The following is a 54,509-nucleotide window of genomic DNA, read 5'->3' as shown; positions in this document are numbered from 1 at the left end:
GTACAAATGTATATTGCATAAAGTGAGGGCACTCATAATAGCCGCCGATAAACCTGCCGACGGGCTCAGCGAGTTTATCGGTGCTATTGCACGCGACCGCTGAAAAATTAGCCGCGGTTGACCAGGTGCTATTGCAGGGTGGTCAGTTGCGGATGCAGTCCCCGGATTTGATTTTTTTTATTTTAATTTTATTCAGATTTGCTTACTTTAGTAACATTTTAAAGGTCAACAAAATATTGTTTTTTAAAATGTACTTGGAAATATATTTCAATTCATTATTTGAAATTTATATTCATTATTATATTTATATTTTATTTTTATACTTATTATAGAAAATTACATGTAAAATTTTTATAAAAATACATTTAGAAAACAAATTGTATTCGCGTCACTTTATAAATGACATATACTGTACTAGTTTCAAGTTAAAATACACTCATTTGTATATGCATTCACTTATTATAAATATAAAATTATTAATAGAAAATGGTACATAAAAAGGTGGGTATAATGTTTTTTAAGTCAGATTGGTTTGACGAGTTAATCCAAAAATACAATGTTCGGGATTTGGATTGAGAATTAATACGTAGAAAAACTTATAACCAAAATAACTATTATCCAAATAACCAGACGAGCTGATAGGTTTGTCCGAACGGGAGCAAGTTGATTTGATTGACCTCCCTGATCATATCAAATGGATCTAATAAAATTTAATTGTAAATACAAATGATCTTAACAGTTAAGTTCTAAAGTGATTTGATCATGTTAATAAGTTTGTAAAGCTCGTATACGTGTTTTCAAATTGCTTTTCTTGAAGATGAAGTCCAACTCTATCTTTACTCCTACTAGGGCTGTCCAAATGAATATCGGGTATCGGATACACGACACCCAAAACCTGAAAATTCGGGTAATGAATATTCAATACCTGATTTATAAATTTCTTATTTTTTGGGTATGGGGTTACTGATACCCAATTGGCATTCTCCAAATACCCAAAGAATTTATTTAATTTTATAAAAATTACTATCTCCATTCGTAAATATGAGTCTTTTTTTACACGGGCTTTAAGAGATATGAAGAAAAGTGAGTGAAAGAAATTTAGTGGAATATCAGTCCTACTTGTATGCATATACTACCTCCGTCCCACTTAAGATGTTCACTTTTCCTTTTTAGTTTGTCTAACTCAAGATGTCCATTTTCTATATTTGGAAATAAATCACTCTCTAATCTCCTCATTGAACTATTGAACTACATTTTTCTCCCCACTTACTCCATCTAACAACTCCTCATAAAATCATGTGTCACTCAATAATGTGGACATCTTCTTGAGTGGGACAGAGGGAGTATTAGTTTTAAGGACATGTATGCATATATTAGTTTTAAATGATACATGAGTGGATTAAGTTAGTGGAATCTGATATTTTTTTTACCATTTATAGTAATAATGAATAGGGACTCTTATTCGTGAACGGACAAAAATAAAAAAAATACACTCTTATTCGCGAATAGAGGGAGTCAGCGGCGGATCCAGGTAGGGTCGGGTGGGGTCGGCCGACCCCACCACCGTCTCCGGAGTGCCACCGGAAAGCTGCCTTCGACCCTACGGCATCCATGAATCCGCCCCTATTCCATGCAGAGAGAGATGAGCGGTGAGGCAGTGACTACGTCTGGAATATGGAGGCGGCACAGTGGACGTAGCCACCGTGAATGAAGAGAGGGGAAGAAGAAGCTTTTTTTCAGTTTATGCTCGTCATGTTGTGGGCGAGGAGAGAGAGAGACTGAGAGGTAATAATTAGAAGTCATTTAATTTTCTTGTTTTTCCATGTACTCCATTTACTAGGTAAATTTAAATAGCTTAGCTGACATCACTTTCTATTATAGATAATTAATTCTAATTTTAAATTAGTCTCAGAATTTATTCTTTATTTGTTTATTTCAAATATAGTAAAGTAATTATTTTGATATCTATTATATCCAAATAAGATTTTGAATAATTTGTATATTATATTTTAATAAATTATCTTATTAAAACTTAGGACATAACTTGAAATGAATGATGATGATATAAGTATCATTTTTTTATTTTTAAAAAAATTTAGTTCTATAATTTAACATTTCAAACATTGTTTTTATACTTTCTAAATTTTGGTAAAAAAAACTATACTCCCTCCGTCACATAAAAATATGTGCACTTTTCATTTTTTCGTTTTTCCTATAAAAATATGAGCATTTCCATTTATAGAAAGTTATCACAATTTATTACTCATATACATCAAGTTATTTACAACTTATAGCACTATTAAAACACTATATCCACTAACACTATTTTATATTGCCACATCCATACGTCAGAGCGACACTAACGTTGTTAGTTTATTATTACTACTATTTCACATACGTTAAACTTAAGAAAGCGCCAGCTTCAAAACTCAAAACATAAAATCTTTTCACATTTTCTTTATTTTCCTTATAATTTTATTTAATTACCTCTACTTCATTTATTACGTTGATAAGTTAATTATAATTAAAAAAATGCGCACCTCATCTCATTTCCAGTGAGCCACTCTTTTTGAGCGCATGATTTAAGGAAATGTTGTTTAGCAGTACTTGTTAAGTAAAGAGAGAATGGAGTATGGTAAAAAAAAAAGAGTAAAGAGAGAAAAACATATAATAGGAGGGAGTAGTACTCCAAGAAAGGCAATTATACTAATGAAGTTTAAGAGCATCATTAACCCCGGCCTGGATTCAGGCCCCAAGTCCCCTCCATGTCATCATTCCCCTAAATTTGAGTCCCAGGCCACAACTGCTTTAACCCTGCAGGCCCCAACCCGGGCCACAACTAATAAATTGCACTATTCACAAGTTCGACCTATTTTACGTGTAAAAATTGAAAACGTTGTACAATTATAACACGAGAAATTCATTTTTAATTCAAAAATAATAAATTATAAACTAAAAATTATAACACAAAGAAATATTAAAAAAAATGCAAAAAAATTAAAAATTAGAAAATTGATCTGTCGCCCCTCTCTCTCTCCCTCTTCCTCTCCCCCTGCCTCTTCTAAATGCAAAAGAAATCAGAAAATTGGGCTCCGTCGCCCCTCTCCCTCTCCCTCTCCCTCTCCCTCTCCCTCTTCTTCCTCTTCCTCCCTCTTCCAAATGCAAAAATTGCAGCTCCGTCACGGCACCTCTCCCTCCATCGCCGGGCCGGGCCGGACCCCGGGAGCGTCCCCAGGCCGCAACTGCGGCCCCGGGACCGGCCCAGGCCGCAACTCCTCCCCCTCCAACGCCAAGATCGCCCGGGACTCGCTTTTTGCAGCCCGGCCCCGAGCGTTAATGATGCTCTAAGTAAACGAGGCCGACAATGTTGAAAATATTGACGATGTCAAAATAATTTGAAATTTGAATGACGTTAGCGAAACAGACATAAAAAAATTTATTAATGTAGCGTGAGGTGTGATGGCTTTTGGCGATAAGACATAAATTTTTTTTTGTTTATTTTGAGCTTTTTTATAGTTTTAATTTATATATTTATAAGTTTTTAGAATTTGCTATCTACTTATAAATAGTGGATTTTATTCTTTTGCCTTCAATTTCGATAGTACTCTCTTCGTCTTGCTTACGCTTTTTTAGGAATAAAATTTAAGAAATTAATATTTAAAGAATTAAATGGAAAAAATAGTAAAATAAGAGAGAAAAAAATAAAGAAGTAAATAAGAAAATAAAATAAATGAGAAAATAAAGTAAGAGAAACGGAAATATAATATTACTCCCTTCAACCACTGTAATCGAGATTTTTTTTATAATATCCCATCTAAAATGAGTGATTTGACTTGTGTATGGTGGAATAAAAAGAGTATTTATTATTTTTGTTTTTTTCTTTTATCTTGATTTGCATTAGTACTACTATTATTTCATATACAGAAAAATTTCAAAGTCAGTTAGCTGTTAGCTAAGGAGAGATGGCATATGCAGCTGTGATTTCTCTGAAGCAAACGATACATCGCCTTCTTAACTCTTCTCACACTCCCATTTCCTCTTTGAGTCGAGAAATCCTTGAATTTGCATCCATAGAGATCACATCCTTGCAAGAATTTCTCAACGAATTCTACCAAAGCAACTGCAAGAGATGGAACGCTTTGGATGCCAAAATCACAGAAGCCGTACAAAAAGCGGAAGACGCCCTCGAATCCAATCACCTTCTCTCTCCACCCGAAGAGATATATTCCTTTGTCGAAACCATGACGCAAATAAAGAACGACTTCACCCAAAATCACCCGCCACTAGACGAAGATGAAGAAGAAGAAGATGATGATGATGATGATGATGCAGCCGTTTCAACATATAACGATCTCGGCTCTGAAATGATAGGATTATCCAATGAGTTAGCGGAAATGAAAGAAGGCCTGCTCAAACCACTGAGGCCCTACGATTTCGGGGTTTACTCCCACGTCGGAAAGAGAGGCTCTCTCAGAAGCATCACCGCAAAAGCCCTTTTCGACGATATATTCGTCGCAAAAGAAGAGCCCTTCGACTGCGGGGCGTGGGTGACCGTAGGCAGAAACTATCAAATCACTGAAATTCTCACAAATATCATCGCCCAAGTAGATGATCAAGCACGAGTTGATAATCATGATATGGAGAAATTGAGGAAGGATTTGTATGCGAGGTTGAAGGGTCGGAGATACATGATTGTGTTGGATGATGTAGACGACGTTGAGGTTTGGGATGAGTTGAAAAACTCATTTCCAGAGCAACACAATGGGAGCCTAATCGTGCTGACCACGGGGCACATCGAAGTTACCCAATTTGCAAAAAGTTTTTATATTCACGAAATGCCGATGCTATTTGGTGACTTCTTTTGGGATTTTCTTCGAATGTTGATGTTTACGTACGGGAAGGAGATCGATCCAGAAATGGAAAAAGCTGGGAAGAAGATTGCTGAGAATTGTAGAGGAAGTCGAAATGCGCTTGCTAGAATTATCCTCTTCCTCTACAAAGTCGACATGACTCCAGATCAGGAAAGCTGGAACAAGCTAGCTGCGGATGAACAACACTCCATATTCGTCGTCCATGATGAAGTCTCCGAGGTACCATCGCCAACCTATTTTCGCTGTCTGTCTCACAACTTTTAAGTAAATACATATACAAGTTGATTGATCGATTTCAATATTAATTTGAACATCTTTCTCTGTATATACCTTAATGCTGTTTTATGTGCAAAAACACAGGGTTAAAAATAACACCAGAATATATCCTTAATCTGAAGATGTAGCCAAAGAGTAATGAGCCTTGCATTTTATCTTTTTTTCCTGCAGGTTTGTAAACTCAGAGAAGACATATATGAGCTTACAGACGAAAAGAAATTTATGATCACATCTCCACTTGAGCTTTCTGCGGCTCTTAAACTAATCAAGGAGTATCTTTTTCCCCGAAAATACTTTCCAAAATTAAAAATCATGTTCATCTGTGGAATGGCAGGTATTGGAAAGACTACTCTTGTTAAGAATCTTTTCGAAGATTCCTCAGTTTCGAATCACTATGACCACCAGGTGTGGGTGGCTCTCGGCCCAAGATATAAGCCAGAGGAAATCTTGATCGATATTCTAGCTCAAATATATCCTCGCATCGATAGAGAACGTGTCAAAAATGATGCAAACTTAGCTGCAGATTTGTGTATGGTAATGGAAATATCATACAAGAGATGCTTCATTGTGTTAGATGATATGTGGAAGCCAGAGCCATTATACCACTTAAAAACTCTATTTCCAAACATTAGAGTTAATATCATTGTGACAACCCGGCTACCTGTGCTAGGTCCGTCATTTGGGCCAGATGATAGGTATTACACAGTGCGCTTACTCAATAAACAAGAAAGTTGGGATTTTTTTTGTCACAAGTTGTTTGTTGGTGTGCCATGTCCTCCTCGGCTAGAGGAAGTTGGCAAGAAAATTTCTAACAAATGTGAAGGTCTTCCTCTCTTGATCCTCACAGTTGCCAATCTCTTGTCAAAAGCTGAGAAAACGCTAGAGTATTGGAGAATGGTAGCAGAGGAAAGAAATTCAGTGTTCAAGGATGCATATGATCATATGCATAACGTGTTAGTTCCCAGCTACCACAACATCTGAAAGCGTGTTTTCTCTATATGGGCGTTTTCTCACTGAATGATGAGGTTCCAGTGTCGAAGCTCATTGATTTGTGGGTTGCAGATGGATTTCTTGAGCCAGATGCTTCTCAGACTGTAGAGGATTATGCTCTTAAATGTTTGAAGGAGATTGTTAATCGAAGTCTAGTTATGGTCCAACGGAGGGACTCTGATCCCAAATCCAGTAAGACATGTAGACTTCATTCTGTGTTTTGGCATATGTGTAGCCGTGAAGCTGAGAAGAGCATGATTTTCAATGCTTAAACTGTACACGGATTAAAGGAGGAGCAAAGGAGAGTGTGCATTCGTAATAACATTTTGTTAGGCATCAAACATGAGCATGACTCAATGTTATACACACGTTCTCTTTTATGCACTGGCCAATACCATCAGTATCCAGTACCAATACCTTTTAGGTCGAGGCTGCTGAGGATAGTAGATGCTATGTCAATCCGTTTATACGAGTTCCCAATCGAAGCAGTGGAACTCATACATCTAAAGTATCTTGCCCTCACTTGTGATGGGAGGCTTCCTACTTCTATATCCAAACTCCGCAGCCTGGAGAAGTTGCTTGTGAAAAGGCATTTGAGCACCAAATCTGTTGAAGATTCTTCGATTCTGCCCATGGAAATCTGGGGTATGAAAGAACTGAGGTATCTTCGAGTTGAAGGATGCAACCTACCTAGACCTAGTAGTGATGAGGTTTTAGCCAACCTCTCTACACTATTAGATGTGAACATTGATAGTTGCACTAAGGAGGTTCTAAGAGGTGTTCCAAATATAAAGAGGTTAGGAGTCCGGATCCAGCTTGAGCCGGGAGATGATAGAAAGTCCTTCCATCACTTGAATAACATATCCAGTCTTGGCAAACTGGAATCACTTACTTGTGTGGTTGTGAATCCTGACCTAAGTCAGGATACTGTCACTCCACCTCCATGTTTCCATTGTCTCTTAAGAAGTTGAGTTTGAGTGGGCTAGGATATCCATGGAGTTACATGGACATAATTGGCAGACTACCAAATCTTGAAGTGCTCAAATTACGATGCTCTATGCCTTTCAAGGACCAGTATGGGAAACAGATTATGCCAGTTTCGGCCAGCTTAAGCTTCTCTCACTCGAAGATACTGATCTAGTGTTATGGCGAACAAGAAACCCCAGCTTCTTTTCTCTTAACTCTCTTAGAATTAAAATTGCTATAACCTAGAAGAGTTCCCTACTTACTTGACTTGCAGTGTTCGAATGCTTCAAGTAGTTGACTGCAGCCCTTCAGCTGTGACATGGGCAGAAAAAATGAAACAAAATGATTGGGAGAATAGAATAGAAACGCTAACAATTGATGTCCATTCTTCATGGGATGATGAGAATCTCAACTCATGACTGCTTGCTTAAAAAGGTTAGTCTCTTCAATTCAATATTCTATTTTCAGTAGTATCATAGACAGTTCGTATTATAGGAGTATGTTTTTTTTGATAACGATATGTATATATTTCTTATGTTTTCCTACACATGCCCGCCCCCTACTTGATTTATTATATTCTTTTGAAGATGTTGATCCAAGAAATTCACTTTCCCCAGATTCCTATAGCTCTTATTACTAACTATCCTCTGTTAAATAGATTGAAGTAGATGAGTGTAACTCTCTTGTTAGGAATTTGGCAGAGGAAATGAAAACAGGAACATGCCTGGCAGCTTACAAGAAACAAGGCATTTGCAAGACTCACTTGAAAGGGTGATCACAAATGCATAGTGCGATGGAGAGCTGACGATCCATGCTTCCCTTGTGTCAACCGTGTGGATCCATCCGTGCATATGTGATCACCGTCCCTGGAGTTTCAACAACTCCCCTTGCGCACTTCCACTCGGGCTGTTGGAAAAAACAAATTTGTAGATGTGAATGGAATATGCATCAGGAAAAGTATCATGTAAACGGTTATTTGAATTGAATAGCTGTGACAAAGCCTAATTGCAGCCTAAACACGTCTTAAACAATAGTAGTAATATTTTTATTAAATTTAGTACTGGCGAGTATTTTATATACATATGCTTTCTTCGTCCCACAAGAATATGCACTCTTTCTTTTTTTAGTACGTCCCATAAGAATATGCACTTTTCAATTTTAAAAACTCTTTTATCTTTAATGAGATGAGACCTATTCCCCACTAACAATACTTTAATTACTTTTTCTCTATGCCTCTCTCTTAAGTAGTACTCCCTCCGTCCCACAATAATTGTCACTCTTATTATGTGCATAGATTTTAAGAAATGTAAAGAAAAGCTGGTTGGAAAAGTTAGTGAAATGTGTGACTCACTTTTTTATATTGGTTTTATAATAAAATGTGAATGAAGTGAGTTAGTGGAATGTGAGACCTACTTACCATTTATGGTAAAAATGAAGTGTGATAATTATTGTGGGACATATCGAAATGGAAAAAAGTGACAATTATTGTGGAACGGATGGAGTATTTCTTTATAATAATTTTTTATTTATATTAATATATTTTGTATTCCCTATGTCCCATAATAGATGTTACACTTTCCTTTTTAGTGCACAAAAGATATCACGTTTCCAATTTTGGAAAAAGTTCTCTCTCACATAAATATAAAAAATTATATTTTCTCTCTTTATTTAACATACAAAACAAAACCTTCTAAAATCCTGTGCCGTCCCACAAGTGTGACATCTTTTGTGGGACAGAGAAAGTATTTTGCAATAATACTCCATGGAATAGGTGTAATTAACAAAAACCATGTGTTATTCAATGTATTAAAACATATATACTCTTATAAAAGTAGCAACATCATACGAAAAAATACTACTATTATTTTATATGTAAGAAATAATATTCAACATGTCAATAACCATTAATTATATTGGTAAAAAAAATTATAAGTCAATTTGATTTTAAAATACAATAATTTCTAGATGATAAATTGTAATAAAGTGTAAAAGATGAAATTGTTGTGATAAAAAAACAACCAGTTTAATCATGGTAAATGGGATTACATTGAATCAATTAATTACTAGTAGTACTAGTTTTTAGTAGTTAGTGATAAAAAAATGAGTAAACTACAAGTCCCTGGACTATGGTGTATCTCGCTTATAGTCCCTCGATTTTAAAAATATCGCCAGATATCCTTGAACTAAGGGTTTATTTCGAAATTGGTCATTTTGGCTATTTTTGTTCCGAAAATACCCTTTTGAGCATTTGGGTAATTTCATCTTTTCATATTTTAATAGTTTCAATATGATATTATTTCAATGATGTACTAAATCTGATATTATTTTAAAATTATCTTCTTCTTTCCTTTGTCATCCTTCACTTTATTTTTTTATTTCAATATTAGATTTAATTTTATAAAATTAAATTTAAAATTTAGATTTTTAAATATCAATAAATTATTTTAATTAAAATTATTAATTTATGTTTTCTTTCTCGTCTCATGGCTATGTATATAGAAACAAAACTATCCAACCATCTCACACAAAACTCTTTTATAATAAATACATAAATTAATAATTTTAATTAAAAACAATTAATTGGTATTCAAAAATCCAAATTTTAAATTTAATTTTATAAAATTAAATATAATATTGAAATAAAAAATAAAGTGACGGATGACAAATGAAAGAAGAGGATTATTTTGAAATAATATCAGATTTAGTACATCATTGAAATAATATCATATTGAAACAGTTAGAATATGAAAAGACGAAATTGCCCAAATGCTCAAAAGGACATTTTTGGATAAAAAATAACCACAAGGACCAATTTTGAAATAAATCCTTAGTACATGGATGTCTGACGATATTTTTAAAATTCAGAGACTATGAGCGAGATAAACTCATAATCCAGTGATCATTTTTATAGTTCATGAACAAAAAAATTGAGGACATGCGGTACTGTGATTTTAAAACAGCGGAGGTCCGCCTCCATTATCCAAAATCTTTTCACTTCCACTTCTCTAATTATTTACAACTACAAAATCTCTTCACTTTCCTATATAACCCTGATTTAACCAATAAATAATTCGACATATCAGTTCATTCAACGCGGCAGGTATGCACTTCTCTCTATGCTCTTCACTATGCGTTGCGTTAAATTGAACAGATATTGCGTTAGGAAACTGAATCTGCATAAATGTATGGAAAACTGAATCTGTACAGAAACTGCATAGATCAGTTGCTTCGGATCAAATTTGCATAATAAGTATTTGATGCGATTTTTTTTCCAAAAAACTCGTTAATGTAGAAAATCAGAATCGTACTTCGATAATTAGGCGCCCACTTTTACAATAACCAGACTCCGCCGACCTGAAAATACATGTCATTCAGAGGAAGAGGCGGCGGCCGCGGCCGTGCAGGGCCGCCCAGAGCCAAGCAAATGCCTTTCGATATTTTTTCGGTAACGCCACATATCCTACAATTTTTTTATAAATGCAGTTTAGTTATCTGGCGTAGTTTTGATTCGGAGGCGAATTTAATTGATTGATAGGAAATTCCGATAGGCGTTGTGAAGTATTCTGTGGAAGAAGTTAAGAAGTATTCTCAGTTTGTGTCCTGGTCGCAGAATCTGCAGACCTTCTTCGAGACATCTCCTTACCATTACCAAGATAGAAGGCTAACCCTACCGAGTACGTTTCCCCCCTTTTAATTTCCGATCATTTTTGCCATTTTACTCTGTGCTGATTGACATGATCCAATTTCAAATTAGGGGAGATTACTTTGAAAGACAGGTGTAGTTGGGATGTGAATTTGTTTTCATGCCAATTTTTCTAATGTGATTTACATGACTAATGCTTATTAATCCTGTATTAGGACCCCTGATTTAAGTATCTATTTGTTTAAGCTGTAGCAAAAGATAGTATAATCAATTCCATGGAGACTTAATGTATAGTGTAACTGTGTCCTTAGAAATTACAGGCAAAAATAGGATAAAAATTTCATCTGTTTTGACTGAGTTTCCTACTGTTTGGATGATATAATCATTTGAGTGGATTCTAGCTCCAAGAAACTATGCGTATGAAATTTTAAGGAATGAAACTTTTCAAACTAAAGGAAAAGGATATATTCTATTACTTGCTTGATGAAATGCCTCAAAGGCCAAGTATTTATAGAAGATGATAACACATGCATGAGACCACTATGCAACTAACAACAAGGGGAACGTGCGTGATGGAGAACTATGCCACTAACTGAAGAGGGGAAATGTGCATGAACTATGCCGCTAACTAAAGAGAGAAATGTGATTAATAAAACTACTTTGAAGATGGGCAAATTAGTCAACAGAAAATACGATGCTCGTATCATTGGATGTGTTGTTGCAGATATAGTGTATGATGTTGTAGGCTTGATGAAGAAAAGCGTGCTGTAAAATTGAAAATGACGAATGGCAAAACAATATCTCATCTGAATATGTCGTCCTGCTTTGTTGTTAATGAACTTGCAATGCCGTCAAATTGCTACTAATAATTGTGTCTTGAGTTTTTATTCCATTCAGTTGCTTGCATTCAGTTGGTCTGATATATCTCTATGAATTATTGCAGAAATGCAAAAAGTAGACATAGAGAGGTACTCGGATAAGAAATTGCAGGCAACAACTGTTAAGCAACCACTCCATCACTTAATAATGATGGACAGAGATCATATGCCTGGAGAACTGGTCAGAGGTTGATGTTCTGTTTGTATATTAAACAAACTGTCGTAGTTTGTAGCATCAATTTTCAGTTTGCCTGTGAATTTTCTTGGTCTCATGTATCTCATATATTCTTTCACATAACAGGTGGACCGCACACTGTCAAGAGAGTCAAGTGGGACAATGAAATAGGTAACAAGTTCGCAAGATTTAATATCCTTATTTGTTGGTGGTCATCGTAATCATGGATGTCACATCAATATGTCCTGTTTGTGAGCACTTTTTCCTTTTGAATTTTATTTTGAAAATGTGCTTCTGATTGAATGAAAATTTGAAACGATTATAACAGACTTGAGCAAACTTGATCAGTTTGAGAAGCTTGAGGAAAAGAATAAGGTAAATTTTACATATCTCAACTGAAATTCATTTTAGCGTTTACTTCATCTGAGTTACTCGAAGCAATGTCTTACTTTTTGTGCTTTTACTATGTCATTTTGATCTTCTTTTGTCTATGGAATATGTGCTTTTAGGATGCAGAAGAAAACGAAGAGGAGGAAGTAGAAGAGGAGGGAAATGAAGAAGATGGAGAAATAAGTGATGATGGTGATTATGGGCAGGTATAACTGATGACCTCGTGCATCTCACTCAACTTGCATAATTTTCACCAGAGTATATTTTTTTGCTATATTCAACATCTGACAATCTTGTGAATGCTTGTTTTTCAAATTATTCACTCATTTAAGCTTCCGTTGATTTGTTTGAGATATATTCCTCCGAATGAGAATTATATGAACTGTAGCTAATACTACGTCTGCAATTTATAGAATCAAGATTTTGATGACGATGAAGATGATTATAACATGGCTAAGGAGAATGGTATGCTTGAACTTGATCACGCCTTCTGCTTTTCAACTTATGGTCGTTCGTCCAGATTTATGTTTCCTTTGATCCCCACTTATGAATTTCTGATGTTTGCAGATGAGGATATATATTGAGGGGAATGGATAGGTGACGAAATTGTTCAACAACTTGGCTACATGTGGTAGATTTTTCCCATAGCAACATAAGCTCTAATTTAGACGGTGTTATAGAATATGTAGTCTTTTGTTCTAATGATAAACTATTTACATATCTTTTTCAATACTAACATATAGGGTTAATAGCTAAATAAAATCCACAAACTATGGTTAATGGCTTGTGTTTGGTCTAGATGTTTTATAATTTTTGCAATAATAGATGCACTTTTTCAGCGACCGAAAAAAATGGTATGGCTTGGTTTTGTTGTACTAGTACCTTGGTTCGTATTCTGTGTTGTTAAAAAAAATCTGTTATGATTGCAAGCAAATGATATACAGATTAACAGAAACACGAACGTATATATACATTATAAAATACTGCATTAATATTAAGCAATTCGACAACTTAGGCGTCATTAATTTCATAGTTGAAACTTATTAATTTTCTTGGTAAAGCACTAAAGCCACATATATTCATTCAATAAATATTAGAATCGGTAGGTGAACGTCCAATACAATTTCCCACTAAAATGAGACAGAAATCGAGTTGCAAGAGGTGCATTTGCAGCGTGGAAGGGGCGGTGGGGGCGGAGGTGGTGGCGGAGCCGCGGCGCCTATTGCACGCTGGAAGGGAGCCGCGATTTTTTCATTTTTTTAAATTTTTTTAATTTATTTTGTGATAATGTGGCGGAAGAGTATTTGTAGTTGTGCCTTAGCGGAATCGTGGATGTTCCACTCTATTGTGGACACTCTAAGCACATGAACTTTGTGTTATCATAGCATAGAACAAGGGAAAGTATGTCAGGGATGTGATCAATTGCTAACTAATTATCAATCCAAAATTAAGACTAAATCTCAACCATTAGATTAGAAGATCTAGTGGTTGATATAATGCCAAGTGGATTATATTTTAAATTTAAATAATTATTAAATAAAATTAAGGGTATTAATGTCAATTTTCTCTTATTAAAATTATCCCAAAACTTTAAATTTACGTAACTCTTTCGATTTAAATTATGTTTTCACAAAAAATATTTCAAATTAATATAATTTTATAAGGATTTTAACAAGATCTCAATTGCATATGTTCCGATGACGTTCGGATGATAAAATTTAATAATTTTTATTTTCATTTTTGTATATGTTGATAAGTTTATCAACTAATACATTAAAAAATTTCAATATAATACATGTAAAATCTCAATAAAACTGTGTTGATATTTTCGTGTACTTGTGTTGAAATACTTATGTCATTGTATTGATTGTAATCCACTATGTTGATATAAAAAAAGCAAGAAAATTATGATATGATAACAGAATAACGATCTTACCCTTTATTGATATTTTGTCTACTATTTATTGAAATGCGTAAGGTTTAATCTCATTCACTATTTTAAAATCTAAAAGTCTAAATTTGGTCTTAATTTTGCATTATGATGCTATAAGCAATTTAAAAGTGTAAATTTGATCTTAGTTTTGCATTATGATGCTATAAGCAATATTAGAGGACCCACGTACGTATATAAATCCATTGATTCATTGTGCTATTTTAATACTAATATTTATATATCTCAATTATTTGACATGTACTATAGCCAATAAATATCTCTAGGTGAGATGATAATGTGTAACGTCTTCATAGCCCAGACATGTCTTTTTAGAAAAAAAAATTGTTATTTACTTTAATGCCCTTTAACTCATAGATCGAATAGTGCATTTTTGGAAATTCTTTTTGCAATGCTAATCTTGAATTTTCGCTTTGGTCATCCAAGCACCAAGAAACGACTCAAATTAACGTATTCATGATTGCGACTTTGTACTAACCAAAAAACAAAGTGTAAAATTTACTTCTAAATCCTAATTATTACTACTAGATTTTTTCCCCCTCAAGAAAAATAGTAGTATTGCATATACTAGAGTCTAGAAGGCACCCCGCTGAATGCTGGTGAATGTAAATTGATGAATGTAAGAAGCAAATAAGTTTAATTTCTCCTTGATGTGTACAGATAGTAATTATTGTACAATTATTCTTATTATTTTGAGCTATATTCTAAATATTGCAATAACTCAATTGTGAATTACTACTTGTATTGGAAAGAAGTACAGTTGTTATTACAATTTACATCTTAAGTTGAAAATTACAAGGAATGAAAATGGTAAACTAGTGTAACCCATGGGCTCAAGCACGGGGCATCGAGGCTCCACCGAGGCACCGGGCAAGCGTTCACGCTTGTCACCATATAGCCCGTCACCATGTAAACACATTATCACTAGTATGCATCCATGTAACAACTTAGACATGATATACATGTGATTTACCAAATTTGTTTAACCAAGGTGAGATAACATTAAATACATAATGTTTATAGTTTATACACATCCTCCCACAATTCCACATTCAAGTGGCCATCTTGAAATAGGGAGTATTATTGGATTCGAACATTCATACATAAATCAATAATACGTCATTTAATTTCTCCACACTTAAATTTTGGTCACAAGAAAATCAAATAATATCCTAGCTTTAATTTCTCATTTAATACGATTTCCCAACAAAATGCGTATAACAATTTTGGTTGTTTTCAATAGCTAGGTCATCGGGTATTGACACTATATAACAAGACATTTACAATTCGTGTGATTTGAAATGTTGATTTATCTCCGAACAAATTATAATTATACTTACTACATATTCTAAAACACTTGTACATTTTTTTAACACCATGTCAACTTTAATTTTCTGCGGTGGGGGTAAATCACCCAAATAGTAATAAAATTTTGTACCAAACGTGTTGCAAACTAGTAAATGACAAAATTTTAATAATGGCATTATATGTAGTTAATTAATCCCTTTTAACCAAAGCACTCATTATTTCCTGAAAATCGGTGGAAGACAACCTTCAACTATACATATGTTACTATTATAAAATAATTAGGTTTGTTTTTGTGGCGATTTAATTACCATTGAATGGTAACAACCTCCATAACAAAAACTAACCAATATAGAAAATTACATCACCAGCCCACCAAACCCCACCCACAGTTCAATACTTAATCAATTTAGAATAAGGAATAAAGTATCAAAGTTAGATAAATTGAACAAACCTTCTTCAAACACATGTTCCTCCACACCTCAATACGCGTAACGGCGTTAGCATCTTTTTCATCATAAGGAGCACACAATTTGTTGAAGCATTTTTTTTAATGTTACTTTTTCAGCTATAATATCTAATTAATTATAATCATAACATGGTTCTAGAAATTTCGGTTCGTCGCATCCTTGGAAATTTTGTAGATGATTTTACTTGAATTATACGTCTCTTCCTTATCGTACCATTATATATACATGTAAACATCAGAGACACAACATTCATGATTTATACTATATGTTATTTTTATTTTCCAATGACGCAATAATTCCTGCTAAGTTTTAATTAAAATTTTAACATAGATTGTTTTTTTTTTGGTTTGATATACTTGATCGTTATTAAAATATGATTGTATGGATCTCTACATATAAATGGTTATATTTTTTTTTATTAGAAATCAAGAATGCAAGGTTCATGAATGAAATATTCTAGTAGTATATTTTATATATAAGTCTATATCCTTGATTCATGGATGCATCGTGTAATTTTCAATGCTATAAAATGAGAGAATTTTAATTTGTGGGAAAATATCATCAAGACTTATAATGGCTGTCTAAATTGGACATGAAGAAATGAGTTAATGAGGTGTATAAAGACGTTTGATTTATTCCTTTGATGACACGCTCCTTTTTAAAGACTTCATAGCAACGTAGTTCGAATTGAATAAGTCAATACCCTAGCAACTATTTGCTACATAATATTATTAGGAGAAATAAATTAAAGATCATAAAAAAATATTCATAGCATTGATATATATATGAAAAAATGCACACTAATAAAGACACCTAAACCATACTAATGGTGTAATGGTGGGCCCAAAAAGTCCATAAAAACAGAGTTTTAATTTAATTTGTTTTATTAGAGACAAATGGAACTAGAAACACAAGGTAGTGGATAATGCGTAACATCCATGAACAACGGATTTATTCGTAAAAATTTGAATTAAGCACTAAATTAAGACTACTCCATGTTATATATTTAATTCAGAAATCTATATTTAATGTTAGGCTATAGGCAGAGATTATATCCATTTTACAATTAAACAAGCACGAACGTAGTAAAATAAAAAGAAATCATGAGGCGTAAACAAAAAGAAATCGATAACCATCATTATTCAATAGCAACGAAATAAGAGAAATTCATAAGCAAGTATCGAATAATCGAAACATTGATGATCTGATCACCGAATTTTACCGAAAATTTCCTAGGAATTTATCTTTACCTCCTAAGAAAAATAAAATCTTTTTCCACGGCCGTAAATCTTCACCAGATGGCTAGCAGCCCTAAACCGGCGCTGATCAAGAATGGAATCAAACCGGAGGAAAAGCTCCGAACCGAACCGGAGTAGTACGGGTCGACCGGGTACAAGTTTCCGGGCGGACCGTTTATGTATATGTAAGGCGGGTTCTGGCCGCCGCCGCTGGGAGGCGGCGGGCAGTAGTTGCTCGGCGGCGGCATCTTCTTCGGCGGAGGGGGCGGAGATGGAGGCGGCAGCGCTGGCGGTGGAGGAGACGGCGGAGGGTTGCAAGGGTTGTTGCAAGGGCATCCACCGCACTTATTCTCTTCTTGGGATTTGACAAAAGTTGAGATTATGGCAAGAAAAATGGTGAATTGCAAGATTTTGAGGCTAGCCATCATGGTTTGAGTGATCAAGAATTTTGATTTTTGTGTATGTTTGTAGAAGAATGGTGTTGGAAAGGGTCTTGTTGAAGTTTGTTTAGGTGCATGGAAGCATTGGGAAAAGGGGGAGGGGAAGTTTTGGAGAAATAATAGGGGGAATTTAGTAGGGATATGGAAGTTATGGTTATGGCTTCAATTATAATTTTTCTATGTATTGAGGGGTTTGGCTTAATCTATAAGGCAAACTCACTATTTGCATGTGGATGGTCCACTTTATAGGCCCCACTAATTAGGCCTTAGATTTATAGTTTGTGTACTTTTTTAGTGTTTATTCTATTACTAATTAAGTATAGTCTCTAACTGGATTTATGTAATTCCAATAATTGTACACCTTTTCTTATAATACAATTGCTTTCTCACTATTCATGAGAAAATAAATTAAAGAAGATACCATATCTGTAAATCAATTAGTAGTTGTTGGTAGCGCCACTTATAAGAATAAAAAAAGTTGTAATTTCTAACAATGCATGCAATAAATTGTCCACTACTACACTAATGTTTAAAGTTAGTGTGAGTTTAATATTTGAATAGTAATTGTATTATTGAGAATTTTGATGTATATAAGTCAAGGGGGCCATGTTAGGCATGACTTTCCCTCGGCCACAATCAAGGTTGCATGCATCACTAGAGGACTATATATCTATTATTGGGGCATCATCTGAAAGCAATTTTTAAGGGAATCATGCAAAGAAGATTGACGAATTCAATACTGTTTTTAGTAAACAAATTTAGACAACTCATCTTTTTTTTCCGAAGAGATTTCGACAACTCATCTTAGTTGTAAGCTTTTCTTAAGAAGACACCGATTTTCTTAAAATTATTAAAATAAAGAGTAAATTAATTATTTATTTAATTGGACTAGTCTAAGTCACTTATAAGTCAATTATGCAATTCGTCGGTAGTCCGAAGATTTATATAATGACGAGCAACTATATTAGTATAAAATAGATTATATAGTTCAATAGTTGTAGACTTGTAATATTACAATTTGGTAATTTCTTAAGAAAAACTTAAGTCAATTAAGACTGTAAGAGCGTGGTCACATGGAAGCAAATATTTATTAATTCATATAACCATGGACGGCACCTCCAATATTAATGTCGCCATCAATTCTAAGTTAACGTTACTTTAATTAGATGGAGAAAATGTAGCTATAATTATAAATTTTCTTTTCATTGGTGGAAGGAATTAAGTCAATTGATTTTTAGATATATAAAATCAGTGCTTTTCACAGCGTCTCCTTTCATGGGACCAAAAACAAGAGAAAAGATAAATTTCTGAATACAAATTTTCTTTGTCAACTCTTCTAGTAATACATGAATCTTCTTTAGTGGAATTTGCAGCCTCTACGAATCTTCTTTAGCTTGTCTGGTGGAATTTTTAAGAGTGTTTGGTATAGTGGAGTTCGAATTGTGTTGGAAGTGTATTTGAAGTTAGGTAATTCTAAGTCATTCGAATTATTTTGTTTGGTAAGATTAAGTAATTGATCTGAATATTAAAATTAATTAGAATTACCTAACTTCAAATATAATTCCAGGAGAACTATTTCAATAAAGAAAACGACCGAACGATTTTGGGAAGGACAAATTAGATTAAGACAAATGATGTAATACGATCTCTCTATCTCTCAACATAAAACCAAAATTTGAAAGAAAAAAACATGAATTAATTAAAAAAAAACCGATTCCACGTACAAAAACATATACTACTAAACTTAGTAATCCTTAAACCCCTTTCACCAAATGAAAACCCATATCGACCGTATATATACAACGAAATCCAAAAAAAGATAGATTGAATATTAATTCATGCACGAAACAAAACAAAACAAAACAATTGATGATGTTAATTACCTAAGGTTGATTATAAAGACAAACCAACACTATTGAATCAATAAGGGATCAACAAAAAAATTAAACTCGATCTTGATCTTGATACTGCATAATATATAATTCCACTAAAGAATATCACGATTAGCACTATCAACATTTTGGTATATGAGTAGGTGATAGGATCACCAGTGACAATATCACAATGTGCAATTAATTTCATATTCAATTTCACATAATCAAAATTATAAATCAATCAAAATAGTCACTTAAAAATTGAATCTCAGTAAAATCTGTAAGACTAAATTTCAACTCTCAACAATATCAAATGACACATTAGTAATGACACCTCAATCATATCAAATGACACATTAGTAATGATACTTATATGAGTCGGTGTATATTAATTTTGACTTGTAGGTCATCATCTTGTCACTAATTTTTAGGCAAACTTTTGTTGAACTTTGAGCTCGCTTAAGGAGAACAGAGAATTTACTCTTGAGTCATAAAAAAATATACATGTCTTTTTTAATCTGACATCTTCATTAGTATTCGGATTCGAGTAAAAAGAGAGAAAACTAAAATAATGTACATAACACTTGTATATATACAAGTCTAATACAATTCGCGAGAAAATTGAATAGGTGAAATTATGAATATATGTATTTTGATCATCTACTATCAAAACACATACATCTAGACAATTTCAACAAATCGATTTTCTTGCCAAACCTATTAGACTTGAACCTATCCAACTCATATCAATCTAACATGAATTATTTGTTACGGACTCAATTCCCACATCGGTTGTGAGAACAAATGATGTGGGTATATAGACTAAAGGGACTCTATCTCCTAACAGGCTAGTCTTTTGTGATGAGTTCTCCTGTTTGGTCTGTACCAATTGGCTCTCTCATTGAGAGCCCAAACGGCTCGGAGTGGTGGCCGGGCAACAAACTCGCCATGGCCAACGAGTGCGTTTGGGACCGCTCGGAGTGGTGGCCGGGCAAAGAATCGGAGTTGTGACCCACGGAGTTGTGGCCGGGCAAAGAATCTGCCGGGTCATATAGACTAAATGGTCTCTGGGTATATAGACTAAATGAGTTCTCTCTCCTAACATGAGTTCTCCTTAGATGAGATGAGTTCTCCTGTTTAGTCTGTATCATTATTCTACAGATACAACTGTAACAACTAATTGGATCTTTAAGTAGAAACATGTCTCCTGTTTAGTCTGTATCATTATTCTACGGATACAACTGTAACAACTAATTGGATCTTTAAGTAGAAACATGTCTTCACAAGATAAGGTTTTTTATCCTTACTTCGATCTTCATTATTCTACGGATACAACTATAACAACTAATTGGATCTTTAAGTTGAAACATGTCTTCACAAGATAAGGTTTTTTATCCTTACTTCGATCTTCATCTTCGGTAATACACTCAATAATTCATCACTACCATTGAATTTGACACGCCAAGTTATCCATGCACAAACTCTTGCATACCAGAAGTAGATCTCCTTGTTACATATACAAAAACTGATGTCCAAATCCAAGTCCTCTCTAATCCTATACCACAATGTCTAAACACTGAGCTAATACACAACAAAACTGAATCCCTTTATGATCTCTTCATATGCACATGTGTGTTCCAAAACTGGTGAATTGTGGATTCCCCTGCTGCTGCTGCTGCATCGTGCTTGCTTCCCACCAACTGCTCGGCACATTTCCGGATGCATATAGATTCGGCTGCCCACAAAGCCACTGCGAATCATACGCGTCTTGTTGATGCACCAAGTCATCCCAATTGGGTATGTGAAAATCTTGTGCCATCTCCCAAAACATGCTCTGTACTTCACCAATGCTGTAACTCTTTTCCTGTTTCCCACAGTTGATCACAAAGTTAGAAACACATCCTAGCCACCTCCACACTATTACAAACAGATGCAAATTAAACACTATACTACTAGCCACAAGCCACAAGCCACAATTAGAATTTGGTTGGGCCTAGATCACACTCGTACAAATATCTACTCACTTGTGCATCAAGTTTGTTCAAGCCTATTATAGAAATTAACCATTTTCTTGAAAACATAAGCTAGAGTTGATCCCAAATTAAAGAACTCCCAAAACAAAGATTAAAACAATGCAAATGAGATCCTCACCTCTTTCCTGATGAGAGACACCATCTCACCGACAAAATCAGCAAATCCCTACCAACAAAACACACAAAATCAGAATACAAAAGTGTTGAGAACATCTTATACTAATTAGTTCTATCACAAAAAACACAACACCTACCTCGACCTCATCTTCATCGTCTTCACAGCTATACAGCCCTGCGTCATACAACATCCTCTTACTCCTATCTGACAACACTGTTCCATCAAATAAATTTCTAATTAGTTTCCAAAAAACAAGGATGAAACAAACACAACCAGACAAAATTGACAGGGCATTATACAATACCTGAATAAGCCTCCTGAATTTGCTGGAATTTCTGCTTGGCCTCACCAAGAAGAGAAGGGGTTCTGCTCCATTTATCCGGATGCCATTGCTGAATCATCAAAACACAAAAAGATTCAGCATTTTCAACATCCCAAAACAATTTGATTAAAACTTCGATTTTGCAGTTAGAAATCTCTAATTTCGAGAAAAGATTCAGTCTTTATGCAAGATAATGATTTTGCAACAAACATACCATAGCGAGTTTACGATAAGCGCGTCGAATTTCTTCGTCGGAAGCGTCCGTAGCGACGCCGAGAACGCTGTAATACAGCGACGACCCTCCACCGCAGTCCATCAACCAAATCTCGGGATATAAAAGATGAAAACTGCAAGATTCTTGAAGCGGTTATTGTTCAAAATGAAGAGGCGTGGTGGCTGGAAAGCGTTGGGGGCACAGTATATACAGAACGAGGAGATGATTCCTAATGGCGGTTTATGAATGAAAAAAAATGGAGTTTGAGGAAAGATGAAAAAATATCTAGGCGAGGTATCGACTTCTCGAACATTCTAGCACTTTATTTTTTCTTCCATTACGTGGAAATATCATCTTCCAATTATATATTTTTTCGCCATGTGTTTCGTACACCGAGCAACGCCTTTTTTTTTACGGAAGAATGAACATGAATTTTTTATTTATTCCGTGATAACTCGGATAAACTTCTAGTATTAGGGCATCATTACCCCGTCCCGGATTCGGATCCCAAGTCCCCTCTACGTCATCATTTCCCTAAATTTGAGTCCGGGCCCACAATTGCTCTAACCCGGCAGGCCACAACCCGGATCGCAACTAATAAATGACATTATTCACAACTACAACTTATTTTACTCGTAAACTAGAATACGTTGAGCAATTATAACATGAGAAATTCATTTTTAATACAAAAATAATAAATTATAAACTAAAAATTATAAAAAAAATTAAAAAATTAAAAAAAAGTGCAAAAAAAATGCATATAGGATTTCGCCCCTCTCCCTCTCCATCTTCTTCCTCTTTCTCCTTCTTCTTCCTCTGCCCCTCCCTCTTCTTCCTCTTCCAAAAATCTGCAAATCCGTGAACAGTAGCGACCCGGCCTATTCAAACCGGAAGCTCCATCGCCCGCCAGGCCGGGCCGCCGGACCGTCACCGAGCCGCAAATGCTGCCCCGGGACCGGCCTGGGCCATGACTCCACCTCCTCCAACGCTTGGGACGGGCCGGGACTCACGATTTGCGGCCCGGCCCAGCGCGTTAACGATGCTCTTAGTACTACACAAATTGATCATTATATAGAAAATTGAAGTGCAAATTGTGTTCAACTCTAGGATCTTAATAAAAAAAAGTCAGATTTCACAAGTGTATTTAGTGAAGGTGTAATATTTGTCGTCGACCGGTGGCTGACGGACATTCTGTTAAAAATAAACACACTAAATTATAGTAGTAAATTATAAACTAAAATAAATAATTAGACAAATAAAAAAGTAAATACTACTACTAGTGAAACAAGACAGAAAGTTATAGAAGCCTAAAGAAAAGTCAGATTTCATAAGTGTAATATTCGAAGCTCGATATTTATAAGCTTTTCTTGCTCGTGTACTAATCAAACTAAAGAATTTATGATCGCGTGCTTGTCATTAACTGATTAATGTGTTTTCAAGGGAATGTAACTAAGAGCATCCATTACGCTGTCCCCTCACCGTCCCTTAAACTACTATTTGAGGGTCCCACTGTACTTTATTCGCGCGACGGACCCGTCTCTCCAGACGGGTCGCGGGACGCCAGCGCAACGCGGAGTGGATGCTCTAATCTTACTTGGAAACAGAAAATCATGGATCTTAGCATGTATTTATAAATAAAATATACTAGTAAATGTTTTTGGCAATGATGTATATTAAAAAAATTAATGCATATTATATGATTCATTTGATTTTATAAAAATTGAAATAAATACATAGCTGTATCACTTTATGGTTGATCTCTAGTGAAATATACACCACATATAGGTTGCACAATTGGACCACCATCAAATACACATGGACCTTCGGCCTGATAGCATGGAAACCATAGAAATTGATACGGATGTTTCTGCAACTTATTCTGTTTCAGCAATTTTTGATCAAGTGTAATTGGATGTTTTTTCAAGCATTAAATAAAAGAAATAATGATATTAGTGGAAATTGGAATCCAAATTTTAATATTTAATATTCCAAAGTTAATCTTAATCTCCTGATTCAGATGAAAAACCCTAACGAGTAACCACAACCCCTCTCTCTGCACAATCCTAAACATGCTCAATCAATACCTAGTAATCCTCCTCCTACTATTCCTCACCGCCCCAATCCACTGCCGGAGGCCCCACGTCATCAATTTCCGATGGCCGAACCTCTATCCGGAATCCTTCGCCTGGGATCCCAAATCTGACCACTTCGTCGTCGGCTCCCTCCGCCACCGCCGGATCATCTCCGTCTCCGACGCCGGCGTCGCCTCATCCCTCCTCTCCGACGATTCACTCCCCCACGACTCCTTCTTCGCCGGCATCTCGCTCGATCCCCGCCACCACCGCCTCCTCGCCGTCGTCCGCCGCGTTTCCCCTCCCTTCTCCGCCCTAGCCAGCTACGACCTCCGCACCTCCCGCCAGCTCTTCCTCGCCCCGCTCGACGACCTCCTCCCCTCCGCTGTCGCCGCCAACGACGTCGCCGCCGACTACTCCGGCAACGCCTACGTCACCGATTCGGCGAACAACGTCATCTTCAAAGTCACCGAGCAAGGAGAGGCGTCGATACTCTCCACATCCAAACTATTCAAACCCGAAGCCGTGGACGGCGGACTCAACGGCGTCGTTTACAGCACTAAAGGCTATCTGTTGGTGACTCAGTCAAACACGGGGAAGCTGTTCAAAGTCTTCACCGACGACGGTTCGGCGAGGCGCGTGATTCTGAACAAGCACCTGACGGCGGCCGACGGCATCGCCGTTAGGAGAGACGGCGTCGTTTTGGTCGTGTCGAAGCATAAGCTGTATTTTATCAAGAGCGACGACAGCTGGAGCCAGGGAGCGGTGTTTGACGAAACTGCCCTCGAGGAGGAGAAGCACGCCAGCGCTGTGACGGTCGGGGCGGATAGTAGGGTATACGTGTTATATGGGAATGTTGACGAGGGCATGATGGGGAAAGACGAGTTTAGCATAGTGGAAGTGGAATCCGAAGCGGAGGGTAAAGAGGAGAATGTGTGGATTTTCGTATTGGTTGGTTTGGGATTTGCTTATTTCTTGTTTTGGAGATTCCAAATGCGCCAGCTTGTGCACAATATGGACAAGAAACATGCTTGATTTTTTTTCTTCTCTTTCTTTAATTTTGATCGACTAATAGTTGATTTTGTTTTTATACAAAGAATTAGCTAAGTTAAATGTGTTTTCTTGATGGTCTTGCATTTTTATCAGTGGAAAGATACATGCATTTATGATCAGTTCTCACTCCAAATAACTATAGTTACCTAAGTACTATATGTACAATTTTGTTCTATTGCTGTTATATTGATATTTATGCTCAATTTTTTAGAAGCAGCAGCAGCAGCAGCAGCAGAATGTCTTTATTAATGAAATTGGCAATCCATTGGTTAACCAAAATGTCAACATACAGATAGTGCAGAATTAGGTCACGGGAGAGTGGTTTCAATAGGTTTATCATTTATGATACCTGGAAGTGCTGGAATCATTGGCCCTTCATGTTTGGACTCTTGAGATGTGCTTGGCTGCTCTGTTTCATCTTTTATCTCTGCCTTGGTTCCATTGCCTCTGTGTTGTACCTTTGGTTTCGGCTTTGCTTCTTTTGTGCCGCTTTGTACCTTAGGCTTGCCTCCTGCTTCATCTTTTTGTTTCTTTTCTTCACCTTCATCTTTTGGCTTTGACAGACCAGCCTTTCGCCTCAACTCTTCAAATTTCTCCCTAATCTTCTGCCTCATTGTCGCCTTTCTAGTGCTCGCTTCAGCAGATGCTGGCAACACAATAGATAGAAGACCTACAGACGCAGCAGCTGTCAACTGCATCATTTCTCGCCTAGATGTAGCTGATAGGCTTTCCTGCAAGACTAATTTTTCCTTTCCTTTCACCTACAAGCAAAGCGACCAATATAGATAAATAAGATAAAACAACAGAGTCGAACAATCATATTGATAGTAAGAGAGACATTCATAAGTATTTTAACCAACTTAGCCCAATTATTTTGGTTTTACTTAATTCAGTAATTCATCCACTCAACTCAGCCATGTCTACCATGCAATGGAGGAGAATAGTTTGTATTGGCTCACACTCAATTTATTCAACGACCACCTTACATGATTCAGCCTTAACATGACATCGGATATGAACATGACATGGTCAGAAGTAATCAGCCCAACTACATCAAAGAGATAAAATATAAATGCTGAGGTCGTGAGACTGGAGGAGATCCACAACACTAAACTTCTTGAGTTGAGTAGTAGTTCTAAGTTACTCCCTCCATCCCCCAAATTTTGTCACAGTTTGATCGGACACGAGTTTTAAGAAATGTAATGAAAAGTGGGTGGAAAAGGTTGGTAGGATGTGGGTCCACTTTTAAAGTATTAGTTTTATAATAAAATATAAGTGAGAATAAGTTAGTGGAATGTGGGGTCTACTACAAAAAATGGTAAAAAAGTGAAATGTGACAAATTTTGTGGGACCGACGGAAATGAAAAAATGTGACAAAATTTCAGGGACGGAGGGAGTACAATTTAGAAGTTGACCTATACTTTTAGTGGCAATGGCAAAGATACACGCAGACTGGAAAGTGGATAACATGTACAGACCAGAAGCATGAGCACACATTACTTTTTTTTTATGACTAGTTCCGTTTTCTCATAAGAACAAAGACTCGAGAGCCAGTAACGTACATACCATGATAAATTTTCAGTTAGAAAGAACTCTGGCAAAAACAATTGTCTAGTTACTATTGGATGGCAAACAACTTGCACTCTGGTGTAGTAATCAATTCTTATAGAATGACTCCAAAACTCACGGTAGTGCTTTTATTTAGACGGTAGTGTTTGAATACAGGGGAAATATAGATTGACAGTAAGTGAAATCTAGAAGGGCTTATCATTGAACAAAGAACCATTATCCAACTGGTTTACAATTTTATTTATGTGAAGCTAAGTAGTAATGAGCCAAGAAACATCGATCAAATCTTCAGATTTTGTAGCAAATGTAACTGTTTTACTAATAAGGGATAATTACTTGTAACACAATTCCATATATAACTTCCATATACTCCATTGCAACAATCGCTTAAAGAACATAGAACACTAGAAATGCATTTTCAGTCAAATAATTACTCAATCATGAAAGATGGTAAATTGTTGTTATAAACCATACAATTTGTTAAATATCTTCAGAATAAATATTGTAAATGTGAACAATATCTGAACTGTGATCAGCAAGTCGATTTCCATTATTGTCTACTCTTTCTTGTAAAGTACATGATGCATCCATAAATTATACAGACTAGGAAGTCACTCCAATATGCTTCACATTCTCCCACTAGGCACTATTATAGAAGGAGAATAAAGCATTTCTGACACCGGTAATTGGAGATAGAAGGTTGGAAGTCTTCAACATAATCCTTAAGGAATAGTTACCACAGCAAAAATCTAAGACATAACACCGTTATTGTGGCCGGACTCAGACGCATTCTTTAGATGATGTGATCTCATTGTGAAACATTACAACATACATATAATTGTGTAAAGACTAGCAGGTCAAGAGTTGTAATTACTCAATTAGAAAACACATCAGTTTATGGTATTGGTGAAATGTCATGCCAGTGAAGAAGATGTTCAAAGTATGGATGGACTTGGAGAGCTTTAAAAGAGAAGATACAATAGTTGTGGGTAAGGCAAGTTGTGTCGAGGCTTTCAAATAATCCTAAGTATTACCGTGAAGTTAAGGTATCATGTGAAGCCTTTACAATAATACCATTTTTAAAAAATTGTTGAAATCCAAGATGGTTGCAGTCTTTGTATATGGTCGAGAACTAAAGATAGAAACATACAAGAAAATGCAAGAGCATCAGCCAGTACATTTTGAGTTACTTAGATGTTGTGGATTTATTTTGTTGTAAGGAAGGTTAGTCAATAAGCCTCCCCTTCACATTTAAGACAAAAACTCAAGTCATTCCAGTAGAGATAAACTTTCATGCTCAACACAACATTTCCTCTTGTTGCCCACAAAAACTCAAGTTTTTCTGTTCATTATCTAAGTCAACATATTTTGTAAAACTGCTAATTCCAAAACTTAAACCACACAGTCGAACCTAGGTTCACGACTTCGTGTGCACAGTCTCTTTACCACTCTCTCTAATTCGGAAACCATAACATACAATTTCCACAGAGACCTTTCAAACTCCAAATGTGAAGAATAGCAGAGTTAGTTCAATCGAATAACGATATGAGCTGAAGACTGAAGACCAATAGATCCAGTATGTCTAGTAGTATAACAATATAAAGTCGTTTGATTGTAACAAGCTAATTCATGGCTTTAAAACCACATTCGCACACTACCGCACAAAACATAGGCACAGAACACTGAACACACAAGCATAAATACGCACAAATTAGATGAAGTGATCATGATCCTTAATAAATATAACTTATAATTAGAAATAAAAAAATGTAACTGAGCAAGGAAAATAGGATAGTGGAGCTAGGAGTAGAAAATAGAACCGGAAGAGAAGGTTGAGCTTGTCTATTCATCATTGTGACTTCAGACACTTTAGATAGCGAATCATTTGCCCCGGCGACCAGATGGATCCGGCAGGAAACTGGTTTGAAGGTGGATAACGACATTTTCCGGCGTAATCAACGGCTCCGACGGTAAGTAGGTAAACGCAATTAAAGAGGCGGTTCGCTCTGTTTACTATACTGTACCTTCTTCCGGTCTGCTTATTCCTTCCCATAAAAATCCTAGTACTACTATATTTTTTATTTTTATTGTCTCAAAAAAATATCAATATTTTTATTTTTAAAAAGCTGTTCCAATTCATTATTTATATACATCAAATTATATTATACCACTAAAGCTTACCATTACAATTCATTAAATATAAAAAATAATAATATAAGTCTCATTATCCATTGACACTTTTTTAACTAACATTCTCATTTTTCTCTCTTATTTTACTAATTAAATATATTTTCATGTAATTTTCACATATTTTTAATTAGCTAAAGAGTATTTTTTTGGGAGCCTTGTGATAAAGTCCTAGACTGGCACATAGTTTAACTTTATAAATAAAGTGAGTAAAAAAATAATGAAACATAAATCACACTTTCTTTTATGTCAGTATATAGTATTTCTATGCCAGCTATGAAATGTCTTTTCTTTTTTATTGTTCTTAATAAATACTGATTTTAATTTATTTTTATTATTTTTGACATTTTTTCTAACTTAATTCACTTATATTTATATAAAATTAATACTCTCCTTCCATTTATAAAAAATAGTTTAGTACTATCATTTTGGATGTCCACGAACAGTCCAATTTCTAAAAATGAAAAGTTTCCTTCTTATTCTTTTTTCATTTTTTCTCCCTTCTCTCATACTTTTTCCACTTTTCCTTCTTACTATCTTTCATACTTTACCCATCACTTTTCTTCCATCTATCTCTCTCTTACTTTACTAATTTTTTGTTAAAACTTGAGTTATCTATAAATGAAACTATTTTTTGCGGACTGAGGGAGTATATAAAAATAGTTTCCACTAATTTGATAAATCTAAAGGTAACTTTTTTCTCCGGTTAATTGAATTCATTTTCGAGGATTATGTGAAAACTGAAGGGAGATTGCTTTCTTACATTTTCAGTGAAATTGGATGTTTTCCTTTTAAATTTCATCGAGCTATCTGTTATGTGCATTGCCCTTATACTTTGGGTACCCAACGTCCTTCTGTTCTTGTGATTGTTAATTAATTGAAAATACTGTGCTATTTCCCAGTTCCCACACAATTTTTTCCATAATATTTCAAAAAGTAGATGGAAAAGTGTAACATGAAATATGGGGACACACTAAAAATGTGCTGCGGTTTTTCTTGATTTTTAGAAGATTGAAGATGATGATATTGATGATTCTGATAGTGAAGATGACCACAGCCTCCCTCAAGCAAAACTGTGGTGTTGTTCGCGAAATATGTCTTCGCATGCTTTTGGAAAGTTCAGAATAGTTTTTAAGTGTTTTGTTATTGGCCTTCTTTTTTCTTGTCAACTGCAGAGACTGACTATGCATTTTGCTCCTGTTTTCAGTTGATAGCATTGAATAGTTTACAAAACGATGAAATAACTTTTGTTTTTCGTCAAACAAAAATTAGAGTAATAAAAATTATAGTAAAACTTAATCAAATGAGAAAACTACTGTAAGCAACACATTTTCTAAGAGACTTAATTTTACTCATGCTTTCGATGTCTTCGAAAACATGATAAATATTTTGATTTCAGAAGCAAAAACATACATGTCACTAGAGCAATGTAGACTTTGATAAATGTACCGTTATAAAAGCAATGATCGAATGACCCATTCGAATTAAAGTTCAAAACTATTCTGTACCCAAAATTATCATATGATTCGACAAGCTGATTGTTTCATTTATGTGGAAACTAATGGAATCAATCCAACAACATTCTCTATCGTTCAAAAATTTCTATTTCGAAACAATTAAAATCGTCCTAAAAAGAAAAAAAAAATAAAATCATAGAAATCAAGGACATACAATTTGATTTCCTGCGTAATTATAGAACTTGTTCTCGTCAAGAGGCTGATATTTGTTGTGGCATGGAGATGGACCGGAAGGCGGGACCGGTCCTCTTGGTAGCCAATTTAGGAGCAAAGGCTCCATAACTCTAACCTTCAAAATCCTTGAGCCTTCTCCTCTTGAACAAATTGTTAAACACCAAATTAAAAATATTAAAGCAACTCTTAAACTCAATCTCGCCCTCTGCATCTTCATCTTCTTCTCCTTTGATTTGTTGGGCCAACTTTTTTCTAGGAGAATGTATTTTTGTAATATGATTGGAGAAGCAAAAATTGAAGATTTTGTATTATGCTACTATCTATATATATAAGTAACAACTCAATCGCCGGGTTGAAAACCATGCCGCATATTATGATAATTTATTATTCACCAACCACATAATTAATTTTATTAGTCTTGTTTTTTGGGTTAATTTTTTGGGACTAAGGTGTTTCACATTGAATTCAATCATTTATGATGACTTTTGTGGCAGCTTCAATTTGACATTTGTGGCAATAGAAGTTTGAACGGAGACTGCAGCCCCAGACGGATTCCTTGTTTTTTTTTTCATTTTAAAATTGATAATTGAAATCTTTATTTTAAAATGATGTTTGACTTTCATTTTAATCAATCAACAATTAAAAATTTCCTCCTAAAAATCATTATAAAATCACGGAAAACGTATCGGGTGATGAGTCATTACATGGCCAGCCATGCATATGAAGACATATTAGGCAATTTAACATAGATTTTGTGAGCCGAATCAAATAACACATGAGATGCATGTTTGTGTGGATCTGGAGATGTAATAACATTATTTAATACAGATTTATTCTTTTTTTCCAATAAAGTTAGTATTAAATCCTCTAAATTTGCATGATCTTCAGCAAATTATAATAGTATCTGAATTAAAATCAAATCCAGTTTCGTGCTTTAAAGATTATTATATTAGATTTTCATTTTATAAAAATAAAATTTTAAACTAATGCTAAATTACTAAAATAGAACAATTAAATAATACTAGTATTTGAAGAATAATTAAAATTATTAATTCATCTATATTTACTAAAAAGGCTTTATGTTAATCCATAATGTGCCTGCATTCAAATGACGTTCACCTTCATCAGTTTAATCTGTAGATATAAACCAATTAATTGTCTTTGCTGGAATTTGAACCAAGTTTCTTAAACTAGGTGTAGTCCACCTGGTTACACTTATATTTCTCTGTGACAATTTAAAGAATATATAATTACAATTCAAATTTTGGAAACACAGCCAATTAATGAATGTTATTTATGGCGCTATATATTTGCATATATTCTTCTGTCACTGGACAAAAAATATTAATCATATTCAATTCATAGTGATAATTATTTCTGTTGGATAAAGAGAAATATTATAGTTTCATAAATAAGTTCAGATTAGTAAATTAGTTTACTTAAGTGCAATGTAAGGGGAAAAGCAAAGGTGTCCATATTCAAGTCAAAATCGTAGTGCATTTGATTTGGTTCTTGAAATTCATTAAACTCAAATCTAGGAGGCGGCTCTTTGATTTATATATTTTCCCTTTCATAATTAGGAATTAACACCTATCAACTATAAATGTACATATTAATAAATAATTCAAGAGATTTAAAAATGGCCAATAATTATTTCAACTTTTTTTATACTAGTATTAAAGTCGATTCGCATGGAGATTGAAATCTCTTTCCAAAGTTATCTAACAAATTAAATATTGAAATGCGAACGAAAAAGTCGATATAAGTATTTTATTGTAGGGTTGTATTATATACCAAACTAGTTTTAAACATTAAACGCCAAACACATCATTATATAATAATGCGGAGTTCATTACAACTTTATTTGTAGTTCATTATAGGGAATTCTAAGATTTAAAAACAATGACATCATCATACATAATCTAGAAAGATGAAGTTCATTATATGTTTGTTATTAGTTCATTATAATGAACTCCATGTTATCATACGATGATGTTGTTCGGCGTTTAAGGTTTAAGAGTGGTTCGGTATTGATCACAATCCTTTTATTGTATAATTAAATTTCTTAGAGTGGCTTATTACAAGCGAATATATTATTGTTATGTTCATCAACATCAGATGAAATTAGGTTTAATGCATTTGGACCCATTAGGTCACTGCAATTTTAAATCAGCCCAATAGGTTGGGCTGGACCACTTATTATAGGTAAGAAATATTGGAATTGTTTATATCAAATCAAACCTCATTGTTTCTATACCCTGTGGTAAAAAAAAGAAGGCAGTATGTTTCCGGCTTAGCTGATAAGACGTTTCTCCTCTAATGTACAAATTCAACTTCAAGGTACCAGAGGTCAGGAATACATAGAAAAGCATTATTGATCTTTTTTAATGAGAGAAAAAAAATTTGTACAATGAAAACATCCATAATCCTTAAGCACTGTATTTGAGCACCACTTTCAATTTAAGACAAATAAATAATAAGTGAAAAAAAATACTTACATAATGGAAGTGTGGATAGGCCTCGTCGTACAATACCTTACATTCGGTGTTAGAAGTACTCTTCACGCTACCTTACATTCAGTGTTAGAAGTACTCTTCACGCGCCGCCAATGTATTTGTCAAACACATGACATTCAGTGTTAGAAGTACTCTTCACGCGCCGCCAATGTATTTGTCAAACACATGAATAAATCTCGGATAATACTAAGCCGCAGACAAGATACACTCATCCAATATTGCAGACTTTTCAAAGAAATAATTTGCGACGAGTAGGAGGGGGGGGGGGTGTCATCGAGTTTTCAAAGAAAACCCTTAATTGCAAAACACTTTGCAGGTAATATAGTTACAAATTAAAAAGCTAGTTGCCCCTAAAAGATATCCACTTGCTTATAATACATAGCTATAAAAACTTATACTTAAAGAGCTACCTGCCCCCAAAAATGCTTATCAAATAGAACTATGGAAAACATAAAACATGAAATTGGAACATCCCCAACCCCGTCTCCAATTCAGGCCTGAAGTCCCCTCCACGTCATCATTTTCCTAAATTTGAGTCCTAGGCCACAACTCCTTTAACCATGCAGGCTCCATCCCGGCCCACAATTATTAAATTGCACTATTCACAACTTCAACCAATTTTACTTGTAAAAATTGAAAACGTTGAACAATTATAACACGAGAAATTCATTTTTAATTCAAAAATAATAAATTATAAACTAAAAAAATTAAAATTTGGAACATCAAAAAAAATTACTCTTCTTCCTGTTCCTCTTCCTCTTCCTCTCGCCCCTCTTCTTCCTCTTCAAAATGCAAAAAAAAATGCAAATAAATGAGAAAATTGGGGTCTGTCCCCCATCTTCTTCCTCGCCCCCTCCCTCTTCCAAATGCAAAAAAAATCAGAAATTGAGGCTCCATCGCCCTCTTCTTCCTCTTCCTCCCTCTTCTTCCTCTCCCTCTCCCTCTTCTTTATCTTCCAAATGCAAAAGAAACCAAAAATTGGGGATTGGAACCGGAAAAAGCTCACATCCAACGCCGGCCAGGCCGGACCCCGGGCGCGGCCTCGGGACGCGACTGCGTCACCGGGACCGTCCCAGGCCGGAAATCATGGTGGTTTAACGCGTGGGCCGCGGGACGGGACCCAGTTGCGGTCCGGCCCGCTAGCGTTGGGGATGTCCTTATAAATTGTGTCGATTAATTTTGAGGAATGTAACCTGTCTTTTCGTACACATATATTATACTCACTCCGTCCCGTATTAACTGTCACACTTGCGTTTCTGCACTCGTTTTGTAAAAATGATAATAAATAGTTAAAGTGGAAAAATATTAAAATAAGAGAGAGAATAATGTAAATAAGACTCTTCCCTACCTTATTCTCTTTCTTATTTTACTCCCTCCGTCCCCAAAGAATATGCGTTTTGGGTTTGGCACGAGTTTTAAAAAATTGGTAAAGTAAGAGAGAGGTAGAGAGAAAAAATAATTAAAGTATTGTTAGTGAAGAATGACTCTCACTTCATTAGAGATAAAAGAGTTACCAAACTAGAAAGTGTATATTCTTGCGGGACGGACTAAAAATGAAAGATTGCATATTCTTGTGGGACGGAGGGAGTACTATTTTTCGACTTTAACAATTTATTACTCCCTCCGTCCCAAGATAAGCGACTCACGTTCCTTTTTGGGACGTCCGAAGATAAGTGAGTCATTTCCTTTTTTTGGCATTCTCTCTTACTTTTTCTCTTTACTTTATTAACTCTCTTACTTTATTCACTTTCCACTTTGTGGTGAAGCAAACCATATCCCACATCGGAGAATAGACAAGAGTTGCAAGCATATAAATGGGCTACCCCAACTGCATTAGTATGAGGCCTTTTGGGGAGTACCCCAAGAGCAAAATCGTGAGGGCTTTGCCCAAAGCGGACAATATCATACTAATGTGGAGTTCGGGTGTGCACCACTGATACCCAACAGTGGTATCAGAGCCCTGGTTCAGGGGCTGGGCCTGTGTGGCTCGGGTCGGTGGGTTGCGCTTGCAAGTTCTCCGATGTCTCTCCGTGAGCTCGACCAAGACTTGTGGTGACCTGGTGACCTGTAACATGGGGGCACAGACATGTGGTCTTGGTCTGGTGGTCTTGGTTTGAGGGGAGGATTGTGGTGAAGCAAACCATAGGTCTTGGTTTGAGGGGAGGATTGTGGTGAAGCAAACCATATCCCACATCGGAGAATAGACAAGAGTTGCAAGCATATAAATGGGCTACCCCAACTCCATTAGTATGAGGCCTTTTGGGGAGTACCCCAAAAGCAAAACCGTGAGGGCTTTGCCCAAAGCGGACAATATCATACTAATGTGGAGTTCGGGTGTGCACCACCGATACCCAACACACTTTACTAACAAAATCTCATTTTCTTAAATTCTGTGGCGAAAAGTTTTGGCTCACTTATCTTAGGACGGAGGGAGTATCATTTTTATAATACGAGTGTAGAAACGCAAGTATGACCGTTAATGCGGGATGAAGATAGCAGCAGTATTCATTTACACAACCTGTCATCATACCAAAGCTTATTTGAAAAAGACTCCCAAAAGAGAGAAAAGGACAAAGCAAAAGGTGCCGAATCATATCCAATATTTTTTGCGTAGGAGCCACCTCCTCATCACTAAATTATTCAATGCATGTGTTTTTGTTTGCTTGAATGCAAAAGATTATATAAATATATATGAATTAATCTCGATGTGCCTTTTCATTTTGTAAGCCAGGTTATTATTATTATTTTATTAATATTACTATTATAATATTATTATTATCATTAACTTCTGTCTATTTTCAATTACCATACACTGGAAATAAATGATTCGAGCACAAAATGAATTTCTTTTCCAGTTTAAAGATTGCATTAATAAATTAATCTTGATCAATCCAAAAGGTTAACTAATGAACCGTTATTAAAAAAAATGATAAACTCATTTTCTATTTAGGGATTATATTTGGTGTACGTTATTATATTTTATAATTTTATTAAAACTATATCAATTGCTTATTTGATTCGTTTGTTGAATTTTGATAGGAAAATGGCTTAAATGGGAATGAAACTTGAGCTGACAATGAACATGAAACTATGTTGTTAAATATGTATGATTGTACATAGATTGGTTAATGAACGTATATTTGTTAACTCAATGGGTTGTATTTAGAGTTTACTCCATTAATTAGTCCATTTAGAAACGATACTCTTATCACTCTCCAAGTTTATACTGTAGTTACATTGTCCATTTAGGATTAGATTGTTGAGTAAATAATTCAACAATATTACATCCATCTCCTTTCGGAACTCGAGAGCTTCAACAATAACAGTTAATTCAATGGGTTGCCGAGTTTTTGCAGTGAGCACGCACGCTTGGGGAAGGCGAGGTCTAGTTGCGGCTGAATGTCGCTAAGAGCATCCACAACCGTGCTCTTGCCAGCGGCACGGTTGTGGGCCCGGGCGGTACTATTCATGCCTGCTCTCTGGCAAGAGCACAACACCCACAACTGTGCTCTTCCGCAAGGACGAGCACAATTAATATAAAATTCAATTACACAAAAACATTTCCATAATATTAAAATTCATTTAAAACCCACAATAAATATTACAAATGACAAATAAAATTAAACATTGCATAATTAAAATCCTAAAAATTAAAAATTACATAATTAAAATCCTAAAAATTAAAAATTACATAATTAAAATCCTAAAAATTAAAAATGACACTACTCGTTGCCGAATTTCGCCCACATGTGGTTGATTAGGTCTTCTTGTAGTTGATTGTGGATTCGAGTATCGCGCATTGTGTGTCTTGTCTCGATCCTCTCGCCAACCGTCGTATGCTCGCCTCGGCGTAGGGGAGACCTCGCTGTTGAGCTTCCGGCTTCGTCCTCGTCGTAGAAGCTAGCCGCCCTCGGCTCTTCGTCGGCTATAATCATGTTGTGTAATATAATACACGTGAACATGATGTCGGCGATATTATTCACGTACCACAGCCGAGCCGGGGCCTTCACAATGTTGAATCGAGCTTGAAGGACCCCGAAGGCTCTTTCGACATCTTTCCGCGCTGACTCTTGACGCTGCGCAAAAAAGAACCCGTCTCGGGTCGTGCGGGTTGTGGAGCGTCTTCACGAACGTCGACCACCTTGGGTAGATACCATCGGCGGGATAGTAACCCATGCGGTATATATTTCCGTTGATGGTGAAGTCGATCGCCGGTGCTACACCATTCATCACATCATTGAAGAGTGGTGACGAATATAGCACATTCAAGTCGTTGTTGGATCCAGCAACGCCGAAATATGCATGCCAAATCCATAGGCGGTAGTCGGCGACCGCCTCAAGGATAAGCGTTGGGCCGCCGCCTTTGTGACCGCTCAAGTGTTGCCCCCTCCAAGCAGTCGGACAATTCTTCCACCTCCAATGCATGCAGTCAATGCTGCCAAGCATTCCGGGAAAGCCATGGACTGATTCGTGAAGACGAAGCAACCGTTGGCAATCATCAGTGGTGGGTGCTCGAAGGAATTCATCCCCAAAAGCAGAACGAACGCCCTCGCAAAAATTCTTTAAACATAGGATTCCAGTGGACTCACCGATATGCAAATACTCGTCGAACATGTCGGCCGTTTGCCCAGTAGCGAGTTGTCGGATGGCACACGTACACTTCTGCAACGCCGTGATACTTTGCCGGCCGGCTGCATCTACACCTGTTTGAAAGTATTCAACACGTGCGGACAATGTGTTGACAATTCGCATGAACAAGCGCTTTGACATGCGAAAACGGCGCCTGAAGTAATCTGCCGGAAACCGCGGCTGGTCGGCAAAGTAGTCGGCAACGAGCCTTTCGTGGGCTCCCTCCCGGTCACGATGGATGTACCGTCGATTTGATCTGGTTCGTTGAGGAGGAGGAGCAGGGGTATTCGCCGCGACATATGCTTCGTAAGCGGCACGATGTTGTTCGTAGTATTCTTGTTCTTCGCGTTCCGCTTCCGCCATAATATGGGTGAAATCCATTTGAGATTTTGAGTGGGGGATGAATGTGTTGATAGTTTGTATGAGAATTATGAATGAGAGATGAATGAGAGATGATTTGATGTGATAAATGGATGATGAATGTGTGTATTTATAGATGATTTTGGGGAAAAAAAAATAAAAAAAAATCAAAAAAATTCAGAAAAAACGGGAAAAAACGGCCATATTTTTGGGATTTGGAAAATATTTTTTTTTATTTTTTAGCATTATTTATAATTAAATACCGATTTTTAAAAATAAAAATAAAAAAAAGTTTAAACACAACGGCTATGCCGTTGACGAATGGGAGCGCGCCACGTGTGCGTCCGCTGGCACGGACGTGCTCGATACATCGAGCAGCGCCGTGCCAGCGGCGCGGCTGCAGCGGCGGCGGTCCTGCGCCTTGCCAACGGCGCGGACGGCGGTGGCGTCTTTCGCCACCGCTGCGGATGCTCTAAGGGCATCATTAACCCCGTCCCCATTTCCGGCCCCAAGTCCCCTCCACGTCATCATTCCTCTACAGTTGCGGCTCATGCCCCAACTGCTGTAACCCTGCAGGTTGCGGCCCGGGCCGCAACTAATAAATGACACTACTCACAACTCCAACCTATTTAACTCGTAAACGCAATTCGTTGAACAATTGAAACCGGAAAAATGCATTGTTCATTAGAAATTAACATTACATTACTAGACGAAGCAAATTTGAAATACAAGAAACCCGGGCCACGACTACTACTTCTTTATTTGGGTGCGAAGGTAGGCGATCATCTCACGGTGTAACTCGATCTCCTCGTCCGACATCTTCGATGTATCCCTCGATGTCAACTCCGTCAGCCGGCTCATCCGCCATGTAATATTCATCTCCGACAAAGTGTCGGCCATCTTATCCAGAGACGGATTGGTCGGCGGTGGCACCATAGCGGAGTTGCTCGCGCCTTCCCCTTTGCTTTCCTCTTGGCCGCCTTTGTTCCTATCGGGCGGCTCTGAATGCTAGGAGAGGAGCAGAAGACATCGTCGTCCGTCACGTTGAGGTCGATCGCCGGACCTCCTTCGCTCGAAGAGTAGTTTCCGGAGGCGAAAACTTTGGTTCTCTTCGCCGCACCTGTTGCCGCCGGCTCGGCACCGCTGGTGTACTTCGGGCTCTTCTCGACGAGCTTCCAAACTTCGAAGTACTTGAAGGTCTTCTTCCCGTCAGTGAAGAACGCATCCTTCGCCTTCTCGACGAGGTCCGCCTCGCTGTGCCCGCTCGGCCACATACGGACTACGTTGGCCCACTTTCCGTTCCACTTGCTCATATCCGCTTGGACCCGGCCCCAATGCTTGCGTAGCTTCACGTAGCTACGCTCGATCGACCCTTTCGGACGGCCAACGTTATATTTCTGCGCAATCCGCTCCCAAAAAGCCTTGCCGGTCTGCTGGTTGCCGATGATAGCATCCTCGGCGACATCGATGTAGTTCCTCGCAAGCCACAATGTCTCGTGCGGAGTGTACTTCTTCGGCCCATCCTCCTCCCTGACCTTCTCCTTTCCCCGCTCTTGAGCGGGCTCCATATCACTGAGCTCGAAATCTTCGGTGTTGACCGGCGATGTAATGTCGACGTTGCTACCGACTCCCGGACTAGGTTGTGTCTGCGATGGTTGCGACGACGGTATGTACCAATTGTTCGAGTTAACGAACTCCTCCATCTCATGTTGATCGCTGTTGAACCAATCCATTGGCGCCGAAACAAAGGATATAATAGAGTATTGAAATGGAACGCGGGATTGAAATGGATGGAACGCAAGCTCGTATTTATAGACATTGAATTAAAAAAATTAGATTTGCGGCCCGGCCCGAAGAGCGTGTAACGCTGGGCCGGGCCGCGGGACATGCGGCCGTCACCGTGCAACCTCGTCCCGGGCCGGGACGCGGGACGCTCACCAGGCCGGGAACGCGGCCCCGAGACCGGCCTGGGCCGTGACTCGCCTCCGTGTAACGCATGGGACTAGCCGGGACTCGCGATTTGTGGCCCGGCCCGACGCGTTACAGATGCTCTAATGCCATGTTGCGTTTTGGAAAAGGGGTGTATATCTTGCTTGCCAGTCGGCCTTGAAACATAACATTTACAAATTTAATTTTTTTCCTTATTTTTCTTGTTTTTATTGTTATTCATATTTTATTGGTTATTTAATTTAACTTTATTGCCTCCTACTTTATTGTCTCAATTACTTTAAATAGGTATTCCTTAATCATCTGTCCAAAAAATAAATTCAAAATAAAATAAATAATAGTATTAACATAGGTTATATGAAAGCAGTAGTAATAATTGGATTCACAATAAGTTAATAGGTTATATGAAAGCAGTAGTAATAATTGGATTCACGCATCTCCAAGGGGAAATGTAAATGAAGAGGTAAATTAATATAACTACCATATTTATCTTTTTTATGAAAAATCATTCTCTAATGGGAGAGGTATTTGAGAATGTATTATACTTTTTTCCATTTTGAAGAGGTATCTTTACCTCCTCATCAATGGAGAGATAAAATCTTATAACTACCATATTTGCCTTCTTTTCATGAAAACCATTCTCCAGGGGGAAATGTATCTGAGAATGTATTATACTTTATGTTTTTAATACATTTTGTATTATTATTTTATTTTAAAAAAATAATTTACCTTTCTATATACTTTTTCCCTTTGTAATATGTTACTTGTTAGAAGGGTATATTTCACTTTTTAAGAAGATAAATACATGATATACTTTTTTATATATCTTCTCTCATTGGAGATGCTCCAACCGTATATATTTGGGGTATGAGGGGAGTGTTATATTGCTAACTCAATACTTAATTACTAACTACAATTAAATAATAGTCATTATATATTCAAATCAAAGGCCTAGATCATCAGCTCTGAAATGTAATACAATCAACAAAAACAGTCAATAAGGGTATTAAGGTCAATTTACAACAAATTAGTTGTAAGTAACTTTTGAAAAATATCTCATAACTTTAAAACGCATATAATTTTCTCGATTTAAATTATTTTTTCGCACAACATATATCAAATTAAAGATAATTTCATAAGGATTCTAACGAGATCTCACTTGCATATGTTCCGATGTCAAAATTTGAAAAAAATTTCAATTTTTTCGTACAACAACAAATGTCAACATATTATATAAAATATGTCAATATAATACATGTAGAATGTCATTCTTAAAGTAATGTGTTGACATTCTCAAAGCATTGTGTTGATATTTTTTCAAAACACTATATTGACATTTTCATCTAAAACTCTAATTTGATAGTTTTTTTTTATCTTTTTCGATTTAATTAATAAAAATAAAAATTACATGTTGCAAGTTTTAGATCACTAGATTTTTAAAATTCTATGGTCTTAAATTAGTTGTAGTTAATAAGTGAGTTATCACGAGCCTTCGGGTACAGTGGGTGTTATATGAGTTAACCATAAGCATGTGCCAAAACTAATTCAACTCCCAGCATTTCTTTAGCGATAGGAGACTTAAATATAGTAGTACTAATTACTAAATAAAATAATTTATACAATCATCCTTTTATCTTGCTAAATTACTAATATTTGATGGGAAATTAAATAAGAGAAAATAATTCTTAATCAATATGCTAGCTTCCACTCAGAGCAACTTTTCATATGGAAACCCATTATGGAATATATTCTTTATTAAAAGTTTAAACTGGGTCCATTACTTTTCTTTTACTTGAAAGCAAAATCATATTACCAGTATTGGTTACGAGTCAGATATCCAAATAATTTTAGTATAATTTTCAATTTAAAAAAAAACTCTATTTTATACCTCGATATTTGAGGTTTTGCATAATTGTATCATAAAGTATACTTATAAATTAATTAATATTGAGGCATATTTAGAAAAAAAATATTTAGAGTATAAAATGATTTTAGTAGTATTGATTACTGAATTCAAGTATGTGAAGCATCAAGCATGGTCGGTAGATGAGCATGAGATGTGTGACGGTTTTTAATATTTATGAACTAGCATGCGATTGCCCAAATATATAAATGCACCCTATTATTAAAATTTTATTAGTGTTGCAGAGTTAGGAACCAAAATCACTACATTAATTCCATGATACAGTTTCTGACTTATACCGATATAGCCTCACGCCACATTCAATTCATCGTATTTAATTGGTAAGAAATCCAACCACCAAATTCTTGTAATCTCCTTTAATAATTAATTAATAAATAAATATAGACAAAATAGAGATATAAGGATGGTTGGATTTCGTTTTCATATAATCCTATGAATGAAAGATTACGCAGATTATTTGCTGACATGGAGCAAAGAACACATGCCTGAGAATATTTATGGGAATTTTTTATATGAAGTTGAAGGCCATGGGGAGGAGAGAGAAGCAAGAGTGGTTGCAGACGCGGCAGCAAAAAATGGTTGTGGATATGATGGGATCAACCACCATTGTTACTGCAAGAGCTAGAGATGGAAATATCTGCCTACACTTCCTTTTCCTGCTCTTCAATCTCTTCCGTTTCATCATCTGATTCTCGTATCTTGAATAAATTCTTTTTCCTTTTTCTTCGTTTCTTAAATACTATACCAACAACACGTTTTTCCTTTTTTCTTGCTTTCTAATTATCAAGAACTAATTTTCCCAATCTCCCTGCTTTGTTAATCATCAAGAACTCACTCTTCCTTTTCATTTGCTTTGCTAATACTCAAGATTTGACCTTTTTCTGAAACAAGCCCACTTTTAGTTTTTGAATTTCTTGATCTGGGTTCTGATTTGGAGAAATTCTTGCTTTGTTGCTTGGTGAACTCACTTTTTTCACCATCTACTTGTGGGCTTTACTGTTTTATTGAGGCAAAAGTTGGGTCCTTGTTGATGCCTGGTGAAAAGCTCTGGATCTTGGTCTCTGTTTGATGAGAGAGCCAGTTTTGAAGTTGAAAGTTGATGATTCTGGGATTGGTCGAGTCAAGTTTAAGGTTTGAATTTGTTTGAGGAATTTTGGACACCATCTTGTGTTGCTGTTGTTTATTATTGTCTGTTACCATACAGTTTTAGGTTTAGATCTAATTTATTTTGTGTGGATTTCTTTCAGGCAATATAGTCACCTTTGGGCGATACCTTTCCTGGTTCTTAAGTGACTCTGTGCCTCATTGAAACGGTGCAGAAAAAAGAGAAGTATATATACGTGACATATAACTGAACAAGTAGATAACCCAATATTTTATTCTGGGTTTTGATTTTGGTTAGTTAGGAAGAATTGTGATTGATAGTTGAAATATATTAGGAGAATAGCATAACTGTTTTAGGCCTAAATTGCCTGATTGATCTACTAGTGTTTATTTGTGGTGGGATTTTACTGCTCTATGGCAACACCTGGTAGTACACTGGTAACTTTGATAGCGAAGATTAGATCTTGGATGTCTTGGGGAGATGGTCAATCTAAAACGACTGAGCACAACTGCAATGGTTTCTGTCATTGTGGTGCGAGTGCATTAAATTATTGTGTCAAGTACCGCTGCTTGAGCTGTGGAAGGTGGTGGTGTGGGAAATGTGTGCAGGGAATCACTTCTTTAGATGTTGCTGCCCCTAGTCGTTCAAATGAGAATACCGGGGCTATCTTTGATATCAAGACATGCAAACTCTGCTTTGAGCTTGGTCCTATAGGTAAAAGTACCCAGAGGTGCAGTAGCAAGGTTTATCCTTTTGAATCTCCAAGGCAAAGCTCGGAACCATCATCACCGAGTTTTAGTGGTGAGAAATTCGATGGTCATTTTCCTGACAGTGTGGATGGAATCACTGATGAATCATACCTTAACCAGTCATCTCCAGTATCCTTGCATCATTCATCAAGCAGGTACGAGCTGGATTTCTTTTTGCAGTGTACAATCATCTAATCTTGATCACTGTTTGTTTCTTGCTGAAATTAGTATATAAATGCTTTTGTGTTGATATCTTGAACCAGAATAGTCTAGTTGATGGAATTACTGAATTCTCTTGTTGAAACCTGTTTGTTAACTCTGTGGGCTTATGGGACTCTATTAATCTGTGTCTTTAATATGTTAATATACTCTTATTGCTCCACATGACTCCGATAATCGTAACTAGAGACTTTTCTAATTTAGAACTTCTGCTTAATTTGCTTTTGGGGTTTAAAATTTATGAATCGTGTTTTTTTTTCAGGAGTGATGAAGACGATGGAGAGGATTCTACGGGGCACTTTTTCAATGCTTCGAGTGAATACCTTAACAGCATTTCTGACACAGATTCTGTCTGTCCTCGACCTAGACATGAATTTTGTAGTTTTATGTCTCTCCATTCAAGTCCATCAGATAGTCCCTCTAGGATCAATGTTAATTCCATTAGAGTCGGGCACTGTGTAAAGCGAGAGCTTGAGGTGGACTCAAGTTCTCGAGATGATAGTTCCTTCGACCCACAGCAGGCTATTTTAGAAAAGTTTGCTGAAAGGATTTGGGAATCAAGGAATGTTGAAACTAATGCTCTCATTTGGATTCCTCCTCCTCCTGATGATGATGCTGATGAGGAGGAAAATAGTTTTTGTACATATGATGACGATGATGATGAAGTTGGAGCCTCTGGTGCTATGTTTTCCTCTAATAGCAGTCTTGAGAGCACATTGTTAGCAAAGGAGAAGCAACATCTGGATTCCAAGGAGCCCTTGAGAGTCATTGTGCAGGGGCATTTCAGAGCTCTTGTGTCACAGCTTTTGCTAGGGCAGGGAATAATCTCGACATATGAGAAATGGTTAAACATAGTAGCAGCAATTGCATGGAAGACGGCGAACTATATAAAACCTGATACTAATGGAGGAGGTAGCATGGATCCCTGTGACTATGTAAAGCTCAAATGTGTAGCTTCAGGAAGTCCCAGTGAAAGGTAAATATTCTTTGTTACTATTAGATATGAGTTGATTTTTGTAAGAAAATGCAACCTAACCTGAATTTTCCATTAGAACATGACTTTTAAAAACTTTGCAATTACAACACTGCCTTTTACTGTTAGAACATCCTCAATTTTCAGCTATAAGACAGTGATGTCTCAACTTGTGTTATATGCAAAGGACTAAAGTTTTGTTTCTTTTCAATAACTGCAGCAAACTTATCAAAGGAATAGTTTGCACGAAGAATATAAAACATAAACGTATGACGTCTGAATACATAAACACCAGAATACTACTCTTAGGAGGAGCACTCGAGTATCAAAGAGTTCCCAATCAGCTGGACTCTTTCGATACATTACTGCAACAGGTTTATCCCAGATTAGGATCTCCATTTCATTTCATTTTCTTTCAATGTAAAAGCATTGGCTTAAATTTTGATTTTGAATCTGGTTCAGGAAAAGGACCATCTGAAGATGATTATTTCAAAAATTGAGGCCCTCCGTCCTAATGTTCTTCTTGTTGAAAAAAGTGTGTCTTCATTTGCTCAAGAGCAGCTGTTAGAAAAAGAGATCTCGTTAGTTATAAATGTTAAGCGGCCGCTACTTGAGCGGATTGCAAGATGTACTGGTGCCCTTGTAACTCCATCCATTGATCACTTACCCAAAACAAGGCTGGGGCACTGTGAGCTCTTCCATTTGGAGAAAATCACAGAAGATCATGAATTGGTCAATCAGTGTAACAAAAAATCATCAAAAACTTTGATGTTTTTCGAAGGTTGTCCCAGGCGATTAGGTTGCACGGTAATATATTCACTCAATTCACATGCGTTGCCAGTTTTTTGTTGTTTTTTAGATGCATCATACTGTTGTATGAGCATTTTGTTTTCCTTAATTTTATTTACTTCTATGTTGTATTCTTGGATTATGATATGCATTCTGACAGTATTATCTTCTATGTGTGTGCATTTACATTTCATTTTACTTTGTCTGTTCTAGGCCTAGTCAACCATATCTAATCTTTTCGAGCACTCTCCTTTTTATTTCTACCAATGATATATTGATAATGTCTCGTTGTTTCTTTGATTGAAAAGTTTTTGATGATGCAAAACATGCACATAATAGTTATGATTATTAAACGAAAAACAATTTTGAAATCTTGGAGTAGTTTGACGAATGGAATCTGCCATATTTTTTAGGTTGTACTGAAGGGTTCATCACTTGAGGAACTCAAGAAGGTGAAAAATGCGGTCCAGTATGCCATCTTTGCAGCATATCATCTATCACTAGAGACTTCATTTCTTGTTGATGAGGGTGCAAGCTTTCCTAAATTCTCACATTTTAATCCGAAGAAAATGACTCTTGATGAGGAAATCCCAGCCTCCTACTCTGTCGCAACTACCAGCTACAAATCAGAAATTGGCGCCCTTCCACATATTGGATCGGAAGATCTCAATTTGGAGCATGGATTACAAGAGTCCATGTCTGTGCTTGGTGTGGTTGAATCTGACGATCTCTCTCCCAACAATGAGATTATATACAGAAAAGCACTACTGGATGCATGTGATGAGAACTTGGCTTTGGATGGAGCCCTCGACAACACGAGGCCTACTTGTAGACATGCAGGTTTATTCCCGCTGGAATCACCGAGTCAAGTCAAGATGATCAATGATGCTGAAGCCTCTATTGAAAATTATTCAGCTAATGACATTGGCAATAGTCAGAGCATATTAGTTTCTTTCTCCAGTAACTGTATCCTGAATGGCTCTGTATGTGAACGTTCACGGCTTCTTCGTGTGAAGTTTTATGGCCCTTCTGATAAACCACTAGGGAGATATCTTATGGAGTACTTGCTTGATGAGGTACCTTTTTTTTTCTTTTTCCCTTTCTAGTATACTTCTTTTGTTGTTCATTGTTCTCTAATTAGCTTATAATTTCATTACATTCTCGTGTTTCCAGTCATCTCGTTGCCATTCATGCAAGAAATCAGCTGAAGCCCATGCCATACGTTATACTCACCAGCATGGTAACCTGATGATCAATGTGCAACGTCTCTCCACTTTTAGGCTTCCAAGGAAACAGGATGGCAAGATTTGGATGTGGCACAGATGCCTCAGATGTGCACATGTAGAAGGAGTTCCACCTGCCACACGAAGAGTCGTTATGTCAGATGCCACATGGGGACTTTCTTTCGGGAAATTTCTTGAACTTAGTTTTTCACAATATGCTACAGGGAACCGGGTTGCAAACTGCGGTCATTCCATGCAAAGGGACTGCCTCAGATTTTACGGGTAGGTGACATTTTAATTGGATTCCATTTCTATATTGTATTACTGTCTTTAATGGCACAAACAATGGTGGTGTTGTTATTGGTATTCTGATTTGACAGGTGTGGAAGTATGGTTGCCTCCTTTCAGTATTCTCCGATTAGCACCCTTTCTGTTTGTTTGCCCCCTCCGATTCTTGAATTCTGCAGGCCCGGAGAACAAAGCTGGCTAAGACAAGAAGCATCAGAGGTTCGTGAAAAACTTTAAAAGCTGTTCATCTCATTTCTTTGAAAAGATTGGTTATAATGATAATACAAGTATCCTAACTATATCATTTTCCTCGTATTAGCTTCTGAGCAAAGCAGAAGCCCTATATACCGAGATATCAGCATTACTTCAGGATATCAATCTCCGAAGCTTATCTTCTATACATGAATTCTCCGAAGCAAGTGACTTGCATGGACGGATCTTGGAGCTAAGCGACATGGTTGCTAAAGAACAGAGCTATTACCAAGTGAGTACTTACTGTGCATTAAGTTTCTCATAACTTAGTAAATCTAGATTTTAATTTTAACTGATGTGCTTTTTTCAGGATTTGCTCCAACCACCTAGCAATGAGATACAACAACACGATCAAGCAGAAGTTGACATTCTTGAGATTAACCGCTTGAGACATTCTCTTTCAATCAATTCAGATGTTTGGGATCGGCGCTTGTATTTGCTCGACTCCCTCCTCAGGAAAACTTCTAGTCTGAAGGTTCCCTATGATGTTGAAGCCCGCATCACACGAAGAGATTCTGAAACATATACGAACGCTTGCAGCCTTGACCGTCGTCATGAAGATACTAGGGTGGAGCACCCAACAATAGAGAAATCCTTCCTCTCGGATAAAATAGATTCTGCCTGGTGTGGTGCTGATCAGGCACTGATGGGAGCTTGCTTGCTTGACAACCTAAATAGTGATGTGTCCGAAACTATGTCAGCAGCCAAACAAGTGAATCAGAGAGACAACCCTACTTACAGAAGATTGTTATCACGAAAGAGAGTTTACTCCTTCGATTCTGCCCAGAGGCTAGAAGAGAGAATGAGTGAAGAGTTGCCGCCTCATTTGCATTTGTTGACACTTCGGTCATTTCATGCTTCTGGCGATTTCAAGTACATGGTCAGGGACCCCGTTTCGTGTATACAGAGAACGTACTCTCATGTATCACCAAGCGAAGCTGAGAAGTTGAAAATTATAACACGTGTCTCGCCCTCTTTCATTTCGTTTCTCTCTATTCTGCCTGAAGGAGCAAGACTACCGGTTCAACAAAATGGTCAACGTGATGTTTTCATCACTGTTTATGACAACGAGCCCACAAGCATAATCTCGTATGCCCTTACCTCCAAAGAATATGCTGACTGGATTGCTGACAAACAGAATGGGAATGCAAGAGAAGTGAATACTGGCCTATTCAATATCTTGAACCCGACAGCTGAGGACCTTTCCACATGTCCGTCTTTTGCTTCCCTCGACCTGGATTACATGCAATATAGCAACCACTGCTCCGAAGATGCATTTCTCTCTGCAGATCACAAAAGTTCGCCTAACTGCAGAATTTCTTTTGAGGATGGGTCTTCAACGACAAAGATGAAGTTTTATGTTACTTGTTACTTTGCAAAGCAGTTTGATGCTCTTAGGAAGAGGTGCTGCCCCGATGAATTGGACTTTGTGCGGTCCTTGAGCCGCTGCAGGAGATGGAGCGCGCAAGGAGGGAAGAGCAATGTCTACTTCGCCAAATCATTTGATGAACGTTTCATAATCAAACAGGTGACAAAGACCGAGTTGGAATCATTCAACGAATTCTCTTCCGAGTATTTCAAGTATCTGACAGATACTCTTAGCTCTGGAAGCCCAACTTGTCTTTCCAAAATACTCGGCATTTACCAGGTACATTCATACCACCGATCTTGCTCTTGTCGTTAATATGACGTGGCAGTCATAACTGTATGCATACTTGGTAAAAACAGGTTGCAGTGAAACCCTCAAAAGGTGGCAAGGAGATGAAGATGGATTTGATGGTGATGGAGAATCTCTTCTTCAAAAGAAGTATCACGAAGATTTATGACCTGAAGGGCTCAGCACGATCCCGATACAATCCAGACACGACGGCAGCAAACAGAGTACTGTTAGACATGAATCTAGTGGAAAACTTGCGAACGGATCCCATATTTCTCGGAAGCAAAGCCAAGAGGAAGCTGGAGAGAGCGGTGTGGAACGACACCTCATTTCTAGCGGTAAGCCATCAAAAAATTTTCTAGATTGGTAACGCATTACTAGAATTACGCAGTATTAGAGTAGGCTCAAGTCGATGTGGATTTGTTCAGTCCCTTTATAATGGGTCCAATCCTAATACGCGTGATGTTGTGTTTTGCAGTGGGTGGACGTGATGGACTACTCGTTGGTGGTGGGGGTGGATGAGGAGCGGAAGGAGCTCGTGCTGGGGATCATCGACTACATGAGGCAGTATACATGGGATAAGCACTTGGAGACATGGGTGAAGGCATCGGGTATTCTTGGTGGACCAAAGAATGCTTCACCAACCATTATTTCACCCAAACAGTACAAGAAAAGATTTAGGAAAGCAATGACGGAATACTTTCTTACAGTGCCAGATCAATGGTCCTCCTAATTAACAGCTACCATTACTCATTACATTGCTAACCATTCATCCATAGAAAATAAAATTAGATTAACTCTTTCTGATTGTAGCCTTTTTAATTGCTGGATGATTGTGATTACATTTTAGAGGTTTTGTTAACATACAATAGTTTTTGGACTTATTATCCCCATTGACTCATATTTTAAAGAATTGACTATTATTTCCCTAACCAATTAATAATGTGTTGCTATGCCGGTTGACCAAGAAAAAGTTTAGATGCCAAGAGAAGAATTTCTCATGGAACATGTTCAGAATAATATGGAGTAGTTATATATCTAATAATTATCCTCTGAAAGAAAAAAGTCTAATAATAAATAAATAAGATCAGAGTCAGAATAAATGTAGGTTGTATGGCATAAAGTTTGACTTAAAATTAGAAAATAAAATCATTCACGGAACAATAAATAAATCGGAAATTGACAAACATGTACATGCATGTATAGAAGTAGTGAGATTGATAGAGGTAAATAAATCATTCTCAACATCTGCATTTTCTTCATATACATACCAAAAATTGGCACAAACATATGCGTTGCTGATAATTAGGAGAGAAAATATTTAAGTACTACTACTTATCAACAATTAATCAAATTATAATCTAATTAAGACTACGAAGCCACAAGATGTATTTCTCCTTCCTCGATTAGCGAAAATCCAACGCGCTTCTGCAAATTGAGGATAAAAATAATCAACTAATTCAAGTCGTTATAGTACAATTTATGAAAAAATTAAACAAAGAATGGCTGAATTTTACATTCTTCTTCTTCTTCTTGGTTGTTATTGTACTTTATTTTGCCATGTAAACATTATAAAAAACTTTAGCATTCTTTATAGGTTGCAATTTATTATAAATTTGAAAATATGTTGAACTTCTTTTTTTTTTTTATCGAAAGTGAAATGTGAATGGGCATTTTATGCTAAAGTTGAAGTCCAATGATTCTTTTCTTAAAGCTGAAAAAGTTATTTTCATTATATTATTTTCACCTTTATTTATGCAATAATGCAACGTAACTAACGTGGACAAATTATCATATTAGCAAGTTGCATGTATACACATAACAAATTTAATTGAATACTGTGAAAATTAATAACTCCCTACGTGTATACCAAAAATAGTCCATTTTCATACAAAATTAATAAAAATATGAAGGAAAAATAGATAAAGTATAGGTGAAGTTGGAGAGGAAAAGAGAAAAGGTGAATAAAGTAGAGATATATAAAAAGTGGGTATTAAATTAGGAGAGAGTTTTTATTTTTAGTGTGAGACTAACTTTAGTATACATATGAAAATTGAAAGATGAGACTATTTCTGTAAACGAAAAATAATAGTTTAAAAAAATATTTAAAAATATAGGGAACTATAACTACAGTACATTTGTTTGGTAAGGGCTTTTGGCTCTGGAAGAAGATGACTAATTAAGAGATCATCAACAGTTTTTCAGAAATTCAACATTTGTTAGTTAGATTCACCTACTCACAAATACACAATATATGATTTTTTTAACAAATATTAGTTTATCCTTTTAGTTTAAATAAAATAAATTCATAGACTATATTTTCAACATCATAAACCTAATGCTATTTCTTTTTTTTTTTATCCAGAATGTATTTTCTTGCATACTTAATCACTCTTGTGAGTTATATCCCACGTAATATGATGAATGTATTACCTCACCCACTGTAGTATGTGTGGATATAAGTTATGGAGTTATTTATGAGTATATACTATAATTAAAGATAAAGACGTGGCATATCTAAAAATATATACTCCTACGTGTTAAAAATATAAAATGAGAAGACTAATTCTTTCGAAATTGTCAAACTTTTTGGATATAATTGGGAGTTAGCGCAACAAAATAGAAATTTTCAACTTCTTTATCGAAAAACTATAGTACTACATAATAATTTGGAATGACCTAATCATTATTGAATAAATATACCAAGCAATAATTATAAACAATTTTTTCATATTTTATTTGCACATGGTTAATTTAATAGAGCAATCTAACGATAAAATTAAAATCAAACACCAAACTCCCCAAACATGCCATGAAAACCGGACCTATTATGTTTAAATTCAACTAAAATTACTAAAGTATTTATTTTGAAAAAAAACAAACGTACCTCGCGCGATTTGCTCGTGCCCTGTCTCGCCAATCCCCGATCAGCGCCGTCACAATGCACGTCGCGCTCTGCCGTAGCGCCGCCGCCGCCGCTCATGCAAAGGCCGACAATTTTCTCCGCCACGTCAGCACCATCCTTACTTTCAGCCATCAGCTTCTCCACCTCCGCCTTGCGCAGTCGCAGCCTGACTCTGACTCCGCCGCTTTCGTCAGCGTTCGATGCCGACCTCACGGTGGATATATCGGAGGCCGATCTCCTCGAGAGCATCAAGCTCTCGAGGCGGTCCTTGGCGGTCATGTGAACCCCCGAGCGCACCCTCCGCATCATGCCGGCCTCCGGAAGGCTCGGCTGCTCGACGAGGAAGTAGAGGCGCCTCGGCTTCAGCTCGTGATGCGGCTCGAGCGGCTTGGCGCGGGCGCCAAAATGCACGACCGCGTCTGAGGCGAGCAGCACGTGACCCGGGTGGTTCTGGAGAACCGAACCAGCCTGGACCGGAGTCTTGAGCTTGAAGGTTTCGCCAGTGATGTTCATTATTTTGACGCTTCCTTTTCCTCCAAAAGCGTTTCCCATTGTTGTTTGTGTGATTTTAGCGTAGTGATAATGGTAAAGGGGAAAGGATTAAGTATGTCGACCTTCTATTTGTATAGCTAAAGTGGGGCCAAAGGAAGTGCTATTTTTGTTGACAAAGACATTATCATTATCTATCCACACCCTCTATTTTCCCGCTTATTACACACGTATGGAATTTTAATCCAAATACTTACTCGTATTTAATAATGGAATACTTACTTTTTATTCATTAGACTATATGAGCTACATTGAGTTAATAATGTTTAGGGCACCCCTTCGGGTTTCATCTCACCCGTCCTCCAACTGCGGGCTAATCAACTAAGTTATTAGTAATGAAAGAAATATATATATTCAACCTCGATCTAACTCTAAATATTCAGATTTCGGGCTAGCCAACATGCTAACTTAGATAAAAGCTAAAATTACTCATATTATAGAATGGAGAATTTCTTTTAATTACTCATATTATAGAATGTAGAATTTTTTTAATTAGGGGAATTTAGGAATATATATTCTGAAAAACTATTATTCATTTATTATTTATATCATGAACATAATTGTAAGATTATTACTCTTTTTAATCCCCCACACAAAAAGCACCATCCAATAAATACATAGTACTTAATAAAATAATAATAATAAAACTGAGAATTATAAATAATCTAATAGTATTAAATTAAAAAGAAAGATATTCACATCGTTTTGTACTTATGTTGAAGAAGTCCTTGTGATGTGGTATAAATGGTTAGACAATCTTTCAAAATTAGCTATGGAATTACCGAAAGCGACTTACGACGTTACTGCATACTGGCGGTGTGAATCTAAGAAGCTACAATATATTCCGTTCATCATCCATGTGAGCTACCGATTGACTAATTATTCTCTAAATTACCACCCAAAATATTATTAGTTTAATTTGCATTCATAATTAAGGGGAATGCCTATTTTTATATAGCTTAATAGTAAATATATATATACTTCACACAAATGGATAGAGTTAAGAAGAGCTAGCTGAATGATATGTCACCTAATAATCCTCCCTCAACTTTGTATGAAATTACACAAACTTGAAATTCCCCTACCCCCTATAAGTATAACAATTAAAAATAATTTCTAATGACTTCGATCTTGTCTAAGTATATGCTTGTTTAGACAAAATGTAAGAAGTTTGTATCTAATACTCTGAATTTTGTGGAACGAATCACCTAAATATGGAATTCCATGTACCCTTGTACACACACACACCCGGATGCCAGAATATTGGAATAACTTTGACATGTCGAGGTCATTTCACATGCAAATATATATAGAGTCTCGTTAGGTTGAGATTTTTAAGCCTAATTGAGAACTAAGATGTATTTTCAGCCACTCATTCATAATTTTCGCACGATATCAACTACTGAGACATTATGTCAACTAGGGGGCATAATTGTCATTTTCGCGCGATGTCAACTGCTAAGACATTATGTCAACTGCGATGTCAACAACAAACGTTATTTATGCCAACTATTATGTCAACATCAACATTTTACAAATAATTAATGTCAACAATAAATATTTTCATGTCAACGACCTATATTATTTATGTCAACAACAACGTTTTACATATAATTAATGTCAACAACAATGTTTTACATATAATTTATGTCAACAACATTTTTCATAAAATTTATGTCAACGACCTATATAATTCAT

The 54,509-nt window shown here is 36.4% G+C and overlaps 7 protein-coding genes across 9 annotated transcripts; 4 read left to right on the top strand and 3 right to left on the bottom strand.

Moving 5' to 3' along the window:
- The first annotated feature begins 3,966 nt into the window (after positions 1-3,966).
- LOC121767830 (putative disease resistance protein RGA3) lies at positions 3,967-8,100 on the top strand. 2 transcript variants are annotated; one of them, XR_006043214.1, is made up of 3 exons: positions 3,967-5,090; positions 5,319-7,538; positions 7,794-8,100. XR_006043214.1 is itself a non-coding variant. In XM_042164153.1 (2 exons), the coding sequence occupies exons 1-2, from the start codon at positions 4,242-4,244 to the stop codon at positions 6,126-6,128; spliced, it is 1,659 nt and encodes a 552-aa protein (XP_042020087.1). In that variant the 5' UTR covers positions 3,967-4,241; the 3' UTR covers positions 6,129-8,100. The 2 variants fall into 2 exon arrangements, 1 of the variants encoding a protein (XP_042020087.1); XM_042164153.1 differs by having other exon boundaries at positions 5,319-8,100.
- Positions 8,101-10,054: 1,954 nt separating this feature from the next.
- Positions 10,055-12,969, top strand: LOC121767537 (DNA-directed RNA polymerase III subunit RPC7-like). The gene is made up of 9 exons (XM_042163822.1): positions 10,055-10,203; positions 10,396-10,548; positions 10,639-10,777; positions 11,690-11,812; positions 11,926-11,970; positions 12,128-12,174; positions 12,309-12,395; positions 12,603-12,654; positions 12,757-12,969. Exons 2-9 carry the CDS (start codon positions 10,468-10,470, stop codon positions 12,771-12,773), a joined length of 591 nt encoding a protein of 196 aa, XP_042019756.1. The 5' UTR covers positions 10,055-10,203; positions 10,396-10,467; the 3' UTR covers positions 12,774-12,969.
- Positions 12,970-20,933: 7,964 nt separating this feature from the next.
- Positions 20,934-22,459, bottom strand: LOC121768650 (chaperone protein DnaJ-like). Its single transcript, XM_042165181.1, has 5 exons — positions 22,155-22,459; positions 21,923-22,010; positions 21,755-21,831; positions 21,619-21,666; positions 20,934-21,331 (listed from the first exon to the last, which is right to left on the bottom strand). The coding sequence occupies exons 1-5, from the start codon at positions 22,254-22,256 to the stop codon at positions 21,086-21,088; spliced, it is 561 nt and encodes a 186-aa protein (XP_042021115.1). The 5' UTR covers positions 22,257-22,459; the 3' UTR covers positions 20,934-21,085.
- Positions 22,460-23,985: 1,526 nt separating this feature from the next.
- LOC121768648 lies at positions 23,986-25,398 on the top strand. Its single transcript, XM_042165179.1, has one exon. It carries the CDS (start codon positions 24,224-24,226, stop codon positions 25,259-25,261), a length of 1,038 nt encoding a protein of 345 aa, XP_042021113.1. The 5' UTR covers positions 23,986-24,223; the 3' UTR covers positions 25,262-25,398.
- A 122-nt stretch (positions 25,399-25,520) lies between these two features.
- Positions 25,521-28,881, bottom strand: LOC121768649. Its single transcript, XM_042165180.1, has 2 exons — positions 28,669-28,881; positions 25,521-26,040 (listed from the first exon to the last, which is right to left on the bottom strand). Exons 1-2 carry the CDS (start codon positions 28,789-28,791, stop codon positions 25,588-25,590), a joined length of 576 nt encoding a protein of 191 aa, XP_042021114.1. The 5' UTR covers positions 28,792-28,881; the 3' UTR covers positions 25,521-25,587.
- A 13,456-nt stretch (positions 28,882-42,337) lies between these two features.
- LOC121767558 (putative 1-phosphatidylinositol-3-phosphate 5-kinase FAB1C) lies at positions 42,338-50,244 on the top strand. Of its 2 annotated transcripts, XM_042163858.1 has the most exons (13): positions 42,338-42,422; positions 42,555-43,233; positions 43,350-44,111; positions 44,438-45,151; positions 45,369-45,522; positions 45,611-45,955; positions 46,351-47,013; positions 47,111-47,442; positions 47,541-47,667; positions 47,768-47,932; positions 48,011-49,348; positions 49,429-49,695; positions 49,836-50,244. In XM_042163858.1, exons 3-13 carry the CDS (start codon positions 43,621-43,623, stop codon positions 50,088-50,090), a joined length of 4,851 nt encoding a protein of 1,616 aa, XP_042019792.1. In that variant the 5' UTR covers positions 42,338-42,422; positions 42,555-43,233; positions 43,350-43,620; the 3' UTR covers positions 50,091-50,244. The 2 variants fall into 2 exon arrangements, with proteins under 2 accessions (XP_042019792.1, XP_042019791.1); XM_042163857.1 differs by lacking the exon at positions 42,338-42,422 and having other exon boundaries at positions 42,546-43,233.
- Positions 50,245-50,558: 314 nt separating this feature from the next.
- LOC121767380 (uncharacterized protein At1g66480-like) lies at positions 50,559-52,902 on the bottom strand. Its single transcript, XM_042163635.1, has 2 exons — positions 52,245-52,902; positions 50,559-50,785 (listed from the first exon to the last, which is right to left on the bottom strand). Exons 1-2 carry the CDS (start codon positions 52,812-52,814, stop codon positions 50,729-50,731), a joined length of 627 nt encoding a protein of 208 aa, XP_042019569.1. The 5' UTR covers positions 52,815-52,902; the 3' UTR covers positions 50,559-50,728.
- Positions 52,903-54,509: the final 1,607 nt, after the last annotated feature.

The sequence above is a fragment of the Salvia splendens genome, chromosome 15, assembly GCF_004379255.2.
Source record: "Salvia splendens isolate huo1 chromosome 15, SspV2, whole genome shotgun sequence".
NCBI lineage: Eukaryota > Viridiplantae > Streptophyta > Magnoliopsida > Lamiales > Lamiaceae > Salvia > Salvia splendens.
The sequence above is the reverse complement of the archived record's forward strand: the minus strand, read 5'-3'. Positions and strand labels throughout refer to the sequence as shown.

Excerpts from the sequence above, each read along its gene's own strand:
- LOC121767830 (XM_042164153.1), top strand. The coding sequence starts at position 4,242 with ATGACGCAAATAAAGAACGACTTCACCCAAAATCACCCGCCACTAGAC. Across the intron at positions 5,091-5,318 it reads TCCATGATGAAGTCTCCGAG|GTTTGTAAACTCAGAGAAGA; the intron begins GTACCATCGCCA and ends TTTTTCCTGCAG.
- LOC121767537 (XM_042163822.1), top strand. The coding sequence starts at position 10,468 with ATGTCATTCAGAGGAAGAGGCGGCGGCCGCGGCCGTGCAGGGCCGCCC. Across the intron at positions 11,813-11,925 it reads GCCTGGAGAACTGGTCAGAG|GTGGACCGCACACTGTCAAG; the intron begins GTTGATGTTCTG and ends TTCACATAACAG. Across the intron at positions 12,175-12,308 it reads AGCTTGAGGAAAAGAATAAG|GATGCAGAAGAAAACGAAGA; the intron begins GTAAATTTTACA and ends ATGTGCTTTTAG.
- LOC121768650 (XM_042165181.1), bottom strand. The coding sequence starts at position 22,256 with ATGGACTGCGGTGGAGGGTCGTCGCTGTATTACAGCGTTCTCGGCGTC. Across the intron at positions 22,011-22,154 it reads CTTATCGTAAACTCGCTATG|CAATGGCATCCGGATAAATG; the intron begins GTATGTTTGTTG and ends TTGATGATTCAG. Across the intron at positions 21,667-21,754 it reads ACGATGAAGATGAGGTCGAG|GGATTTGCTGATTTTGTCGG; the intron begins GTAGGTGTTGTG and ends TTTTGTTGGTAG.
- LOC121768648 (XM_042165179.1), top strand. The coding sequence starts at position 24,224 with ATGCTCAATCAATACCTAGTAATCCTCCTCCTACTATTCCTCACCGCC.
- LOC121768649 (XM_042165180.1), bottom strand. The coding sequence starts at position 28,791 with ATGTCGTTATCCACCTTCAAACCAGTTTCCTGCCGGATCCATCTGGTC. Across the intron at positions 26,041-28,668 it reads AAGCTCAACCTTCTCTTCCG|GTGAAAGGAAAGGAAAAATT; the intron begins GTTCTATTTTCT and ends CTTTGCTTGTAG.
- LOC121767558 (XM_042163858.1), top strand. The coding sequence starts at position 43,621 with ATGGCAACACCTGGTAGTACACTGGTAACTTTGATAGCGAAGATTAGA. Across the intron at positions 44,112-44,437 it reads TTGCATCATTCATCAAGCAG|GAGTGATGAAGACGATGGAG; the intron begins GTACGAGCTGGA and ends TTTTTTTTTCAG. Across the intron at positions 47,933-48,010 it reads AAGAACAGAGCTATTACCAA|GATTTGCTCCAACCACCTAG; the intron begins GTGAGTACTTAC and ends TGCTTTTTTCAG.
- LOC121767380 (XM_042163635.1), bottom strand. The coding sequence starts at position 52,814 with ATGGGAAACGCTTTTGGAGGAAAAGGAAGCGTCAAAATAATGAACATC. Across the intron at positions 50,786-52,244 it reads GCACGAGCAAATCGCGCGAG|AAGCGCGTTGGATTTTCGCT; the intron begins GTACGTTTGTTT and ends CTCAATTTGCAG.